Source organism: Diachasma alloeum, unplaced genomic scaffold (genome assembly GCF_001412515.2).
Source record: "Diachasma alloeum isolate Michigan unplaced genomic scaffold, Dall2.0 Dall_scaffold_00430, whole genome shotgun sequence".
Classification (NCBI taxonomy): Eukaryota; Metazoa; Arthropoda; class Insecta; order Hymenoptera; family Braconidae; genus Diachasma; species Diachasma alloeum.
Genome location: NW_021680569.1, coordinates 1 through 69,797, shown reverse-complemented (window position 1 = coordinate 69,797; position 69,797 = coordinate 1). Strand labels below are relative to the sequence as shown.

At 39.5% G+C, this 69,797-nt stretch overlaps 8 protein-coding genes across 10 annotated transcripts in view; 5 read left to right on the top strand and 3 right to left on the bottom strand.

The window, feature by feature from the left end:
• Positions 1-1,228, top strand: part of LOC107042250 — a 5,891-nt gene extending 4,663 nt beyond the window's left edge. Inside the window, exon 3 of the mRNA XM_015263234.1 lies at positions 1-1,228. This exon is cut by the window's left edge and continues 1,676 nt beyond it. Coding sequence (XP_015118720.1) covers positions 1-55 — 55 coding nt within the window. The 3' untranslated portion in view covers positions 56-1,228.
• Positions 900-3,178, bottom strand: LOC107042251 (cyclin-dependent kinase 2-interacting protein). The gene is made up of 4 exons (XM_015263235.1): positions 2,450-3,178; positions 2,158-2,375; positions 1,554-1,662; positions 900-1,448 (listed from the first exon to the last, which is right to left on the bottom strand). Exons 1-4 carry the CDS (start codon positions 2,475-2,477, stop codon positions 1,252-1,254), a joined length of 552 nt encoding a protein of 183 aa, XP_015118721.1. The 5' UTR covers positions 2,478-3,178; the 3' UTR covers positions 900-1,251.
• Positions 3,179-4,082: 904 nt separating this feature from the next.
• LOC107042188 lies at positions 4,083-11,981 on the top strand. 2 transcript variants are annotated; one of them, XM_015263102.2, is made up of 6 exons: positions 4,083-4,457; positions 4,648-4,685; positions 7,306-7,443; positions 9,552-10,015; positions 10,733-10,898; positions 10,970-11,981. In XM_015263102.2, exons 2-6 carry the CDS (start codon positions 4,674-4,676, stop codon positions 11,072-11,074), a joined length of 885 nt encoding a protein of 294 aa, XP_015118588.1. In that variant the 5' UTR covers positions 4,083-4,457; positions 4,648-4,673; the 3' UTR covers positions 11,075-11,981. The 2 variants fall into 2 exon arrangements, with proteins under 2 accessions (XP_015118588.1, XP_015118587.1); XM_015263101.2 differs by having other exon boundaries at positions 4,084-4,685.
• Positions 11,982-12,654: 673 nt separating this feature from the next.
• On the top strand, positions 12,655-25,242 carry LOC107042168 (protein stoned-B). The gene is made up of 8 exons (XM_015263079.1): positions 12,655-12,989; positions 14,829-17,491; positions 17,560-19,025; positions 19,100-20,206; positions 20,274-20,442; positions 20,582-20,696; positions 21,146-21,675; positions 22,104-25,242. Exons 2-8 carry the CDS (start codon positions 14,862-14,864, stop codon positions 22,246-22,248), a joined length of 6,162 nt encoding a protein of 2,053 aa, XP_015118565.1. The 5' UTR covers positions 12,655-12,989; positions 14,829-14,861; the 3' UTR covers positions 22,249-25,242.
• Positions 25,243-26,972: 1,730 nt separating this feature from the next.
• Positions 26,973-41,182, top strand: LOC107042182 (tubulin-specific chaperone cofactor E-like protein). Its single transcript, XM_015263095.1, has 6 exons — positions 26,973-27,189; positions 36,572-37,588; positions 37,659-37,828; positions 38,878-38,986; positions 39,066-39,170; positions 39,252-41,182. Exons 2-6 carry the CDS (start codon positions 36,584-36,586, stop codon positions 39,399-39,401), a joined length of 1,539 nt encoding a protein of 512 aa, XP_015118581.1. The 5' UTR covers positions 26,973-27,189; positions 36,572-36,583; the 3' UTR covers positions 39,402-41,182.
• Positions 41,183-42,944: 1,762 nt separating this feature from the next.
• On the top strand, positions 42,945-53,909 carry LOC107042253 (microtubule-associated protein futsch). 2 transcript variants are annotated; one of them, XM_015263242.1, is made up of 8 exons: positions 42,945-43,507; positions 45,461-45,573; positions 45,852-46,029; positions 46,495-46,825; positions 46,899-47,202; positions 48,218-48,493; positions 48,909-50,650; positions 50,759-53,909. In XM_015263242.1, the coding sequence occupies exons 2-8, from the start codon at positions 45,484-45,486 to the stop codon at positions 50,913-50,915; spliced, it is 3,078 nt and encodes a 1,025-aa protein (XP_015118728.1). In that variant the 5' UTR covers positions 42,945-43,507; positions 45,461-45,483; the 3' UTR covers positions 50,916-53,909. The 2 variants fall into 2 exon arrangements, with proteins under 2 accessions (XP_015118728.1, XP_015118729.1); XM_015263243.1 differs by lacking the exon at positions 42,945-43,507 and having other exon boundaries at positions 45,343-45,573.
• A 541-nt stretch (positions 53,910-54,450) lies between these two features.
• On the bottom strand, positions 54,451-57,169 carry LOC107042201. Its single transcript, XM_015263118.2, has 4 exons — positions 57,090-57,169; positions 56,883-57,022; positions 56,176-56,272; positions 54,451-54,981 (listed from the first exon to the last, which is right to left on the bottom strand). The coding sequence occupies exons 2-4, from the start codon at positions 57,020-57,022 to the stop codon at positions 54,763-54,765; spliced, it is 456 nt and encodes a 151-aa protein (XP_015118604.1). The 5' UTR covers positions 57,090-57,169; the 3' UTR covers positions 54,451-54,762.
• An 859-nt stretch (positions 57,170-58,028) lies between these two features.
• LOC107042198 lies at positions 58,029-63,983 on the bottom strand. Its single transcript, XM_015263114.1, has 7 exons — positions 63,961-63,983; positions 62,566-62,767; positions 61,569-61,811; positions 60,840-60,926; positions 59,719-59,850; positions 59,394-59,545; positions 58,029-58,888 (listed from the first exon to the last, which is right to left on the bottom strand). The coding sequence occupies exons 2-7, from the start codon at positions 62,764-62,766 to the stop codon at positions 58,762-58,764; spliced, it is 942 nt and encodes a 313-aa protein (XP_015118600.1). The 5' UTR covers position 62,767; positions 63,961-63,983; the 3' UTR covers positions 58,029-58,761.
• Between the last annotated feature and the right edge of the window lie 5,814 nt (positions 63,984-69,797).

Here is a 69,797-nt window from a genome sequence, read left to right as displayed (position 1 = left end):
TGAACTTGATTTCGAGGCACTCAGTGAGGAGTTCAACAGAAATACGAGAAGTTGATTTAATGGATTTTTTATTGAGCTCGCAAACTCGTTGGAGATGATGATTATTCAGTGATACCAAATCAATATTGATTAAGGGATAGCACAAGAGCAGATGGATGTAATGATAAATAACTTTAGCAGTTGGTCAGAGCGATGAGGATTTTTGTTTTGGTACTTTTGAGTACGTTTTACTTTTGAGCATTGTACAAAGACCCTTGGGGTCTTCATCAATGGTAATTTTTAAGAGTGATACGTTTATTTTTAAGGAAGCTTGACTTCCTTTTTTTTAATACACTTTTCTCCGCGAAAAATGGCTCGGTGGAACAGTTAAAACTAGTCTTCGCAGTGTGCTGACGGGTTGAGTACAACCTCATACGTTTTTTTTGGTTTCGATCTCGTAGTTTATTTTTTTTTCGGTTCATTGGTTTTTACTTGAAAAAGAGATGGATAAATTACTTAATTGGTGGTAATTGGTGTGAGGGGAGGGAGTTTCTGTAAATAAATGTACAGATTTTGGGAGGAATACTTAATAATTCGTATGTATTTCAGAAGAGAAATGATGAAACACTGTAACAGAATTTTTTCTAATTGAATATGAAACTATGTCGACAAGGAATCGTTTCAAGGAAAAACGTCAGCAGAAATTTCTTGCTGGCAATTCAATTCCTGAGGTCAATAGAAAATTATGGAAAGGAGGAAAGAAAGTGTTACGTTTACTCATTTCTCTGCTGTTTTAATGAAGCTAGAGAGATTAATGCAACGTCATTAAGTCAGAAACACTATCAGTGAGTGGCTGAACATGAACTACAATAAATATTAATTTAGGATATAGGTGAATCAAGAGGCAATTAAAACCAACATTCTATAAGCAAAAAATTGCATTTAATGTTTTCAGGTTAAAAAAAAACTTAGAGATATTGTTGTGTGAAATTCTCGTTGGATAATAGTGTTATCGAGAGTCAATAAGGTTTATAGAATTATTTTGATACGTGAAATATTCCATCCATAGAGAATTGACATTTCCTGTACGTCTGATTACAATTATATGATAATCTAAAAGAAAAATAAACGCTCAAATGGCTGAGGAAATCAGTACGAGAGATTGTACATGTACTCTGATATAAAATTATGCTATAGGGTTACATAAATGTGCAAACAAATTATGAGAATAAAGTAATGTTCCACTTTTTTTTTTTTCACGAGGCACTTTGTTCACCTGTGTCCAGTCTCAGTGAGTAATGACTCGAGACTCACGTTTAGATCGTGGGGTATCATTGGCTGGTGCACCCAAGCAGCAAGGTGAAGCATTTTCCAGGAGTCTCGAGAGTCGTGAGCAACATTTTCCAGGATTTTCCTCTTGAGATCTGCCTCGTCCTTGTAGGCGTCGTAGATCAATTGAGCGATTTCCACTGGGGGATTTTAGGAGATTGAATGAGTGCAGAATTTTTTATTCAGCAGTTAAATACGACGGTTCAACTGGAGAATTTCAAAGGAAGTGATTTCCTCAGGCTTACCGAACCGTTCGTTGGGCCAGGTTTTGAATAATTTGTCTGGGCCTCGGTGGAGAGATACTCCTGCGGTCATTTGGTGCAGAGAAAGTTTTAGATTCGACACAATTTGATCCTGTAAGTCATTTTTTTTATTGGAGGGAATTGATGGCGGCAGGAGTGAAGTTTGTAAAACGTAAAAGAATGAAGCAATTTTTTCCGTTTTTCAAAGACTGCATTATCTTAATAATGAGTGATTTTATGAGGAAATGTCACACGAAATTTTCTGTTGGAAATTTAATTCTCCAGAAAAAAGGTCCTTTGAAATTTTCACCAACAAATTCAAGTTTTCGAGATAATTTCGTGTTAACAAAATGTTCTTCGATTTCATTTTTAAAAAATTGACTTCTTTACATTTCATCAAATCTTGGATTATCTTGGTAACGAGTGGATCTAGGAAAAAATGTCACCGAATATTTTTTGTAGGAAATTTAATTTTCTACAAGAAATATTTTATGACATTTTTCTCTCGAACCACTAGTTCCCGAGATAAATCCACAAATAACAAAGATGAAAAAAATCGACTCTTTACATTTTCTGTTTGTCCATTCACACTCTCAATTTCCTTTACCAATTCATCAACATCTTTCTCCAAGGTATCACACAACTCTTGAAGACCCTCCGGAAAAGATTCATCGCCTTTCATGGCAGTTATAGCGTTCAACACCTCAACCCCATGAATATGAGTGTTATTCCATTGTTGAATGCTGGAATGTATAGTTGCTGCCAAATCCTTGACTATTCTCTTCGCTCCGGTCAGATTCTGATGAGGGGAGGTCTTCGGTGAAGCTTCATCAATCATAAAAATCATCAATAACCCCCCAATCTAAAATAAAAATAAATCAACGACTGAAGAAACTCACTGACAACCGGCGAAAAGTGTTCCATCATGTTCCTGCTGTCCTCAATCGTTGATCACTATGCTCCATGTATTTTATGTCCCGATAATTCGCACAATACTTCGCGTAACGAGTTCGTTATGTCGAAACTCCATGAAATCACGTTATTTCGGAGCAATCGTAAACATTACGCTTCATCACCTAACCTCAAAGAACGGCAGCGGGTGCCGCCATGCGTTCAAATTATCCGCGATTTTTCGGATCCAATGCGAAGTCTCGGAGACCTCCGCTTCCCCCTCCCCGTCGCGATAATTTATGAAAAAACGGGTAGTACCCAGCGTAAAGAGACATTTCCTCAATAGGAGAAATTTAATGATTCCACTGGTGTATAATAAATTTACGATGTTGAATTACAGTAATATCGCAACTCGCTGTGATTCCTTTTTATTATCGATTACGAAACGGAATGAACAGAATTAAAATTCATGTCATTTGAGCGATTGGGGTTTCGAATTGATTTTTTATTGCCGGATATAAAAATTGAAGGGAAAATGCTGGACACGTATTCTTTTATGTCGATAACTGATGAAAAATTGATGAGTGAAAGGAGAATGGAAATAAATTTGAGATTGAACCAGTGAGAAGTTTTTGATTCATGTGGAAAATTCAAGAAAATTCATCTTGTTTTGTGTTTCAAAAATTCCGGAGTTATAATGATGTCTTTTCAATTCAAATTAATTCAAATTTTTATGCAACTGATTGATTTTTCAGGACAAAAACACATTTGAATTAGATATTATTTAGTCTTTATAATGAAGAATTCTTCATTTGAATTTCGGACGAAGTATATGATCACAAATTTTTGGAAATTTAATTCTTAATGAATATTTCTATTTTAATTTGCTCAGTACAAAATTATTCAACATCTCTTCATTCATGTTTCAAATTCCCTGAAATAAATTAAAAATCCAAATTGCATTTTCATGTGTGATTTAATATAAATCATTTTTTCGTATCATTTCCAACTGTTTCCACTTCAAAATTTTCGTGAAATCGTTATCATCAATTTATCGTTACAACCACTCAAACCACTTCAAAAACCGCAGCAAGGGGTCAAAAGTCCCTGAAAAATTTCAAAGCTTCCGTGAAATTCATTGTAATTCCTGAATTTAAAAAAAAAAAAATTTAATTTTCCAATCCTTTGGAATTCCTTCGGAATGGATTGTAAAATATTTGACGAATTTTCACGGAATGCTTCAGGTGGAATACATTGTACTCAATTTATTACCAAATTATTTACGAAGTAGGAATACTTATGTTGCAAATTCACAACAATGAAATAAAAAATTAATTCCCATCTCCCATAAAAATCGATTTAAATTTCCTGCATCTAATGTATTTTTCAGATAAGAAATCCATTAAAACTTCACACGAATCATTTGTTCTTAGCAATTCCAACAGTTCCCACTTCACAATTCCCGTGGAATCGTTATCACTGGATCATAAATCACTAATACATAATCAATAATTTATTGCTACGGCAACCCACAAAATCTCATCCTCAACCACTTAAAAATCCGCAACGAGAGGTCAAAAGCCCCTCAGTCGGTTTTATCCCCTCGGGTGCGTGCGAAAAGCGAGCAGAAACGGCAAACTACGAGAGCACCCGTGCGATGAGGTCTCATTGCTTTTGTTTGGAGAACGGTTTTAAAGTGAACAAGGTCACGCCAGGTAAAATGGCAGTGTATACTTGACTGTGCACATGAAGAGCCGAACTCACTTTACCGGTTGCCTCCCCAGAGTTTTTCCACAATTTTCCATTGTTATTTGTGGTTTAAGTGGGCATTTTAGAGTCAATAAAGTGCAGTGAGATCCTGGATAATACTCTTGGAGTCAGTGGTTGGTGGCTATGAATTAACGATCGCTGGCCGATGGGAAATTACTCAATTCGAAAGAAAATCAGTCAAATTAATTTTACCGAGAGTCATCGCGCCACTCGCTCCATCCTATCACATTAAATTTCTATACGCAGGTAACGAAGGTGAAGTTCTATGTATCAGTGTGACGTAATAAGTGTCATGATAAACGAGCGTTTAGCTGGCTCTCGTCGCTTATGCCATCAGATAAAAAACGAGGGAAAATAAAAGTAACTTGTACTATCTGGCGCACTCAGTATCAAGCCGACTTCCTGATAATACGTTTTCTGTTTTACAATTATCGAGGGGATTAACTCAAAGCGACCGCAAATATGAAGATGGAGGTGAGTTTAATTCGCAATAATCATAGTTTTTCCCGGAATTTACTGACAGCAAATTGAAGAATTGTCAATGAAGAGGAGTTGAAATTATCGGTGATTATAATGTAGATGGGAATTCAATGAGGACTGGAAGTGCTATTATAATCAATCGTGTTTATAAATATTCAGGGGAGTCCAGTGGTCCCGTGTTTGGCTTCAGAAATTGTCCTGACACGCAGAAATTTGTATTGGAATTCTATCAAATTTATTTTGATCATTCCGCAACTTTACTGCGTTTTTTAATGAAATGTTTGCAATGGAAATACAGTAGAATTCAATGTTTCTATTCAGTTTTTTTTATTGAGACATTTTCAATAGGAATTCCTTGACATGAATTTTCTAGTTTTAAAAATCAAACGAAAAAACCTGGAATATTTTTACAGAAAATATCTCGATAGAATTAATTGTATAAAAAAATCAATTTTCCTTTCTTTTTTAGAGAATATTTTCCGTTGAAAAAAACGCGCAGATAATCTGCGGAATTCTCCAATGGAATCGACCGATAACTGATAAAAAGTTCGATAGAATTCCAATAAAATTTTCTAGAATTCGCTTAGTTTTTCCATTAATTTTAATATGGAATTGACGGATTTAATCGAAATTCTCAAGAACTTTCCAATGCTGGAGGGCCTTTGGCGAATGCTCCTGAACTCTCGGCCCCCTGACCCGACCTTGATCGCCAATGTCTCGGTATTTATCCCTCTTCGAGGGGTTCAGCATCAGAACAACTGGTTCGATGAACTAACTGGGAATGTGACGATGAAAATTGACCAGTCGAACGGCTATTCAAATTGATGCGTTTTTATTTCCCCCTCGTTTTTTTTCACTCGGTCTCGGAGCATCACCTCACGGGTTCACAATGCGTGTCGGGGAATTACCGCGAGCTACCAACCGTCGGGTGACTCGAGACAGGAACTGTGTAAAATTGTTGGAAAACAGGAGAAGAGCGAGGAATAAAACGAGATAAGGGGTTTTATGGGTTGTTGAAAGGAGAGTTATCTCGATGGTAAGGGGGATGTGAGGGGGAAATACTGAGCGGAATTTTTTGCAGAGAATTTTGATAGCTGGGGAAAATGCCTTTTGACATTTTGCGCTGGAGTTAGTAGTTTCTGAGACAAATTACCCATTAAAAAGTTTTGCATTTGATTTATGACTACTATGATGGCTACTATTATGGCATTTTTAAGAGGTGAAATGTCACGTGAGTTTTTTTTGGAAATTTAATTGGATTAGAACAATATTTTTCTGCTGGAAATTGACCTGGAATTTTTTTCAGGTAAATTGCGAAATTTTAAAAACTGTCCAGTTAACTTCACTATTTTCGATCGTTGATTAAGTGTCTTAATGTCTTCGTAATGAGGGAGTTCATAGGAGAATGTCCAAAGATATTTTCATTTCCATTTTTAGTTTTTCAGATAAATGCAAGAACAGAAAATATTTCTAATCAAGGATATCCCAGTACTTTAGTTATTTTTTCTGCAGTGAAATGCTTTGCTACTTTTGTAGTCGCACATCAGAGCTTGCATATGAATATCTCGAAATTGAACCGTTAGAAAATATTTTTAAAATCTGAAAAAATTAGAAAGTTTACTTTTGGAGGAAAATTGATAAAATAATTTGAAAATTGCAATTTTTTTAAATTAAGAGAATTTCTGTAAATAATTTATAAACAATCAATTTTCTACCACAAAAATCATTTATTCGAAATCATGACGAATTTATTAATATTCAAAATTTTAGTCGAAATCGATTTCCAAAAGTTGAAACAACAAAATAATAATTCTGTGCAAATTTTTCTCACGCAACTTAATTGACAAATTTGATGATTGAAAAAGGTTGAATCTATAAAAGATACTAGAATATCCTTAATTTCTACTCCTTTCACTCTTTGTCAAAAGTCAAAGTCTTCCTAATGAATGACTTTACAAAAAAAATCAAAAGAAACTTCCCCTAAAAAATACAATTCCCCACAGAAAACCCCTGGCATTTCTCCGAAACCTCCTCCCCAAAATAATTCAATCAATCACCAAAAAATGTAAGATTTCTCTCATAATTATTCTCCACTTCATTACCCCCCGATTCCTTAATCATATCATCGTTGATAATCCCTCGTCGAGTGAAATTGTGCATAAATAACTGGCAAAAAGGAAACCCCTTTTCATTTTCGATCGCCATCGATTCGACTTTCTCTCTGGCAAAAAAAACCGATCTGTAACATCTCCCGCCGCTTCCCCCTCTGTCGCCCAAACTGTCATAAACAGACTGGCCCATTTTTTGTCCCTCGTCTCCTCTTCCATTTGGGGCCTTTTTTAAACTTTAGAAAGGAAACTGGCAGCACCGGGTTATACAGTTAGTCTCGGTGCGCACTCCAGTCGACTCGGTTTGGCATTCCCCGAGGTTCAGTAGCCCACGTACCATCGGATTAGCTATCCATCCAGTCCTCAATCATCTCCACATACAAATGATACTCCATAAAGTGAACTAATGTGTTGAGCAGTCGTAACAAATCCCTCATGACGCGCTTGATTCATCAGACGAGGAAAAAAATAGAAGCGTGAAAGATAGAAAAATTGCGTTTTCCCAGGCTGATCATAGAAGGGAGCAGTTGAAACGTGCGACTGACAGGATTCAGCGGGAAATCGAGGAGGTCACTGAGCGAGAGCACGAACTGCGAAACGTCGGCAGTATAAAGACAACATCAGACGAGACAGTAGACTCCAAGGTAACTGTTACAAATTTTTTTCCTCAAAAGTACAATAAATTCCCCCTCCGATTTGACGTTGAATTTCATTCCCAGCGGATGCTTGCCAAATATTGAGAAGTTTCGCTCCATTCATCACTCATTTTTGCAATAATTTTTCTTTCTCGCGCTGAATGAGAAGGAATTGAGGTGGGTTTTGTATGAAATACCGGCGTCTGGTTTGGTAATAACACCTGTTGTTGGGACTCAATTGAGGGAATTGCGGCTGGGGAACTGTGGGGCAATTGTCTAGGCTCTGGGAGATATTGACACTTCACACTTGAGTGGAGTTTTCAGGGCAAATAGTGGTGAATAGAATTGGGTGATGGAGAAGTTAATAAAGCGAGTAGATTTGGTTCGCTAGAGTTGAGTGAATGTGATTGAGGGACTTTGATTTTTAAATATCTATGCGATATTTTTTTTTACTATAATTCTTGTGAATAATGCGTTGAGTTCAGTAAAAATTACAATATTTTTATGAAATTGGTAGCTTTAATATTGAAATTTTTACGGGTGTTGAATTTTTTTTCGAAACTAATTCTAGAACAACAGAACTCTCAAAAAATTATAATTTTAATGCTCCAAATTCCATCATGATGTGGTAATTTTTAAGAATGAAAAATACTAATGATAAAATTTGAGGTCATTTCAATTTAACGTGAAAATTCCATAAAAATATTTCATTTTCCTCTAAAATAATCGCATTTTTCATTGAAGTTCTAGTAAAAATTCGAGGATAGTCACAAAGATAGATTTTAGTAGTGAATTCAACAAGAATTTTTTTTCTGTGTGGGAACTTCTCGGTTTTTTGAGAATTTCTGATGATGATGCTGGTCGTCATGGGTGGATGACTAAGATCTCGATGCAATCACCGACTAGACAACGTAATAACACACCAGAGCACTCGCTGAGCTGTTTACAGACGCGTTCTCCACATGAAAATTCTTCCCACGTACTTCCATGTACGCATTGTATCGTTGTCACGTACCGAAAATGCTTTCGTTTGGAGGTGAAAAAATTCCTCGTGTCTTTATTCTGTGACCTTCGTGTAACCTCGGAATTTCGGGGGATTGTAATCAAGAGTGGATGGAATGACGAGTGTTTACGTTAAATATTAAACAATTGAATTCTTTAGTAAAGTTGTTGCGGGAATTAATCAACTCCAGTGGGTTTTTACGAATATCTTTGAATCAAAGCTTCCACTAGGCATAATTCATCTGTAGGTCACCGAATAGTCTAGAATTATTCTATGAGTCAATCTTCCGAGGGCTAGATTCGAAATCTCCATACTGAACCGTTAGAAAACACTTCGAAGAACTGACAAAAAGAATTTGAAAATTCTACGTTTTGAGGAAAAATCCAAAATAGATTATTTGACCTCCGAATATTCCATTTTTTAATAAAACGAGAGAATTTTACGTCGAAACTCATCACTTAATTACTGGATTTAATGGTCTAGTCGAGGTGATGAATTAATTTCAATAAATTGCCCAGTGAAAGCGAAGTTGAATCCAGTTGGATCGTTCGCGATCTAATATGAATGTTAATTTTAAATTCGATCTTTGATTATTTAATTTTGCAACGAAGGAGTAGAACAGATAAATTAACTCAACTTCACGATTGCAACAAACATTCAACTAATTTGCGGGGAATTGACTCTTCTCGTTTTTCCACTTCAATACTGAATTCCATATTTAATCTAGGATGATGAATTAATTTCAATGAATTCTGGGAGAAAGGTCTTGTGCGCATAAGGATCTAGTGTGCACATAAGGTCAATTTTTAATTAGACGATTAAATTCTGTAGCGAAGTGTTAGAACAAGATAAACCAACTCATCTTCATAATGAGTTTTTGATGAACATCTCTAAATTGAAAGGTGAAAAAATTCGTAGACCACTTCTTGTCTTTTGAAAATTTCCATATCTTCTTTAAATGACTACACATCCCCCGAAAATAAGATAATAATCCAAGTGAAAACAACTCAATCCGTTTTCCCAGTTGATTACTGAATTTCGTAATGAGATGATGACTTTCATGGAAGAAATAACCGTCAACGAATGTTTCAGTGAAAGTTTTAATTTTGTTCAGGTACGTCGCATGCCCCAGGCCCTCATATCGGGAAAGTTGAAGAGGACAACGTCAACACCCCAGATACTGGAGCCATCTCCACTCACTCCACACGCGCCAAACCTCGCACCAAAGATGACGAACGGTGTGATATCAACGAGAACAACGGCGCAACCCTTGCGTTTTGCTACAGCGCCGAGTCAGAAGGGCCTCATGCACAGATTCCTGGCTACACGTGGAAAAATAAACAAGACGAATGGAGTTAATGCGGATTATCCAACGCCTCCGACTACGCCCACCATAGTTTTGAATCCACTGAGCATCAAGGCACTCGGGAGGAGTCTCGGTAGCAATAGTAACGGATTCGATGACAGTGAGAAGGATGATGAGCCTAAGAAGCCACCTACGAGGAAGGGATATGTACCGGTAGAGCAGAAAATCCAGAAGGAGCTCAATGAGATGAAGGAGCGAGAGAATGAACTGAGGTGATTATCGGGATTGAGGGGAAATTATTTTTATGAAGGGACATTTATCTCGATGACGGGACATTTAATTCTTCATGACCAGGTGACATTTTTTGATAAATTCATTTGTTGTGGGTAAATATGAAATTAATAAATGCATCTACGCTTGAAAATTTTTCATTACGGAGTTTAATTGACATTCCAAAGAATTTTGTCACGGAAAATTCAAATTTTTATGCAAAAATCAATGAGAACTCTGAATTGTAGGTCAATTATTTCATGAAAATCAATAGAAATAAAGAAAATTGAAGTAAATATATTCAATTAATTGAAAATTTAGCATAATTTGGTACGGGATAATCATGTTTTGATTGAACGTTGAAGGTTTCATAATTTTTTTACGTTTTCTTCACGATTTTAGGGAAAAATGTCAATAGGCACTTTTAGCTGAAAATTTAATTCCTCATAAAGAAAAAATCTTTTCACCTTTTTTCATAAACGCAAAATTGATAAAAATGTTGAATCTAAATTGATGTTTATTGCATCTTTAAAAAATACCTTAAAAATTGGAAAAAATCACACAAGACTTTGTTTTATCCTCCATTTCATTCTTTGGTGAAAAAATCATTAAAAATTTCTTCCAAAAATTCCTCTTTAACGAAAAGATTTCATATTTAATGAAAAAAAAATCGAAATGTATAATTTCTTAACAACAACTGATAAATTCATGTGTTGAAGACTAATGAGGTCACGAATGCTGGCGAAATCCCAACCAAATTTACTCGACATTGGGAATGACAATGACTCCGACATATACGATGGCTCGAGTCTTCTGAGAAGTGGTACCTCATCGAATACATTGACTGACGACGAGTCCGAGAAGGAGTACAAAGGCAAACACAAGGTGATTTCATCACTCCCAAAAATACATTATACCCGTGAAATAATTTATGATGACTAATTGATGAATTTCAGCCGAATCCCAGACGTCGAAGTACCCTGATAGCCCAATGGGAGAACCTCATTGCTGCTAAGCGAGAGTCCACCGACATTGGGCACGAGATTGAGAACACGTTTTAATTCATATTTGATTTATACTCGATGGTGCTACAGGATGGCAGTCTTTTGAGGATAATTTACAGTATTACATTGGTTGCTGAGTCATCACGTCACGTGCAAAATTATTATTTTCGTTGTTAATTACGAGGGAGATTGTTTTAGGTTTAACTAGGGCCAATTGGATATGTCAAGTGTACTTATTAGGATTAAGTTGAAGGGAGGGTGGGGCAGAATGGACATTTCTGACATTTCGGAAACTATTCGTCATTTAAAAACAAATTTATCAATTTATTAAAGCGAAGAAAAAATTATTCTGTTCGCAACAAAGTGATATGGGCTCATTTTTCCTCACTTCTCCTTTATATATTTTCATTCACATCAGTGGTCAGATTATCTTGAGACCAATGATGGTATCTTCGATGTACCTTGATAGAATGGCTAACAAATGATCAAAACTCAAGTGCAATTTTTATGATAAGCCACTGAGATACTGAGAATGCAATTCAATTAATGATATTGCCAGTCAAATGTATTAGGAAATAGTTCAGAATATTGAAAAATGTGTGAGAGAATTTTGTAGAAATACTTGAAAGTTTTGCTAGATTTTCTGGAAATTCTAAAAAAAGAAAACTGCAACTTTTTCAATAGAAATTCGCACGAGGAATCGAGTTTCTAATGAAATTCTAATGGAAATTTCTAGGACATGACTTACGTTTTTCTATTGAATTTCTTCATTGATAAATAGATCAAACAAAAAACTTATGATGTTCGAAAGTCACGGGTGAAGGTCGAAAAGAGAATATCATACTATAAACAATTATTTATAACCTTCCAGTCCTATAAATTATTGTAACTATTTAATGAGTACTATCGCTCATTGGGAGATTTCTTTTCTTTAATAAAAACCTCAAAAGAAAATTTACGATTATCACTAGAGCTTCTGGAATTTTGTTATTATCGACAGAAGGAAATCGTAAGTAGATAGACGGCGCCAGTATCAGACATCCGTGCAGGTGTGCAGAAACCGCGTGGGTTTGATTACTAAGTCAATTGCGCTTGCGCTATTGGATTAAAAAATAGCACTTGCTCATGTGTTGACGAGATAAAAAATCCATTTACCACTTAAAAACCCCCATGTGGATTTTCCGAGACCCCACTGGTCCCAAAAACTCCTCAAAAACCTTCAATCATCCCAGGAAAATCGAAAAAATGACCAATTAAAAATTGAATCCCCGAAATATCAGCATCAGACAGGAGCGGGTTTTTCGAATCGGCGATTCCCCGAGTTATTAATAGATCCCAAAGCAGATTACGCCGAGAGCTTAAATGAATCACCCATCAAGTCACATCGATCGGAATCTTCCTCGCGAAAACATAATCAGACGGACAATTCCGTCAACAACAGACATTGAGAATTTATTCAAATATCATGGGGTTGTCCAATGGTTGGACATCGACGTGGAGCAGTCGCACATGAGAAACCGAATCCCCTCATTTGCCCACCATCCAGAGGGGAGGGTGTGCGCGCATTCTGAACGGGCAGATCGATGCTGGAAATAGCTCAGGCCCCCCCGAGTACGAGGTGAGTCGCCTTCGCCAAGTGCTAGAGCCTCCTCGGCTCTCTTCGTTCAGTGGAATACAAAAAAAAGGTCCGATATATTTTTTAAAGAAACCATTACCAATCCTTCCACGGCTAAAACTCACAAATTTAAATAAGTGAACTTGTAAAATATATTGAATTGTGTAACACACGCGCAACAAAACGTGCGCCACCACCCCGACCTCAAAATTATTCCCGTTCTCACCCCCTTATCTGTACCATTAACGTTGAAATAATCTCGTTGGACTGAATCATCCACCTCTCATGGTGCTAGTAACGGAATGATGAAGCTAAGACAATGTGCAACGTACAAATGGGGCTCATGAGGCTTGATTCGTAAGTACATTAACACCCACTGGGTTCTTTCGAGAGGAGAATGAGGGGGACCTTGCCTGGCCGAGGGTAGACTGCCCACCCACCCTCAGTTACCCGGTTGCATCAGTCAAATGTCACAGGAAGGGTCGATTATTATGTTTTTCATTAAACCCATCACAGTGCAAACGCTAAATTTTCTAGTCCACTTAGTTCTCGTCGGGTGTAAAGACTAGACTGTGGCCTTGACTGTGAAGACTGCGGGTTTCTTCATTCACGGGACAATTGCCAAGTTCGCAGTAGCCGCATAATCAAAAAATATCTGAACCTCTGGGTGCCAGAAGCAATGATCCTCGCCGGCGCATGGGAAATTATTTTTTGTCCGGGTTCGATTGATCAGGAAATTCGAAAGCCGGCTCTCAACTCCCCCAGACCACCCCCCACGCCTTCACTCCCTATTTCCTACTCTCGACATTTTCCCTTTGGTCCCACCGGCGGTTCGACTCTCAACTAAAATCGATAATCTCGAAACAGCATGTTTGACGATTCACCGAATGACGAAGTGGGTCAATTTCGATTGTCATCGTCACTGTGACAAAGTGCATTCACCTGTCCCATAGTAATTCATTAGTGAATCTCTGAGCATGCATTGATTTCTTCCGTCCCGGCACTCTTGATTTGATTCATCGCTTGGGCGGTGCAGAACGGCTGCATTCTCATCCCCTTAAACTGTTGATTGTGATCCACCCCGCGGGTAATGGAAAAAAATAGAAGTAGAAGGAAAAATTTGTCTTACTCACTCGTCCTGTTTCCACTTCAGTAGTTGCGGTATCGATCACTATGTCCAACGACTTTGGCCGGGTTCTTACTTTACGGATAAGCTTGTCATACCCTTTGTATCTGATCCCCCAACATTTGATAACCGCTTATCTGACTTTGCAAAAATTAATTCCCGGTGTATTCATAACATGGTAAACTGTGGAAACGTGAAAATTTTTTTGGGATAGGGGTTGAATGTAATTAATTAGGGAGATAATTGGTGGCACTTGAGAGATAGAAAAAATATACTGCTGAAAAAAAATTGAAATTTTATGATGACTAGTAATTTTTATTCCGGAAAATTACATTGCATTTGAATTCGGGGGAAAAATCGTGAAATTTTAGATTTAACTGGAAACTCAGTGAAATTGTTAATTTTTGAGCGACAAGAATATTAGGATTTCATAATTTACTTGAATTTTTAATCAAATATGAATTTTCAGTGCCAAATTAATAAATTGAAAATTTAGGAATATTTCTATCTGAGTTTTTCTTATTTTTGTTAATTTTCAGGGAATAATTGAACTGAAATTTACAGTTCCCATTGATTCTGCTATAAAATTTTGAATTTTCAAGGACGAAATACCTCAAAATCAATTGAGAATTCAAGAGATGAAGAACTTCCCCGATATTTATCACTTTCTAAGAACTAATTGACCTAAAATTTCCAGATCCCAGTTTTTTCAATGTACCGAAATTTCCCGTCAAAAATTTTCACCACTATATAGCAATATTATCCCACCTCATGCTCACCCCATTGTTCCCAATCTCCTTGATTTAAACCAGTATTTATAGAACATGTGCATTGCTTGTTGTCCCAGCTATTGATTGATGCCTCCCGCACGCGTCCCATATAAAATATGATCCACCAGGAATTTCCACATTAGAATGGAATAACCCCCCGCATTAAGCCGAAGGTTTTAATTTAAATTAATTATTCCCGCGTCACGTTGACGTCGAATGCGGGCCTGTTTGTGCTTCCACTCACCTAGATGAGCCCAATCCAAAAGAGTCTCCAGGACTAATGAATCCTTTTAATTGCAGAGGCCTCCCCCCCACTGCGCTAGGTTTTAGAGGATGCACAAGCTAGCCAAGGGTCTCAAGAAGAAGAAAAAGTCGAAGAAGGGAAAGAAGGGAGCTGAGGAGGACGAGTTTGATCCAGAGGAGCTTGAGCGTTATCGGCGCGAACGGGCAGAGGCCCTTGAGAAAGCAGCACAAGAGTCAACTGGTGAACAGGGAGGTGCAGCTGGCTCTGACGAGTGGAAGAAATTCCAGGCACTGACAGCTGGTGTCGATGATATCTTGAAAAAGACCCAAGGTGACCTAGATCGGATAAAATCCACCTCATTTTTCCAGCGCGTAGCTCCTCCTGTTGAGGAGAAGAAGCCCGAGGAGGACCCCGAAGTCAAGAAGGCTCGAGAGAGACGATACCTTGGTTTCGACAAAGACGGAAATCCGATCGAACAGGACGAGGTTGACGAGGGCAAGAAGAAGAAAGAGTTGACTGTCACAGAAGAGGGCTTTGTCGAGGTACCTGAGGACGAAGATGAACAGGAGGATTCCGAGGAGGAAGACATCTTCGACACAACATACATCGACGTCCTCCAGAACATCGACGTTCAACTAGCTTACATCCCTGAATCGCCCACTGAGGAAGAGGCTGGTGACGATCCCTTCGACACGACAAACGCTGACAAAGTCCTTAAGACTGTTGACAAACGTGGAAAGAAGGTAGTGAGTCTCGGAAACGCGGTTGAAGTTCTTTCCGGACGCGTTGACCACGTGAGTACGTGTAAGATATCAAGACCGAGAAGAATTAAAGCACAGGATCTTCTGTTGGGGGATGAGGACGACTTCGATGCTCTCGATGTAACACCAGAGCCGGTTGAGGTTGAGAAGTCACTGCTTGACGACGACACTGATCTTCCTGATGTACCCATTGATCTGACTAATCTACCACCTGTTACTAATCTACCACGTCCACAAGAAGTTAATGCTGAAGCCGAGAGGCTTGCAGAGGCTCCCCTAGACATCTCCGAGTTCGAGGTGTTGAAGGAGAAGACAATTCTCGAGGAAATTCCAGATTTGGACGACGATTTCGATCTCAACGGACCGAGTGACGAGCCCGTGCAACTAGAAGAGGCAGATGATCCATTCGCCGAGAAGGAACCCGAACACATTGTACCTGAGACTGAGATAATCGAAGTCAGCTTCGAAGCGGCGACATTCGTCGACGAGGACGATCCATTCGACACTGGTTTCGCTGAGAACTTGATACCTGGTAAAGCTGAGTTGAAGTTTATTGAGAAGGAGCTCGAGGAATTACCGGAGAGCGAGGTCTCCATTTCATTGACTGATCCTGCCGGCCTCAAGAGGGATTATGAGACGGGTCTTCTAGCGAGTCAGCAGAACACTACTTCATTTTCTGCAAAGAAGGATCTTCTTGGGGGTTCGACAACTGACCTCAGTCAGCTTGTGGATGAACCCATCGCACCAGTCGAGGACATCACATATACAGATCCATTCGACACATCTGGCATTCAAGAGCTTCCACCGGGACAGGCCGAGCTCAAATTCCTGGAGAAAGAACTCCTCGGCGACACCAGTCAGCCAGTTGACACTCTACACGACGACGACTTCGATCCACGTGAGGGAGAGACACCAGCACCAGCAGAATCCGCAAAATTCCAGGTTCAGTTTGAGGCAGAGGAGGAAGACACAGCTGTGCCCCCTCTGGGTAGGAAGCCCTCTCGCCCGGAGGCTCTGGGTCTCGCGACAACTAAAGCCGTTGCTTTTGAACTCCCAACACCCTCTCAACGTCCAGATCTATTAATAACCGGAGACGAGGAGAAATCGATAACTTCGAAGCCATTAACACCGTACTACTCCCAAAAGTCTCTGGAAGACGCACTTCCCGAGGACGAGGACTTGGAGGAGACGAATGTCGATCCCTTCGACACGAGTTTCGTGTCGAAAGTGACTCCCGGCAAGACTGAGCTGAAACTCATTGAATCAGAACTTCTGAAGGAAGAGCCAAAGTTGACTCACAGTATCAGCGAGCACGACTTTAATCCCAGAACAGAACCGGAATTAGGCAGACGTCAGAGTGACTTTGGACCGACGTCACTGCGTCCCAAAAACTTGAAACTAGGTGAAGGTGATCTTCCACTCATTGAGGACAGCGAGGAGCCTAAGGACGCGTTTGAGGTAAACGAGGCAGTTCACAAGCGAAAGAAATTCGAGTCAAAGCGACAAGAGAGTCTTTTGGATGCTGAGGTGGCAGTTGATGCGAAACCCCTCACCCCGAGGATAGAAGCCAAAGTCATCGAGGAGGAGGAGGAAATCTCGTACGTCGATCCCTTCGATACGTCGATAGCCAGTAATATTTTACCGGGTAAAGCCGAGCTGAAACTGCTCGAGAGTGAATTGAGCCAGGTGTCAGCCCATCCTATCCCCGTGAGGATCAATAAGATTGACCTCAACAAGGTATCAGCCCCACCTGCCCCCGTTCTAGACGACGAGGACGACTTCGATCCACGAGCTGGTGAAGTCAAAGAGGCGCCAGATTTTCTGTCCATCGAGGATCAGAACTCGGGGGATAAAGTTCTCACTCCACAGCAGAATTCTGAATTGGACGAGGACATAGACCCCTTCGACACGAGTTTCGCAGCCATCGGGCCTGGTAAAACCGAGCTCAAACTCCTCGAGTCAGAGTTGATGGACAAATAACGTCCGTAAGACGTTCAATTAACTATTCAAAAGGGTTTTTATAAATATTCAGCATGGATTCTAAGGGGGGTAATCCTTTCTTGATGGACGACTACCCAGCGGAGCAGGCTCCCCAGCAGTCGAATCCATTCCTCCAAGATTTCGCCGAGCCAGCGCCATCAGCCGGGGAAAATCCGTTCCTGAACTTCTCAGCTGAACCGGCTTATCAGCCACCGACAGATTCAACAAATCCTTTCGCATTTTTCGAGCCGACTCAAGATGCTCAACAGCCGTATCTTCCACCCACTTCTGAGCCGGAGGCGTTTGCGCCCGACCAGCCAGATTTATTCGGCGTTGAGGAGAAGCCAACGAGTCTCTTCGGCACCGAAGAGCCGGAAGTCTTCCCAGCGGAGCCGGTGGCCTTCAGTCCGCCCCAAGAGCCCGTGGCCTTCAGTCCTCCACAGGAGAAGACCTCGCCACCGAAACCTGCTCCTGCAAGACCTCCACCACCTCCGAGACCCGGACCACCCCCAGCGCCCCCCAGGAACACCAAAGACTTGATCTTATCTGTAACTGGTGCCATGGACGCGACTTCAAATCACCTGCTAGACCGTTTACAATACACGCGGACTCCCAGTCCAACTCTGATGCATTCCCCGTCGCCGACGCCCGAACACAGCGTGGCAGACCTCCTCGATGTTGACTCCAACATACCAGACTTGCCAGCTGACACCACTCACCCAGAGACATCGCAATCGCAGAACATTCTGGACCTGTTTGACGCACCCCAACCTGCGGAGACAGGTGCTTCGATGTTCTCCGCACCCGTCACGACTATGGACACAGTGACCCACTCTGTATCTAGTACCGACACGATATTCTCGACGAGTGTCACGGATACCTTCAACCAAGGTCAAGAGAATCCATTTGGTGTCGTAGAACCGATCGCTGACGCCACTACCCCGGAGGAGGCGTCAGTCGTTGAAGCGAAGAGGCCTTCGATAGACGTCACAACTCCAACGACAACTCCAGGCTTCGACTTCGCGCCTGACACACCAGAAACAGCTCCAGATGCCGTCGCTGCTTCAGCGGACTCAGACTTCTTCACGACGGAGGAGCCGACAGCAGTGTCGTCCTCTCCGTTCTCAAGCACACCAGCTGGAATATTCGGGGGAGAGCCTCTCTTCACGACAGCCAGCAGCACTGAGAGTGCGCAAGCACCAGTCGTCGATCCTCAGACGAATGTATTCGCGTCAGATTACCTCGGGGACTTTTCAAAACCCAGTGATGACGTTGGGGAATTGGTTTCGACAAGCCCAATACCAGCTTCGGAGTTTCCGAATTACCCGGGGGAGGAACAGCTTGACAATTTCGCGGCTACTACTAGAGCGATTGAGAGTACGGGCGACGCCTTCGACGCCTTCGCCAGCAAGTTCGACAGAGCAGCTGAACCTGAGGCAACAAGTGGCGATCCATTCTTCGATGCGTTTGGAGGAAGCGGTGGGCAGACAGCTATGGACACCTCTAGTGACGGTAAGTCTCCCAAATGTAACTTCATTGAAAGAACCGAACGAAACCGAATGCTATTGACACTCAATCCTTTTCAGTCTGGGGAGATTCGTCCGCGGCAGGATCAGAAAGCGCGGTAACAGGCTTCGGCGAGTCCGACGGTTTCGATTCCTTCCTGAGTATGACAGCCCCTCCCCAAGAGCCGAAAGCGCTCAAAAGAACAGACTCCGGCGACTCCGATGAGGCGCCCGACTTCAGTGTCTTCATAAAGCCGAAAGAGGGAGGTGATCTGGGCATAAGCCACGAAGGAGGCCCAGTTCCGGTGCTGGCACCCCCTCCGAAGAGCCCCATAAACTCCGCCTACAACGACTCATCTCCCAGATTCAATCCCTTCGATAAATCTGGCTTCGCGCAAGAAGCGGTTATCCCAACGGAAATGCCCCAGCCAGCGGAAATGACACGAACAGACTCCCAGGAAACCCCGCCGACCCCCCTCTTCGATGAGGACGTCAGTCAACCCCTGGAGGACTTCCCAAGGGTGACCTACACTGGCGACGGCTGGGAGTTCCAACTCAGACAGCCCAACAAGAAGAAGATCACGGGCCAGCGATTCTGGAAGAAAGTTTTCGTCCGCCTGGTATACCAGGGCGACAGCCCCACCCTCCAGCTTTTCAACAACAAAGACGACAAAGACCCATTCACAGAACTGCCTCTATTGACTTGCTATTCAGTATCGGAAATAGCTGCTCAACAATTCGATCAATACGGCAAGATATTCACCGTTAAGCTGCAGTATATTTTCTACAAGGAACGCCCCGGTGTGCGACCTGGACAAGTGACAAAGGCAGAGAGACTGACAAACAAACTCAGTCAATTTGCTGCTTACGCTATTCAGGGTGACTACCAGGGCGTGAAGGAGTTCGGCAGTGATTTGAAAAAGTTGGGGCTTCCGGTTGAGCATGCACCGCAGATAAGCCAGCTGTTTAAACTTGGCTCGCAGAATTATGAGGATATGAAGACATTCTCCAGTGCTATTGAGGAGGCACTCTTCAGGCTAGCTGCGCACAGAGATCGAGCGCTTACTTATAAGATGGAGGAGGTGCAGATTAATGTTGTTGATGAGGTTTATGTGGAGCAGAATGCCGAGGGACATGTGGAGAAGCAGATCGCTAGGGTTCGACTGTTCTTCTTGGGCTTTTTAACAGGTAAATGTTGGCTTCCTGGTACTCGTCCGGAATGATTCATTAAGTTTACAATGTTTGAATTACCCAGGTATGCCTGACGTCGAACTCGGCATCAACGACATGTGGCGGCAAGGGAAGGAAGTCGTTGGCAGGCACGACATCATCCCCGTGGTGACTGAGGAGTGGATTCGTCTCGAAAACATCGAGTTCCACTCGTGTGTACAGCAGGACGAGTACGAGAAGTCGAGAATCATAAAGTGAGTATCTTCAATCGAATGATATTGGTGATAAACTTTTGGTGACTCTTTCTGCTCGAACAATTCTCATTATTTCGTTAAAACTACTAACGGGGTCTGACGATTTATGCTTCTGTTCTCTCTAACAATCTGCACTAAGGTTCAAGCCGCCTGATGCATGTTACATTGAGTTAATGAGATTCCGAGTGAGACCGCCGAAAAATCGGGAACTGCCGTTGCAATTGAAGGCTGTCATGTGCGTCACCGGTAACAAGGTACCTTTCTCATACTTTGAATGAAGCTAATCGAGAAAAATTTCATGGGGGAAACCTAGCGAATTCGCTAGACAATTCTATTGGATTTCTATCAGTTTCGGGCCGATTCTTTTTTTCAATAGAAATGTTGAGAAAAAAACAATAGCATTGGAATTTTTTATGAAACTTATTCCATTGAGATATTTTCTATAGAAATTCCCCGGCTCAAATGTCTTAAATTTGAGAAAAATGAGTGGAAAAAATTTAGAAAAATGATGTCGAGGAATTTCTACAGAGAATAAAACATGAAATTCTTCTAATTTTTTCTATTAAATAGTTTCTATTGAATATTTTCTAATTCTCCAAAGGAATTAAATAGAATTTCCTATCGAATTCGATTTTTTCTATGAAACTTATTCGTTTGTGCTGAGTATCTAGAATGAATTCAATTCTTGAAATCAATTTTCCAGGTGGAGCTCAGAGCTGACATCTTGGTTCCGGGCTTTGCCTCCCGAAAACTGGGTCAAATTCCCTGCGAAGACGTGATGGTTCGCTTTCCAATTCCCGAATGTTGGATTTACTTATTCAGGGTTGAAAAACACTTCCGATATGGCTCCGTGAAATCCGCCCACAGGAGAACCGGAAAGATCAAGGGAATCGAGAGATTCTTGGGGGCTGTGGACACAATGGAGCCCCAACTTATGGAGGTGACGTCGGGACAAGCGAAATATGAGCATCAGCATCGTGCTATCGTCTGGAGAATGCCAAGATTACCCAAGGAAGGCCAGGGGGCTTACACGACACATCAACTCGTCTGTCGTATGGCTTTAACGTCTTACGATCAGATACCAGACAATTTGGCTGAGTATTGTTACGTGGAATTTACGATGCCAGCCACTCAGGTCTCCCATACGACTGCACGTAGTGTCAGTCTTCAGAATAGTGACTCTGACAATCCGCCGGAGAAATACGTGAGGAATTTATCGCGTCATGAGTACAGGTGAATTTTCAGGATATTTCGTAATTGAAAATTCACGAATACAGCGAAATGCCAATGAAAACTGTCAATTGCAACTGAATTTTTCCATGAAAATTTATCGAATTTGAATTCCTCCTTCTTCCCTTGCAAATAAAATGAAATTCCTTTTAAATTTCCCTGTTTTTTAACTGTATATAAAATTGATAAAACCATTTCCAGTTTTTGGAGAATATCTCTAAATCTAAAGGAGATAGCGAAATTTTCCTTAGAAACTTTTTTGTAGCTCTCATTTTTCCCTACAAAAAAGGTACGAATGGAAATTTTGCTATCTCTACTCTATTTCGAGATACCCAGCAAAAAGTCGGAATTGAGTGAAAACGACTCACTTTCCTATGAAATTGATTCTATAATTGGAACGAATTATTAATTCCATTAATTTTGATGAATAGGGTTGGTATCGAGCACACTCAGGGTGAGGGTCCAGGTGCCTACATAGCCGCAACAAAGAAAATACCAGAAGCAACACCAGAGGTTCACGAGGAAACCCATGAACCTCCACCACCAGCGGAATCGGACTCGGACTCCTCAGAGTAGATTTGCAAATAAGTAGAATCAACAGCAGATATAACCAGATAATTAATCCAAGCCGATATAACGATTAAATTTATGCGTAGGGTTTTTTCAGACAGAAGGAAGTGAATGATTTCACGATGGAATTTAAATTGTAACGAACAGCAGGAATCGTAAGATGATATATATCTAATAAAGAACACATAGTTTTGTGGGTAGACGAAGTGGAGGGGCTTATCGAGACGCAGTTGAGGAGGATTAATTGTTAACGAAGGACAATACACAGCTTTGTATTTGGTTTAGCTTCGAGTAAATTATTTTGCTGACGTGTCTCAATTGAGGGAAATATTTCTATGGATTAAAGCTCATGCTATTGATTGATTAGCTATACATATGGGCTTGATAAAATTCAGCCTGTTAATGGAACGATATTACTGGAAAATGTGGATTTACTTTTGACGTAGAATTGCTAAGGTAAAATCGTGCATATCCTTATTGTTTGGGCCCTGCAGATGATCTATCGCAATGTTATCTAGTCATTTTAGGTGACAGATTATATATTGTTGCATTATATACGTCGTAGTTTAAAAAAATATACAGAAGAATATTATAAAGATTGGTTTAAGGATAATTATGGACGAGTGTTGGTGAAAACGAGTCATTTAATTTATCTAGAATAACTAATATGTAACAAACGAGTGCGCAATTCTAGGAGCGTAAGTTTCATTTTCATGTTTTTGTTTTTATTTGACAAGAAATTGTCACGTTCTGAGATTCTGAAGAGAACCCCAGCTAAGACCAAAGATGTGAATTAGTAAAATCTGCATTTTAATGAATGCAAATTTTGAATAATTAAGATAGGTTTAATTGATAAGCACGAGTCGCGTATTGCGTCCATATATCTGTTATATAAAGTATACGCTCGCGTCTCAAAAAGTATTAGAGTAATCTCGAATAATATAATATGTGAAATCTAGGTTTAATGAACAAAATATCTATTAAGTTTCAGTTGTTTTTATTTTTTTTCATCGTTTTAACGTCCTGAAAATGGACCTGGGAGTGCACTACTCTAGTCATTAGTTCATAAGGAAGATATATTAATTAACTGATATTGAAGTAGACGTAAGATTAATCTGAATGCGGAACAAACTGATGAATTGATGCATTTTATCTTGCTTTAACCCTTCGATTAAAACTTCTCAAGCATTCCAACTAGTCAAAAAATAACGAAATATACTGATGATGTAAAAGTGTCAGCTGTTGACTCTACGAATTGATAAAAATATCCCTCAGAATAATAAATTTTCATTTAAATTTATCAATTATGAATGAAAATATAAAGGTTTTTCGAAACTTGTTGCCAATTGGCGACGTTTCCAGCTCGTGATCTCAATATGTAATCGCACGTGAGAACAAGAACGGCGTTGTATAGTTAAGCTAAAAGAAATACTCAAACTATAATGCATGTATAGACTTAGACGTATGTAAAATGATAAAGCCATGAGAACAATGAAGAAATTATTTCCAGAGGCAATTCGATCGGGCAATTTATTTCTAGCCCCCAGATAAACCGAGTCAATTTGCCAAAAAAAGAGACGTGTTCGTTGAATGTCTTCTCACTTTATTTTAATCCCAAAGTAAACGTTGGATACCACGTGTACTACATTCTGACGGTTTCAATTTTCCGAGAGTCCAGCCGTGACTAATTTGCAAAAAAGAAAAACCATAAGAATTTAATGATAAAAATTAGTCTAATGAAGGATGAAGTGGAGAAAATATTGTTGTTAATTATAATCCACGTTGTACATCGATATCACGCAATAACACACTCCAGACGATTTATTTTCATTCAGCTTGGAGAAAAAATAACTGAACAGATGATAAAAAACCTCATAGACCTATAAACTAAGGATATACTAATGATTAACGGCGGGTGTTGAAATCGCTGCTGAAACCAATGGTGGGGAGCCCGAAAAAGCGTTACCAAATCGCGTAGCTTTTCCTCGAATGTATGTGTTATTAAACTGAACAAAAAACCATACCCTCACGCACGAAAAAAATTAATAGAAGAACCTAGTAAATTCGATAAAAAAATTCGATTGGATTTGTAGTAAATTTCGGTGGCAAATTCTACTGATTTTTTTGCAGTTTCCCGTGAAGAATTCCGCAGCTTAAAATAGGAAATATCTGGTGAACACTATTTCATTAAAAAATCAGTAGAATTTAATTTTTCTATAAAACGTTCTCTATAGGAATTCCTCGATATGAATTTTGTGAGGTTTTCTACTCTATTTTTCGTCTCTTCTCATTAGAGAAATCTAAGGAAAAAAACCCAGAGAATTTTAGCTGAGAAATTTCTGTAGAAAGCATCTCAATAGAACAATTAGTATAGAAAAGTCGAATTCTATGGATTTTTGTCTATAAAATATTTTACACTGAATATTTCAGATGTAAAATTTCCCATTTTTTGTGGAATTTGCCAATAGAATCGGACAAAAACTAATGAAAAATTCAATAGAAATCCAATCGAATTTTCCAGCGAATTCATAATATTTCTCTATGAAACATTTTCGTACGTGCTACGAAAATACTACCCACTCCTATTGTAAATGACGAAAACTGTGTTGTCATTGTTATAGAAGTAGACAAATGGTGCAATAAAATTCATATTTCCGTTAAATTACCCATTACCAATCAAACTCCAACAATGAAAGATAACCACGTTTCCAAAGAATAAAAAAAGTAATGAAAAATCAATGAAATACCGTAGCATGTACATGATTATGTATATCAACTATACATACCACAAATTGTGAGAACGGGAGTACACGCCTCATGTATGATACCTATTTGTCCTTAATCTGTGCTGGGCAAATGAGAGAGAGGAGAACGAAGTAGTAGAGTGAGAGTGCAAGAGCGACAGAACGAGTGTAACCTATTATTTTAATTTTAAAATGATGAAAAACGGAACATATATATGTATCTATGAATAACATGAGAATTGTTTAAGCAATTAAACGAATTGTGACTGATTTATTTCGCCTCTCAGAGAGAGGAGGGACTTTTGATCCCCAGAATTACCCCGGGTTGTTAGGAATTTTTGAAACATTATAGTTTCACTGAAATTTCGAGAAATTTCGTCATCGAAAATTTACAATTTAAAGGAAAAATCAATAGAAACTGTGAATTTTAGTTCAATTATTCCATTCAAATCAATAGAAATCTGAAAAATTCAGGCCAATATGTTCTTGAATTTTGAATTGATGAAAAATCATTTTCATCTATTATTTTATAAAACAGAGAACAACATAATTGAATACTATTTCGTTTCATGAAATCCAACACATGAAGTCTGAGTTAATCTGAGACATTCAACTCCTTTTCGAGAGTATTTTATCCCTTACCGCCTAGGGGACGAAAAAACCCCATCCTAAAGGTTATTGACCCCAAGAAAGCACAGATTATCCAGAGATAAACATAAAATAGAAGATATTCCATTTTTTATGACAATTTTATTTCCCTTTTTTGCGATGTAAATCATCCAAAAATCTAAATTTTCCGACTCCTAGAAAAAAAAACTGAACGGAATTGACGAGTGCCCATTATCTTCAGACTGGCAGAACAACTCCTGACACTTCCCACGAACAGTCAGCTGCACTGGCAATCAGTAGCAGTCTCCGTCCAATAAATCTTTCCTGAGAATCATTTCCTCCTTATCTTTCTACGCAGAAATGCTCGGGTTTCATTATTCCGTGTCAAATCCCCTCTAAATCATCCGGAGAAGACTCTGTGCTCTATTCCCCCCTTTTTTATGTTTGTTTATTGACAACATAAAGTCCAGTTTTTGGTCGCATAAGCAACGGTTTTGTCCACATAAAATGACAAAATGGAAAGAGCAAGAATTATTCTTAAGGATATTCAAGTATTGAATCAATCATTTTCAATCATTAAATTTGTAAATTAAATTATGTGAGAAAATATTCAGGGTTATTCAAATTACGTTTCGCGCAGAACTATTATTTTTTAAACATTCGTTGTTTATAAATTGATAATTAAAAATGTTTAACCTTCGAAAACCTTTTCTTTAGGCATGAAATCGATTTCTGGTAAAATTCTGAAGATGAATAAATTTGATACGATTCCAAAAAAATGATTATTTTTGGAAAATTGATTATTTAAAAATTATTTACGGAAAATGCTCATTTTCAAAAATCGAAATTTTTAAATTATTTCATCAATTTTCCTCCAAAAGTAAACTTTCTATTTTTTTTCTGACTTTTAAAATGTTTTCCAACAGTTCGGCAAAGTTTAAATCACAAAATAATTGTAAAATGTCCGGAAACTTGGGGTCAAAGTGGGAAAAAATAGCCAAAGTACTTGAATATCCTCAAACTCAGAAATAATTCCTATATAAATGCTGTTGCACTATTCCTCAGAAGATGGATGACGTCAGAAAATATTGTGACTAGCACAAAATGATGAAATAACCCTTCGAATAAATTTCCAAGGACTCTTTGGTCGAATGTATTTGTTGGGCACCAGAAATTGGTCAGTAAAACTGGTGATCAATTCCATTTGCCCCCCCCGTAGCTAATTATCCAGATGTCCCGGTCGATAAAGAGACACGAGAGTTCTGCACGGACGGCTGGCGTTGCTTGCCACCACCACTTGCACCTCCACCGCGTCCCGTAGCCGTCAGCCAGCTCAGCTGTTTCTGTTTACTAAACAAAGGAGACCAGTTCATCGGTGAACGGCGGGCGGAACGCTTCGCCCGCTCACTTTTACGGCCTCTCTGGCCCCCTTCCCTGTTACCTATTTCTTTTATTTTCATTTCGTTATTATTTCGTACTGAACAAAGTTTTACCCAGTTGTTGTTGATTGAGAATAATCAAGGGGGAAAGTACGGTGGAGACAGTGGAGTAGTCGAGAGGAAGCGGAAAACAGAATCGAGAAAACTGAGAAACAGTGAGTAAATCTAGATATAGGCCGAGGACATCGAGATGATGTACGCAACCCTTTGGGCCTTTAACGTGGTCCCTGACCCCATTGCCTCGGATTTGACGAGCGAAGGTCGCAAAAAACCGGGAGAAGTGACGGAAATAAAAACGAAATTCATGTCCCGTTGTCTAGCGAATATGATACGCGGGTTAGGAGCAATTTTCTTGACCTCTTGTCTCTCTCTCCAGCGCTACGAGTCGACGTGAATCGATTCCTCGAGTACTCGGCACGGGTTAACATGAAACGTAGATTGTAGTCTGCAACTGGCGCTGGAAAATTTTCCACAGTCTGTTGGAATATTTTTTTCACCGCTATTTCTAGAGGTGTGGACTGCACGTTTAATTGGATTCTAGAGAGGATTTGCATGAGTGACTGCAGTTTGTAGTGAAGGAGTATTATGTAAGGTGGGAATTAGGCGGCGGTGGTGAGATCTATGCACCTCTCGGTGAGGAGCCCCTCCTCCTCTCGCGTGACAGGTAGACGGTTTCAGTGAGCCTATCCTGGCAAGAGGTAAACGTGGTCGAAGGCCCTTAAAGGTATCTGACAACTCCTCGAGGCATTAGAACTTTGGTGGATGGATGAGTCATCATGATACGCATGAAAATATTTAATTGAGAAACCGCGAATTCGATGGACTCCGGGGTTTTTGGATAGAAAATGGCCAGAACTATTTTTGGAGGAAAAATGTAGAAGTCGTTCTGTGCAAATTTCGATTCTTTGAGGCATGAGCATTTTTTTGGGTGACTGAGTCAAATGCTACGCACGAAAATATTTGATAGAGAAATATTGCGAATACCACAGAAAATTCTATTGCGTTCCACTGAAAATTATAGGGAAAATTAGAAATTCCTAAATATTAGGATTTTTTCAATCGAAAATGTGCGAAATTATTTTTGAAAAAAAAACTGTAGAGTTTCATCTTTCTGCACAACTTTTTCTATAGGAATTCCTAGACGTGATTCTCTCAATTTTTTCTGCTGGTGAATGGAATTCTATTGATTTTTTTCTACAGAAATTTTCTATTGAACATTTCTATTGAAAAACCGCGCAGATAAGCTGCAGAATTTTTCTGTGTAATCGGCCAAAAATTAATAAAAAGTTCAATAGAAATCCAATAGAATTTTCCAGCGAATTCGCTATATTCTATTAATTTTTTTCATAGGTAACTCTGTGTTTAATGTTTTTGTTGCACTGGGGATTGTAAAACTTCGATATTTCTTTATTCTCTTGGGTTTTGCAGTAGGAAACTCTCGAATTGCGCAAAGACTTTCCAAATGGGCGTTAAATCGCCGGAATAATTAGAGTGACTTTGTTCATTGGTCAATGGGACTCGGGTCTGTTGTCTCGTGACAGTTCCACCTGTATTACGCGTTTTTTTCCATTATCTATTTCCGTGGTTGAGGGCATCGTGAAGACTGGAGGATTTATCTCTTTATTTAAGAGGTGATTACTTGATTAGATAAGCGCTGCATTCATTTGTCCCCTTGCTTGCGCGGTTAGTTTTTGCGTGGGGACAATATTCTTAGGTGAAGAGATTTATTCGGTGGTTTTTACATTGAATTTTCGTGTAAACACTGAATATTTATAGGAAATTGAAAAATCCTAGTGACAATTCATAACTTTTGTTAATGAAATTGAATATTTTTTAAAGAATTATCTGTTGAAGTGTTTTACCTGATTTCCCCACTAAATACCGAAGAATTCTGTAAAGTCGTTTGGAAAACACGAAATTTCTCTGGAATTTTATGACTTAATGAATCAGTTTTTATGAAGAGAATTGGATATTTTCTGAAAACTACCGATCTGTGCTAGAATATTCAGAGTTAATTATTATTTTTTCAGGGCAATTACCGATTTGTTAATAGACTTCTATTTTTCTCAACAGTTTAACATAAATAATCACTAAAAAACTGAAAACTCAGGAGAGCTTTCCTTTTTTTACGAGCCTTTGTTGGAGATTTTTATTAAATTTACATAAGTGCACATGATCTGCCTCAATGTTTGGTAATATTTCTACGTGAATCGTTTTTTTGTGCATTGTTGCAATATTTTGTCTCAATTTCCTATTAAATACTGAATATTTATGTAAAATCGTTCAGAACAGATAAAATTCCCCTATAATTTCATAACCTAATGCATAAATTTTATGAGTAAAATTGAATATGTAAAACTGCAGATCCATACTAGAGTATTCAGAAAATTCTCATTTCGTCAAGCAGATGAAGAGAATTCCACAGGAATATGAGCAAAGCCACGAGAAAAATTCAACTTTCTCGAGGAATTTTGAATACCACATGGGAAATTTCGATTAAAAATCGATAAGTTCCTGCTTCATAAGTGACAAATTATTCTATTGCTAATTATCATCTGTTCCGCGACGAGTTAGATGTAATCGAACCGATCGAGTCACGTTGAACGATCACCAACCCGTGACGCTCACGACTGGGTCCAAGGCCAATGGAGCGTTGTTCTTTATTCGATAAACTATACCTTTCATGGTTTTTAATATTTCGAAAGTCCTATCCACTCGGATTGCCACAATTCTATACGATTATTTCCCCTGAAAATGCCTCGGAAAGCGAGAGGAAAGTATCAACGTGCCTGCATCGGGTTACATCGATAGAATGCGTTTTTTTAAATTTAGAGATATTACACAGCCTATTGAATGTCTCTCGTCTGATAAACTATCAAAGTTTGTTGAGTCAAGGCTGGAGTTATGCGTTCCGGTGTGAGTAGAGGAAATGACTAGCGATTTCAATGAAAATTAATAACAAATTAAAGTGAATGGTGGAAATAAAAGATCATTGCGCTGGCTCTCACGGGATAGAACTTCCGGATTCTCATTTCTCGAAAAAATCATTCCCAGAAATAATTTAATCAGATAAAACAGATAATGTATGTAACTTTCTTCAGTGGTAAATGAGAAAATTCTTAAATTGAGAGTGAAATGAAAACATTCTTCAAGAATGTCTATGAAATTCTTCAGTTCGGAATTTTTATTATTTTTATTTATTTTTATTTATTATTTATTATTTTTTTATTCTTGAGTCCAAAATAGTTATTGATCAATTGAGAAAAAAATGTTAATGAATGAAGAATTTATAAATTCGTAATTCAAAGATATAAAAATAGTGTCGTATAAAATGAATTTAAAAAATAAATTGAATAAAAGTCAATGGATGAAGCGAAAAATACTGTGAACAAGTCCGCAATCCTTGAGCTCAGAATATTAATTATCCAATAAGGAAAAAGAAATTATCGAACGAACAATTTCACAATAAAATAAAAACGAACGTTTTAAAATAAAAGATCATTGCACTGGCTCTCCCGACACTGGACGTTCGAATTCTCGTTTTTCCGCATTTGTTCGAGAAAAGAAGAGCCATCGGTCGGGGAATCGAAACAAAGGAGCCTCCAGTACAGAGCGCTAACCTTGGAAATGAGTAAAGTATGTACACACAAACGATGGCGATATTGTGCGCAGTTGAACGCGTGGCGATTTCCTTTAAAACGCTGAAAAAACACGTTTCATTTTTTTTAATCATCTTTTGTGGATGCTTCTGCGTCGCAACGATCAGCGTACCTCCGTCACTCTATTTCGGTGTGGCCCAGTGGCCTTCGACCAGTTTCAACCGCAAATTTGGGTCATCGTGGTATCAAATCTCACGGTTTATACGGAAAACCGGGATTCCATTTCCCAATCCCATTAACGAGAGTTGATGTTTGAATTCTTCCTCATTGAACATCATCGCAGCTTTAAAATTAATGCGAGAGTTTGGAGAAGTATCGAATAATAATCGCCTCGATGAAGAAATAATTACACCGATGGAGACTATAAAATCCCCGCTTTTGCTCCTCCTGACGACCTTTGCTGCTGCAATTAGGCATGACACAGGGCGTTTCGAGCATCTCTGTTCTTCTATTCTACACCGAGAGAATATGTTCTATCGCGGAAAACACGAACGAGGTGGAGGCTCAATTCACGAGTTGACCCAGTCACTGCAAATGCTTCTGTCTGACATTTCGTAACAGTGCCGCCTAAACTACGCAATGTAGCATCGAGTCACATACACGATCTACATTCAACGGTTCATACAATTCAAAATGTCAATTTTTTTCGCTTCTAATGATGACTGTTGTGTTTTTCTGACATCTAGGAATTGTGAAATATTAATGGAAACATTTTTTTCAATCAAGAATATATGAGGTTCTTTGATTAAAAATGGGGAAATGATTTGAATGAAAAGAAATATTATCATCTGGAATTCTCAAGTCAAGAATATTTATCCTTTAATTAGAAAAAATATCATCAACGGAAGATTAATTTGTCTTCCGCCTGACATTTCGTAGCATCGCTGGCTGAACTACGCAATGTAGCTTCGAATCACAAACACGATCTACATTCGACGGTTTATACAACTTAAAATATCAATTTTTTCGCTCCTAATGATGACTGGTATTTTTTTTGACATCTGGGAATTGTGAAATATTAATGGAAACATTTTTTTCAAGCAAGAATGCATGAGGTTCTTTGATTAAAAAAGAGGAAATGATTTGATTGAAAATAAATATTATTATCTGGAATTCTCAAGTCCAGAATGTTTATCTTTCAATTAGAAAAAAAATACTATTGAGTGAAGATTAATTTGATGAGTAGATGCTTCAAATTTTTATTCAAGAATGTCTCTCTGCAATTTTTAAGTGGATAATATTTATTCATCATTTACAAAAAAAAGCATTATAGCAAGACGAATTTCAAAATTCTCAATTCAACGAAAAAACAAATTCTTCAATCAAAAAAACAATGAAGCCTTCACAATTTCGTATTGTTAATTACAAATAAATATTTTTGAATTAAGTGTTATATTTTGCACTCAAGATTTTTTTCTCCCATTAATTTCGTTATTTCTGTTGTTTTGTAACAAATAGAGATGTGCCTGTTACGCATGAGCAATATCATTGCTCGTACGATAAACTGCAAACTGCAGCTCACCCAGTGTGCATTCCATATTTCAGATCGGCTACCACAAAACAGACGTGCACGTTATACGTATAAATATAACCCGCCCCAATATCGTCGAATTGCCCTGGCATCATTGCGTCAACATTATTTGCTTTTCCCAATCTTAAACACTCACGGCGAATAGAATAAACAAATGTTAGAAATTTGTCTTACCCGACGCGGATAGTTTCCCCACTTAATTTCATCCAGATAAATAATTACCATGGATTAAGCTGATGTATTAAAATAATTACCAACTCGAGAATTGAAGTAATGAAAAAATAGGATGCGAGATGGGAAAAGTGAAAGAGTCGGTTGCATGACGACTAATTGCGTAAGTGGGCATCGATAAGTCTCTTCGTTAGTTGGCATAGAAAATTGCTGATGTCCGCTGGCAGGTACAAAGACCCGGGAGGGAATTAAATGGATAAAAATCGAGCGGAAGTGATGGACAGAATTCGGTGGTCTGTGGGTGGTGTCAATGCACCGGTTCTCGTGGGAGTTGAACTGATGTTGCTAATGGACGATAAAATTCAACCGGGCGAGACAAATGGGAAAGCAAATCCATTAGCTTTAAAAAACTCGGAACATCAAGAATGTTTCTATCGAAAGCAAAATTTCAAAATGAGTCGTCAATAATTGCGTTGTTGCATGAATTTCTTTATTGAATAGGATGTGAAATACGCCAATTGGATGAAAAAATGATTTTAAAAACTAATGAAAAATGACAGTATGCATTATGACGTCAGAATGCAATGCATTCATCGAAATAAAAATTTGTATCTAATGTCTTCCATTCTGTTTTCACATCCAGCATGTAAAAAAATTATGTAAAACGCCAATTCCTCATTTAAAAAATAAGTGTTGAGGCTGTCACCTCGTCACCCGCTGTAACTACATTTTCTCCATTACTTGGTACATAAAACGTTCAATGCGTTATTCACAAGAACAATAAATGTCACCTCATCAGCCTCATAATACTGGAAACATTAATAATGTTTCCATCAATAACAAAATTTAACAATCGTCACAACGATTGTTAAATTGTTCCCGATGAATTGTCAATGATTGCGTTATTGCATGAATTAATAAATACGTAAATTGGATGAAAAGAAGATTTTAAAAGCTGATGAGAAACCAGCAGTACGCAGTCTGCATCATGGCGTCACAATGGAATGCATTCATCGAAATAAAAAATTAGTATCTAATGTTTTTCATTCCGTTTTCAAATTCAGAATGAAAAAAAAAATCATGTAAAACGCGAATTTTTCATTGAAAAAATGAGTACCGAGGCTCTCGCCTCATCACCTCCTCGGTTTCTCAGTTATTCTCCACTCCTCAATACATAAAACGTTCAATAAGAAATAACCAGCCCCCACAACCTCTCGGAGAAGCCCGAGCTAGTTACATAGTCCACTGTCATGCCTCTAATACGCGGCCTGTAACTCGGAGCAATGCACCTCTCGTCCAGACTGGCCAGCATAAAACCGTCGCCGTGCAATAGCAAACTATACACCAATGGGGGCCCACGGAGAAAGTTAATTTTCGCATGGACGTTGAACTGATCGCCGTATTAGACGGTACAGGACGTTAACATTAAACAATAAGTCCAAAAGCATTGCAGCTCAACACGGTGAATGAATAAAAAAAATGATGATGAAAAAAAAATACCTCCCTGATTCATTTAACATGAGAGTTTAGAGACATGAACACGTGAGAAACTGAGTGCAGAGACACATGGGGGGGAGGAGGGGGGAGGACCCCATTACACGCTCGATCCGACTGAACGTGGAGCTATTATGCTATATACAAAGCATAAACATTATTCAGGCCGCGTTTTACCAGGCACGATTATATGCACACGTGCAGCGGTAACGTTTGAGTTGAGGGATTTTTTCCGAGGATCGGAGGGAACAAATTTATAGAGCCGTGAGGTATCTTCGATGGAAAAAATTAATGAAATGTGGGGACGGCTCGTCTGGCATTCAACGACCTGGGAAATTTCGAAAATTCGCTTTCCCCTGGGACGCATTTCCGTGGCAATCATCTCGAATAATGGAAAGTCTCGGATTTGTCAAATTAAGAATATTGTTCTTGAGAAAAAACACATCGCTGGATTTTAGCTGGGATTTTTTTTTTGTTTTCTTCAACGAATTTCCGGATATTTTAATCTGTTTGTTGTTGGGAATGTTTGATTATTTTTTTTTATGTTTAGAATGGGGGTCAAGCACTGATTTGCTTACAGGTTGGTTTTCATGGATTTTTAGAGAACATTCAGAACAAAACAGAATGTCGTCAAACATTGAAGATAAGACAGCTTGTTTTGCCCCAATAGTTTCAATTCTGTCAAATTTCCCCCCGAAATATTTTGTTTGCTCTATTTATGGAATTTTCTTTTCCCTCCCAAATTTATTTGTTTTCCAGCCAATGCCAAAAAAATCGACAGCAAAACATAAAACAAATAGCAAAAAGTCTGAGCATTCATTATTAATTGATTTTGATAGATTAGGTAGTCTGAGAATTTTTAAATATAGACAACATAAGTAATGCTTTCCGTCATGAGTATTAATTTGATCCGTTGATTTTATTAATTTCATTGTGATATTTTATATCTGTTTGATTTTGATCCTGGCCGTGTGCTGTTGGATGTGCAAGAAATAAAAATGAAATGAAATTAATTTCACGTCACGAAATTTCAAAATTCAATGACTAACAAAAATTGCACTATTTTCATGGAATATTTACCTATAATGTTGGATTTTTTGCTAGAAGTATTCAATTTGTTTACTAAACATTGATATTTGGAGGTGAAAATTAGAAAGAATTGCGCTCCTCAATTTTCTTTATTTTCCACCCGATACACCCCCCTAAATCCCACAAGTAACGAAGATGCAGCTGGACCGCCGCCAAAAGTCATCCATGTATCTCCCGAACTGACGTAACTCCCGTTTAAAACGATACTGTCGAGGATGTACTAACGATGTCATCAAAGTTATCTACTATTTCATCGATAATGATTGAATCCGTGAACAAAAGAAATGACCTTCGTGGATTCGTTAACGGTCGACCCATCAGGCGCATTGTTTGCAAATAAAAACCCACACTAGCATTAACCCACGATTCCAACTGAACTTGATTTCAAACACAATGAACAGTCGCTGGGACTTTCCGATTAGCCATAATGCGATTGAATTGCGCCTCGCGAATCACTTTTTCATCAATTCCCTCATTTCTTCTCAACTACCCACTGGTCTCCATAAATGCATGACGTGTTCCACCTGCTTTGGATTGGAATTATTGAACTGAAAAATGTTAATTGAAAAAACGAACCACGTGAATACGACTTTTTTATCCAACTGGATAAAACCAGTTGCTGCATCTAACACACATTCTCACTGGATTTTCGCATGAGCGTGGGCGCAAGTTTACCGATACGAGCTCTAGTATAAACCCAAGCGTTAGAGTTCGCCTATCTGCACATACAACTCGTGCGTGAGTCCCCCCGGGAGGGAATCGCAGTACCGGTTTTGAGGCTGAATAAAAAAGAGACAATGCTGCTGCTGTGACCTTAACGAATATGGTCAGAGCAAGATTCTATTTCTCTCTGTCTCCTGCCCTCGACAACTTCTCCACCACTTTGATTTCTCCATTTACATCCGTGAGATTAAGAACAACTAAAATTGATTAAGGACTTTTATTTTTGTCTCCGGTTGCAAGCGGTCAGAATTTTTTTTCAATTTTTCTTTTTTAAATTATGGACGGAGTTGATGTGAAACTAAGTTAATTTTTTTACAATGTAGACGATCTTCATTAAATCCAGGCGTTAGTCCTTAGAATTAAAATATTTGGGTTCTTAAAAGGAAAATATTCGAAAGAGATAAGGCTCAACGAAGGAGGTGTGAATTTCATTGAGATAGAATTATAAATTTTGAAGATATTTGCAAAAATTCTTGAAATATGAATAGTTTTACTTCAGAAGAAATTTAGAATATTACAAAAAAATTGGGATTTCATGAAATTTATGAAGGAAATAATGGGATTTCGGATTTCAATCAAAACATGAATATTTATGCCAAAATCAGGCAAAATTTCCAATTGATCAAGAATTTAAGAATGTCTTTTCATGGAATAATTGAACTCAAATTTATAGTTCCCACCGATTTTTCTATATAATTTTAATTTTTCAATGAAATTTCCGTGGAACTATGTAATAAAATTTTTACAAAATCCCGAGAAACCGTTCAATTCAAGAAGGATAATATTTTCAATTTAAGAACCGAAATATTCTAAAGAAAAAAAAATTGTTCATTCCATGCACTCAAACCCTCAATGTCAAAATAATTCCAGAATGCTGTAAAGATGCCGTCCCTGCTGGAGGCCCTCGAGCTAAAATACGGTAGCACAACAGCAGATTGCCCGGAGTGTTCCCTGACCGACGAGGAAACCGAGTTGTCTGGCTCGCCAAAAACAGCCCTGTCCGTCAGTATATTCATCCCAAAAAAATCACCACGTCACACAGTGCCGGCTCTCCTCGTCCTCCAGGACTGTGACATTGAGTGTGCAGGTAACGACGCGGAAAAACTCAAGAGCAAATGCAAAAATGTCGAGGAACTGGACCTTGCCCAGAACAAATTGTCCCAGTGGGACGAGGTATTCGGAATTCTCGAGCACATGCCCAAGATTAAATTCGTTAACCTGAGCTTCAATAGCCTGGCAGAGGAGCTTGAGGTGAAGCGCGGGAGGTTCGAGTCCCTGAGGAATCTCGTTCTGAACGGCACCCGAGTGCCTTGGACAACAGTGCAGGACCTCGTGAGACTGCTAACCAACCTCGAAGAACTCCATTTGTCCCTGAACGAATTTAAAACCGTGGATCTTGATCACAAAAACCCGGAGAACGTCAACAGATCCCTCAAGAAGCTCCACTTCACGGGGAATCCCATAGAGTCCTGGTGTGAAATATCAAAGCTTGGATACGCATTTCCAAGCCTCGAGAGTCTAGTCCTCGCCGAGTGTCCAATCAGATCACTAGCCCTCGAGGAGAACAGAAACTACGACGAGACGAGTTTGTGCCAAAGTAAGAGCTCCAGCGAGCGGGCGGACGACGAGAATGAGAATGTGGAGAGACATGTCAAGGAGTCGGAGAACGGGGTAGAGAGGATATTCGGGGATGACAAGAGTTACAACAGATCGGAGAGCGAGTGTGAGAGCAGTGGAAACAAGGTGGGGACCACCCACGATCCCTTCAGGATGCTTAGATTTTTGAATGTCAATGGGACTCTGCTGTCCACTTGGGACGACGTGGAGAGGCTCGCGAGGTTCCCCGCTATGAAGGCCCTCAGAATGCAGGGCTGCCCCCTGTTCGAGGTGAGACTCACTTCGGGGGATATTCGAAGAAGGTTGACGCTGTTTTTTTTAATTGATCGGACTTTTTCAGAGCCCACGTGAGTACACTGAGCACGAGAGACGACAATTACTCATTGCCAGGCTTCCTAACGTGGAGACTCTCAACGGCGGGGGGGTCATTTCCTCGCAGGAGCGCGAGGACGCTGAGAGGGCATTCATTAGGTACTATATGGATAAGCCGGAAGCTGATAGACCGGAAAGGTATGTATTTCATTGAAAATGGACGTGGGAATGAGACAGTTCCTGGGAGGAACTGAGTTTATTCATTTGCGATTGATGTTCGTGAAGTATAAGGGAATTTAATGGTATGGAAATGCGGTTAATGAATATTAACTGTACTTCATGGAGATGAAAATGGAGTACTGATAATTCTGGCTGTGAAGTCTTTGCAAGTGGCTTTTTTGATTTTATTTCAATGTTATTTGACTCATTTTGTTCGTTGAAGCATTTTCTATTGAGTTTTTTCTTGTTTTATCTGCGGCATTGTCTTTTGATGACAGAAACGATCAATTGTTGCATAAAATTGATTTAAAACGTTGGTTTTATCAAGATAATATTGACATTCGTGAAGTTTCGAGGAATGCATGCTATGGAAATCATAAGGCTAATGAATATTTAATGGCTTTTACGGAGACGAGGACATAGTACTGAAAACTCTGTCTATCGAGTCTTTTTCAAGATTTTTTTCATTTTATTTTATTGTTAGTTGGAGAATTTTTTATTGGATTTTTTTCATAGTTCTATTATCAGGAGTTTTTTCAATGATAAAACCAATGAATTGTTACTCAAATTTGGTACAAAAATCGATTTTGTCAAAATAATATTGAAGTTCATAAAGTTTAGCTGAATATAATGCTATGGAAATGATAAGAGTAATGAATATTAAATGTCCTTCGTGGAGATGAAGACATATTACTCATAATTCTCTTCATGAAATCTTTCCTAAGCCACATTTTTCATTTAGTCAATTGAAACATTCTCCGAACAGGATTTTTACATCACAAAACCTATGAATTGTTACGCAAGACTGAGCCTTAGGGCGTTGAAATCAGAAGAAAGGCTGTAGTAAAAAGCTGTTATAGACCGAAATTCCAATACTATGTACCAATAATTTCAATTAACGTTGACACAGTCGATTATTTGGAGATTTGCTACCTTCATTTCTTCACTTCACCCTTCAAAAAACTAAAAAATGTTGATATCGCCGAGTGAAAAAAAACGAATCAAATGGATGCCTCTATTCTTTTCAGATACGCCGAGCTAGTCAGCATCCATGGAAAACTGGATCCCCTCGTCCATGTTGACTTAACACCCGAGAAACGAGTGAAGGTGAAGTTTACTTATGGAGATCTCGTCGAGGTAAATCACTACCAATTCACTCCTTTCAATCATTGCAATTCTATTGAATAGATTCTAACGAATTGATTATTCCGACTAGGTACGGTGTGTCGACGTTTATAGAACAGTATTCGAGCTGAAGACGAAACTGGAGTCGATGGTGAAAATTCCTGCCAATAGAATGAGACTTTTCTACGTAGACCAGGTGAAAATAAAATCGACCATTTCCTCTCCCCATTGAAAGAATAATTCCGCATTACGAATGACTTTTAATTCCCCTCGACAGGTGATGAAGGCACAATATGGCCCAGAGGAGATGCTGTACCCCAACAAGCAACTGTACAGATACAACATAAGAAATGGCGATGAAATAATAATCGACAGCAAGTTGAATCGCTTCGCATCGACGTCCAGCACCTCCTCAGTTCGGTCCTAAATGAACTGGACGAAAAAAAAATAGAAAGCTGAGAGCTAACGACTGCCGTTCACGCGAGGAACGAGCACCTAATTCGTTGACTTCTCTTTTCTCCCTTCGCAATCACTCTCTTCAATACCGAGGATAGAACATTGAATGTCTTCGAGGGTGTCACGAAGGAAGTGATTTCATTCTCTGTAAGATAGAATTATTGGAAAAACTGAAACAGCGATAGGAGAAATGAATCCGTGACTTGAGTCTGGCTTCTGACATTCACCAACTTGTACTCTTACTATTTGTTGTAACCCAACATTGCCCAGAACTGGCACAAACTTTTTTGCATCTCAAGTAGCATGGAAAGTCGTGACTAACGACGCGATTCCTCGAGTTGAAAACTTTGGGGAATATTTTTGTTGGGATGCATGTAGAGCGAGCTGGGACAGAGCGTTTTGTCGATTTAGTGATTACAAAAATTGAATATTTTTGTAGAATGATGATGAAACCATTTATAGGAGAAAATGGGAGTTCGAGGGGTGAATTTACTGGTTATAATATATTTCAATTGGAGGGATGATTGAGATGAATTGTGTTGAATGAATTTGTCGTCAGGGAGTGGTTTTTTAAAATTGAAAATACTCTGAGGATGGTCAGGTGATCGTGCAGTGGCTGTTGCAAATTTATCCAACAAATTCATTAATCGTCGACAACGAACATTTGTCAAATGGATGGAATACTTACCAATTGACATGTTGCTAGTGTTCTATCTCATCCGAAGATGTTGATTCTTGTGTTTTAAAACAAATCGCTTCCTAGAGTCCCTGAACTACCTACTGCCAACTGTAACCGCAGGAATTACAATAATTCCAAATAATTGGAAAACGGTTTCACAAATAAAATGTGGATTAATGGGACCAAGGGATGCGATTATCTTCAAATCAGAAATAATTAATTTGAAACAAGAAATTGTTCAGATGAAATAAAAAACCGAATAATAAAAATGACAATTCAAATGATGAATTAACTATTTGTAGTGCATTTCAAGTGAATTGATGATTGATACGAATTGTGTTGAATGAATTTGTCGTCAGAAAGTCTTTTTTTGATTGATAATATCATCTGCTGCAAATTTATCCAACAAATTCATTAATCGTCGACAACGAAAATTTGTCAAAAGAATTAAGAATTCGACAATTAACGTGTTCTCAGTGTTTTATCTCGTCCGGAGCTATTGATTCTTGTGTTCTAAAACAAATCGGTTCCTAGAGTCCCTGAACTACCTACTGCCAGCTGTAACTGCAGGAATTACAATAATTCCAAATAATTGGAAAATCTCACAATCAAAATATTAGTCAATGGGACCAAGGAATGCGATTGATTCTCTTCAAACCCATAACGAAAAGAAAATCGAAGAGTGACTTTAGTGCCTGTCTGATAACATAACTCGGACGCGTTTAACACTGCCCTGTAAAAATGTGTACCTACCGTTGCAAATGTACGGTGTAATACAATGACCGTTTCCACTGTAATTTAATTAATACGATAAAAGAAAGAAAATATGTTGAGTGAGAGGAAGTAACGCCTGGGCAGGTGAGGTTGCGCCTCGGCGAAGACGTAAAAGCCTCGCTGTCACGTCTAGTCTTGGAATTTAACATGCAAAAAGGGACAAAAAATTCACCTTCATTTCTTTATCATTACCCATGACTCGAGTGATGCAACATGAATTGTTGTCCCTTTTTTTGTGCTGGCGCAAATGTACGTACCAACTCGTAATAAAAATATTCATAATAAATACGTAAACTTAATTGAAGTTATCATTGTTCACCTCAGGACATTTTGTTTTAAAATTGTTCATTACCAAGAGGATTTTGTAATTAAGGGAGATAGCATATTCGATTTTTTGAATTTTTAATTATCTCGATGATGAGTAATTTCAAGAGAAAATGTCTTGTTATATGTTTTCTCACGAAGGCTTGTTCTCAAGATGAATGAATAATTGACAAAAGTATGGAATTTGACTTTTTTTCAGTTTCAAGCTAGTTTTTTAAGTCTCAAATGAAACCTGATTCATCCAAATGAGACTATTCACCTCATCTTCCTCTGAATAATTCAAAGTTGTTAATTCCATCAACGAGCTCCCTACCCCAATAAAATTCACGTGTCCGTCAAAAAAACCGTCAAGCCCTTGCGACATCGTACAACTTTCGATCTATGCTACATCGACAAATCTGGACAGGTAGATGTCACGGTGAGTTTGCTAGCACTGCGCAGCACTTCTGCTATGTGCACCAAGCCTCAGATATTTCCGAATAGGAACCTGATGGTATTCAGAACCGTCAAGACCGTGCGATACCACACTCGTTCATCCGAAGATAGGAACGACAAGTACACTTTCGTCACTCTATGATACACCGAAAAATCTTGACATGTTCATGACTACGAGCCTAATGAGAGACGCATCAGTGAGCTGCAGCATTAATGAACTCATCATGAGGTATGATTAAATGGTAAAACAAGCAGGGGGCAGCGAGCATGTGGCAGTGAACATCTCACTCATTAATTTTTTTTTATAATTTCTTTGCCATCAATAAATTGATGGTGGGCCTCTGAATGGTTTTTAGCGTAATAAAATTTGATTTCAACTTCATATTTAGATTTTTGCGTCTGCTAGAGACCGAACAACGATTTCGAGGTAAAACAAGGAGAAACCTTACGATACTTATCATTTTCCACAAACGAAAACATTAATCCCGCTCAGATTGAATATCCACAATGCCACACAAAAATACTGAAATTTAAACATATTGATATATATCTCAGGAACTACTGGGCCGATTGGGCTGGATCAGCGCGCCAATATAGAGTTCATTCATAGCTATGAGCCAAAATTTCAGATTTCTAACTACCGATTTCACCGTATTTATGTTGAATTTTCGAACAATTGTTCACCCAAAATCCAAGTTGTCACACACATACATACAGACATGACGTAAAAACATCATTTCTCCACGTTTCATGACATTCTACATTATTTACGAACAAAATTAGCGAATCGAAAAATGTATCACATAAAAGGCTTCCATTCGGAAGCAAAACAGTGTAATTTCCCTATTTTTTTGGCTCTCACGAAATTCAGTCAGTTCCCAAAAAGAATCCTAATTCATCCAAATCAGACCATTCACCCAATCTCCCCCTGAATAGTTCAAAGTTACCAATCCCTGCCCCAATCGAACCCAACATTAATAGAATAGCACATTAATACCCTTAATAAAAAAAAACCCTCCCCCAAATTCAAACTCCAAACGTGGAATTCCACTCACCACCCCGAAACCTCCACCTCCCCTCCCAGTGTTTCTCAACACCAGCAACATCCACCCCCAATCCTCAGCCGTAAAAACCCCCGTTGAATCGATCACTGGCACCCCATCACATCCCCACCGATTCCCCCGGAAAAACAAAACTCCCACGCATGCGTCATCCCCGTGGGGGGGAGGAGGCGAGCTCCTCGAAGTCCTCGAGAATCCATGGCTTATGTTCGCATAACGCAACCGTCCACCCCTCGACTCAACACCACCAACTGTAGCAGTTGATCAGAGGGGGTGCTCGCCAGTCGCGTTTGGCCAGCGTGCCAGGAGCCCCCGATAAAGCCGACCAATCCCCCCGACCAGGGGGGTACGTGTTTATTAAACTCGGCCAGTAACGCCACCGTGCTCCGAGCCCCCCTAGGACGTGCGAATGGGCCGGAGAAAGCCGGACGCGTTTCAGTCCTGTCGTGAGAGTGTCACAGTCTCGACACTAGACTGATTTCCCTAAAATCCACTCAAGATGTGATGTGCGAGGTTGAATTGAGGTGGAGGGCTGGCATCCCATCCCCGAAAGGACCAAGAAACGAAGAAATAACACCCCAAGATTGCTCAGCACTCGAAGCCCGCTCACAAAACGCCCGAAATTGCTCACAAGAGGTTTGTCGAGCTGGAAATTTCAGCTGAGAAACCTCGCTAGATTTTTTACACAGAGATTGACAGAATTAACGAGGGTGAGTCGTTTCTGTTGGTGGCACACGGGAGGCAGACATGGAATAGCCGATCGATTTGCTGGTGTGTGCGCGCCCTGGAGGGACGCAAGCCTGGGTGAGTCTCTCCAACAATTAATCATCATATTTTCAACAATTGCTCGCTTCAGCAATCATTCTCTCTCTCTCTCTCTCTCTCTCTCTCTCTCTATCTGTTGCACGATTTCTTTTTTCGATACTGATATTTGACACTTTCCTTGCACCTGTTTGGCACTCGGGGACGTGTGAGCAAGCGCAAACACCACGATGATGTCGCGTGAACCCCCCTGGCAGTCACGTTTCCTCAGGCGTATTAACGAATGGGGCAGCTGAAAGGTGGAGGGGGAATGCTCGCACGAGTCATGTCAATTACTATACGTTATTCAGAGATATTCAGGAAGCTAAGGGGATTATAATGGGGGTGGAAGTGCAGATGAATCGAAAATTGGGGGAATAGTCGCTGTGACGAGATCGATGTGTCGTGGTTGACTGACCTCGTTTGCACTTCGGTCAGGCCATGACGATCGACGTCACTGTGACGGGATTCAGGTCGACTACGAAGGCTATTCAATAATTTTTTTTTCACCATTCTTTTTTGCTACGATCGATTCATGCTCCCGGTCTCCCCACAGCTCCTGGAATTCTGCTTCCACATTCAGTTTTATTTTTGCTGAGGGATGAGGTACAGCGTGATTTATGGATTCAATTCGTAGACTCGGGGTTTATTTGCTGGATTACGGGTTCAATGCACCTCGACAAATGTATGGTGCGGTAATATGTAGGTACATGTGGGGTTTACACGGACGAATGGGGGTTTAAACCGATAGTCCGTTACTGGTGCTACAGCTTGTGTGTACACAAATAGCCGTGTGTGTATAGTAGTTTGTATCTAAGAATAGGGTGAGGCTTATTAGCGGGGCAGGCCTTTGTAAACTCACACGGGTAAAATACAAGCGTTCGTGATGTTTTTACGTTTATCGGTGGTTGGCATTCAACACGTTTGGAGGATTTGAGGGAGACCACGTGAGCATTTACATTCATTTCATTCATTCAACTCATTTTAGCCCAACAATTTCCCCATTTATTAATTAAATTATCGTTCAGGGGATTATACGTCCCCTCGTGTTGGAATATCTAGATCCATTCTTATGGAAAAAGTTTGTTTCATTGATATTATTCATTTCCCGGTGAAAATTGAAGTTTCATTGAAGTTGACGGTGAGAAATGACTCCCCAGAACCCTTGAATTTAATGACAGCAGGAAAGAGGATGAAGAAATGTCTTTGACACAGTGACACATGCGGTTCGCATTATTCCGCGAACGATGAAAGCCCCCAGGCTCTTTGTGCTTGCTTTACTCTGGAGAGTGACTTTTACAGGCAGTTTGTTACACGCGACACTCTCAATGTCTTCTCACAATCAAATTTAGTTGAAAATGCTGCTAGCGTAAAAAGGAAAATATATTTTGCACAGTTTGGCTTGCACTCCGGGTATGGGAAAATTTCATAGAAAAACGTTGCGAATTCGTGAGAAAATTCTATTGCATTTCTATTGGTTTCATGCGCACTTGAATTGGGCAAGTGGTTTATGCATATTATTCATGATCGTTATGTATTCATTCATTATTAATTATTTTTTATTTTTATTTTTTCAATTTTTTATTTTATTCATTTATTAGTTGATTTATTTATTTTACTTGTATTCACGGATGAATATTTTATTAAGAATTAAGATAGAAGATTTTGGAAAGAAAATTTTTCAAGCTACGATAAGCTGGAAATATTCGTAATTTTCCAGCTGATTCTGCAGTTTAAATGCGTTTTTTTAAATAGAAATCCAATAGGAATTTCTATAGAATTTACTAGGGTTTTCCATGAACTTTTTAGTGCGTCTCGAGACTCTAATGAAGATGTCCCTGGCTTTTAAACGATCTAATTCACTTGGAAAAACAGTGAAGAGTCATTAGCAGTTGAGCTTCAGACGAGAACGAATATAGCAATCGAGTGAACGTTATTTTATTCTCAATTTTTTAGGTAAACAGAGTTAATATTGGAGAATGGCGTCAGGATTGCCGAGCGGTCATCAAAAGAAGCTCGGGCCAGCGCCGATAGCATCATTCGAGGATCTTTCCGACGAGGTGGAAAACGTGAGTTTATGAGACGAACAAAAACACAAAAAAAACTCGACTCATCGCTCTTCCCCCTATCAACGTTGTGGCAAAATAGATGTTTAAACGGATTAATTGAAAGAACTAACAGAAATCCCATCGTCTACATGCGAATTGTCAACATTGGGGATTTATTCAGAACATAAAAAAAAATAGATAGACAAATACTAGAAAAAAAAAAAACAAAATCGATAAAGTGACTGTTGAGAGATACATTTGTGCATTGAGAAAAAATGACTGTTTGAATTGTAATGCAGGGAGAATCAACGGCTCGAATGCCGGGGATCGTGGAGGTGACGACCCCCGTTACACCCGGGAGTTCACTCAAGACACCTAGCACACCGAGAATTGACATCAGCCGGGCTAGCAGTTCTTCGCATCATGAGGACAGCAATAATTCGAGGGAATCGTCGCCTGAGAGAGAATTACTCGCGGGTGAGACTATTCATCGGACTATTCTTGCTTTTGATGTTCAGGATATCCCGGTGCTTCAGCCATTTGTTCTTTGAAATATTTTTCTACATTCATTTTGAAAATAAAACGTACGAGAAAATTTTAGCGAATTCAATTAAAAATTCTCTTGAATTTCTACTAATTTTCGGCTGATTTTTTCCATAGACATGTGCAAAAGAAAAAATTCTATAGAAACAAACAATTGACTTCGATTTTTCAGTACGATTTATTCCATTGAGATATTCTCTGTAGAAATCTGTGAGATTTTCTCAGTTGATTTGTTTAATTTTGTTAATGAAAACATTATTTTTATTATTTCCCAATTATTTCCTCAATTATTACCCATTAATTTTTCCAAATTCCCCCCACACAATTCCCTCGAGAACGACTCGTTATGAACTTGTCAAAACGTAATTAAAAGAGCATTTTGATTTTGACATCGTGCAGGGGCTGATCCTCCCACGGGATGTAAGCTAACCCTCGGCTACAAGGAGGACGTGCAAGACCTGCGATCCTCCACCGAGGAGCTAGACCTCCAAGACCCAATTCACGCTCAAGACTTAAAGAGAGACGCAAAACGCGCACGACGAAGAAAAGAGGATGGAACGCAATCAGAGTGCGGTGGTAGTTTGAAGCACGACAGGGAGAGAAAAGACAGCAATTGCTCCGAGATAATTCTCCTGAACATAAGTGGCAGAACATCGAGATTGTCTTCCGTCGGTAGCCAAGGGTCAGGAGTATCTGGTAAACTCTCAGTTGTCTCAGCCACGTCTTCCAGGTAATAACAATAGATCAAAATAACGATTGTGCCCCCTTCCCCCTGACTGATACAATCCCCCCGTTGATCTAAGGTCGCCGAGTCCGCACAAGTGTCTGCTGGAGACGTCGTTTTGTGGCAGCAAGCCAACACTGGCCGACAATCTCATAGAGCCCTCCAAGCCAGAGACCGATGACCTGGAGAAGATTCTATTGAAACGCGAGGCTGACACGACAAAGGCACTTATACCCGAGTCCATAAAGGTGCCAATGGTCGGTGGGAATCTAAAGCCAGATCCACTGGACAAACCAAGAAGACGTGGACGAGAGGAGAGAAAGGAAATATTTAAACGTGAAGTTGAGATAACTAAGAAAGTCCTGGAGAAGGTCAACATCGAGGTATTAATTCACGAAAGAGCATTTGAGTTGATGCATTTATATCTGGATTAAAATAGAGTTGATAATGAGAAATAAAATTGCGTAGGAATAATCAATCTTGGCCTGGATTTTATCGTCACACACTGTTGAAAACACTGAAATACTGAAATTTCAGGGACCGTTGATTAGAAATAGTAAAAAAATTCTTTGAAAACCCTAGCGAATTTGCATACAACACACATGATTTTCTGCGTTGATTCCACTTTATTTGTCTTCTCTTCTGATTTAAAAAATGGCCCAAAAAGTTGGAAAATTCCAGCCGAGAAATTTTTAAAGAAAATATTTCAACAGAATGATTGAAAAGAAAATATATGAATCCTATTGATTTTTTGGAATCAGAACTAAAATTCACATTTTCCATAAAATTGTAAATTTTCAATGACAAAATTCCTCGAAATTTCAGTGAAACTACAGCTGTTAAAAACTCACAACAAATATACCGGAAATTTCAGTCAAAATTTGCAACAGTGCAGTGACAATCAGTAGAATGTGGTATTGTTGAGTCGTGATTAGTATACAAATAGTTCGCTACTTGATATTTAGTCGAAATTAATTAGTCCAGGGGCATGTGACGAGCTCACGTTGATCCGAACAAAAAAAGAACGAAACTAAAACTAATCTAAATTATCTCTGGTTGTGTAAATCACATTGGTATCTTCCATTTGTAGATGTGAGGGCGGGTCCTTTCGACTACATTAAAACCCGAGGTTTGTAGAACCAAAAGAAAAAAAAACAGGACAAAAGACTAAAACATTGATACGTGACTTCGTTTGTACATTTTTGCATTTGCCTGTTCTGCTCATGACTTTTTATTTCCCTGAATAATTAATCAGGCACGTCATGTCATTGCCACCCCATTTTACCCTCCCGTTACTACCCCAGACTCCCAGTATTAATTTTACACCTGTTGATACTCGAGTTCTCCACATCGCTTGAGCTAGAATTCAATTACTACGAGTAAATTGACATTTCCCAGGTGCCAATAATAAGGAAGCCACCGCCCCATAAGGACCCTGATGAGCAATCAATAAGGTCTGGTCAGGAGATCCAGAAGCCTGCGACCCTTGATCTCAACGACAAACGAAAAAAAGTCCAGAATTTCAAGGATGTCGTGCAGACAACTCCGAGTATCGGGAGCTTATCCGGTAGTCCGAAACTGCCGAGGCATCAGAAAGTTAGGGAATTGGAGGGCTCGAGAACACCTAGTCCATCATCAGTATCAAGAAAGAGTAGTTTTGCTTCATTATTCAAAGTAAGAGGAATAAAAATTTTCAAATATTCTTAAAAATTCCGAAAAAATAAGATAGATTCCAATTTTTCGAAATTTAAGAATAGTAAAATAATTGATAATCTAAATTTCCGATTGAAGATGAATTGAATAATTGTTAATCTTCCTAACTAAATTATTGATTGATAAAATAATTCGTGAGATTAATACTGCGTGAGAAAAATTTGAAAAGAATCATGAATATTCAGCATCATCAAAATAGCCAAAGAACTTGGACATCCTTAAACAAATAAAAGCTCATTTCAAAGCTTCAAAAAATCCCTTGAAAATGAACAAAAAATCGTGAAATTTCGCTCAGCCATTCGCAAATAATCGCCAATGAAATCCTCTCATAAAAATCCCCAAGCCTATAATTCCCCAAAAATAAATTTCCTTACAGAGTAGAACAGACGGCAGTGTGCTGAGCCCCGAGTCCCCCACCCCGAGTGCAAAACCTCGTCGCAGTATAACATCAAAAATAAGAGACACAACCGAAAGCCTCCGAAGTCGATCCAAGTCCCGAGAAAGAGTGTCAATAGACAAGGGTTCCACGAAAAACAAGAATGTGTTCACATCGACACTGAGTCTGTTCAAGAAACGAGAGCGCAAGAAGAGTACAGACGACCTGGCGACCCCAGAGCACGACGGAGCATCGGGCAACACGTCCCTGGACAGCATCGGTCCCGTGGAGTTTCGTTTCGAGGGTGACAGACCAGGAAGAAACGAGGACTCGATCTTCATCAGCCTCCACGCGGACTCTAGGAACTACGAGGAGGCCCTGCCCTCCGAGAGTGTCTCAATCCCCTTGGAGACCCCCACAAAACTCCTGGACGAGTACGACAATGAGCCCAGAACCGGTAGCATCATAACCGAGGCATCAATTGAGCATCATCGTGCCTCGGTCACGAGGATACGAACAGAAGCGAGGATCGAGTCGTCAGTCCCGAGAGAAGACTCGCAAAGCCCATTGCCCCAGAGTGCCTCAAAAGATTCTGAAATATCGAAAACCTCATCGAGAGATTCCAGAGCAAGTATTCAAACCGCGAAGCACATCGACCTCCCTTCGAGACCTTCATCAAGCCAGGAATCTAAAGCCCCCGACGATCAAAGAATCCCATCGAGCTCCTCGAGAGACTCAATCGAGCCTCGAAAGCCAGACATTCCAAAGCCAAAAAGAAAGAGTAAAGAAGCCAAAGAACCTCCTCCAGCAATCCAAAAGCCAGAGAGACTCCACCACCCGCCACCTGCCCAACCCCCAAGAGAAGCGAAGAAGCAAGAGGACCTCACACGCCCCGAAGAGGTCCTAAAACCCCAGGAAACCCTCGTGAAAACCCCGAGCGTCGTTTCCGACCTGGACCACAACAGTTCCGAATCCGAACGTGACTCTGAGATCGACTTCATCCGGAACAAGGCTGCGAAAGCTGTTGAGGAATTGCCAGACGAGCGAAAAGGTTTGTTCAATGAAGAAAGTTTCGAGGAGGACCTGCCCTACGTGCCAACGACCCTCCCTCTGGAGAAAAGTGTTGCTGTACCAATGCTCCCAGTGAAACAACGCCTCCAAGAAGTGAAGACGATACCGATCGAGAGACCAAGATCAACGACGCCAATAAACCCGACCCTCCTGGACGAATTCGTCCTGCAGACAGCTCACGACGAGAAGCGAGTGGATAGAATGAAGATTTCATTGCCACGTGAGGACAGTTTCAAGCTAAAAAGCCCGAGGAAACACGCGACGAATACGTTCAGTGAATTTGCTGGACGAGTGGCTCCTGATTCCAAGAGAAGTGGAAAAACACCTAGTCCACCGCCTCCACTGCCCCCACGAGCTGCCCCCCGGCCCAGCAATTGGATAAACTTCGAGGAGATCCCAGAAAGACGAAAAGCACCGAAGAGAATTCAAACTATTCCACGAGCAGAGGACGAGGCCAAGGGTTACAGCTACGTGCAGCCTGAGGAGTGCAGGTGTGAGTGCCACGAGGAGTCCAGAAGAGCTTCCACGAGGGACCCAACGTCGGGATCAAATGCAGGGGCTCCCTCAGTCACTGGGACTTCGTCCTGCAGCAGCAGCAATGGCGAGCGCAATTGTAATGGGGAGAATTGTAATGTTCCAAGCAACTCTGGTGATCGTGCAAGCATCGTCAGGTAAACCAACACTTGTACGATACTGTTGTTTTTTATTCGGGTGGGACACCTCAGGCGCACACCACGATAACTCTGATGATTGGTAGAAGTCTCTTTCTTTACTTCCAGTGACAGCTCGTTGGAGTGCAGCTTGAGCATAGAGGAGGCGGCTGGTACGCAGGCACTACTTGGTACAGGCAAGCCATTCTCCATGGATCTAGATGTTGGCTCTAACAGATCGAGCATCATATCCCAGGAGGAGACTGACGAGGCTCATCAGCCATAATCAATAGTTTTTTAATTGAATATCTGATCTCTGGGGATTTTTGAGTTTGCTGTAGCTGTCAGTGACACTGTGATGTTTTTTTGTGACCTGTTTATTCGGGAGAAGTGTGACACGTGCTGGGGAGATTGTGAATATCGGTGTAACGAATTTGACCCACATTGGCTATTGGGGTGGCGAACGAAAAAATGAATTAAAGGATGAAAAGTTTGGATGGGGGAATTGAGCCAACAAGACTGGAATCGATATCGACGATGCAGTTTACTTGAGAATTTGTCTGGACTGGACTGATTTCTTAAGAGATTACTTTTCTCGGTTTTATGGATAGTCTGAGGACTACGAATAGTCCCAGGAGGAGACTGACGAGGCTCATCAACCATAATCAATAGTTTTTTAATTGAATATCTGAACTCTGGGGACTTTTGAGTTTGCTGTAGCTGTCAGTGACACTGTGACTTTTTTTTTGGTGACCTGTTTATTCTGGAGAAGTGTGACACGTGTTGGGGAGATTGTGAACATCGGTGTAACGAGTTTGACCCACATTGGCCAGTGGGGGGTGGCGAACGAAAAAATGAATTAAAGGATGAAAAGTTTGGATTGGTGAATTGGGTCAACGAGTCTGATTGCAACGATTTAAACTCGATGAATGGCAACGTCACGAGGAAATCGATATCGACAATGCATTTTGCTTGGAAATTCGCCTGGACTGGACTGATTTTGTAAGGAGGACTTCTTTTCTCGGTTTGACTGTAGAGCACTGAACACATTCAATCGATTATTCGACGTTTTTTCGGGGATGAAAAACAGAAATAAAGAGGAAAGAATGAGGATATCCGGTCTAAAGATCGATTGCACTTGTTTTAATTAATGAGTGGATTTTAATTCATCATTCAACTAGCTGGTCTAAAATTGTTATTCATCGTGAAGAAAAACCAAGACCATCACTTCGAAATTAAGATTAATCTAATCACGCGTATTGCGTCGAGCCTTTAGCAGGTCCAAATGGAATGTTTCTCGGAAGAAAGATATTATTGAATTTATAAAGTGAATTAATAATAACAGTTGGTGTTCAAGATTGCGATGAAACGCGATAGGGTGCACCGAGATGAATCATAGAAGGAAAAATCAAATTAATGGTGAAATAAACTGAAATATTCTGGTAAGAGTTCTCTACATCCTCTCGGTACTTCAATCATTACTACGATTACTCGTAAACCTCTCTCTCTGCTCAAGAAAATTTCTGTATTATTTTTCCCTCGATATTGATGAAAAACAAACGTGGAAAATCCTAGTCCATCCCTCGTTACCTCTTAGACGTATTTTCTATTACACGAGACTATATTGTGTTCAATCATACGGTTAAAAGACACATTTTTCGAGTGTGTGACTGCATGAAGGAATTTGCGCATTTTTAGAATTAAAGAGTATTTTCCCCCGTTCACATTGAAATTATAATGAGAGGAGAATTCTGTGAGGGAAATGGAATGAGGAGATGTAGTAATCATATTCGTATTATTTCCCACGAATTAAACGTCGTATTTCATAGAAGAAAAATTCTCTAACGTTATGTTTTAGTTTTTTACATGTCCTGCTTGAAAAAAATAGAACTTTTTGGACAGTTGACTAGTAATTTTCAAATTTCACTTGAAATTCCATGAAATTCCTTATTTTTTAGCAATAAGAAGCCGAAAATTAATCAAACTACTTGAACTTTCCATAAAAAGAAAAATATTTAGCACAAAATGAAGCTAAACTTCAAATTAGTTGATATTTCAACAATTTTTATCAATTTTCTGGGAATAACAGTGAGGAAAAAATTCTATTCTGCAGAAAATCATGCTCACAAACCGCAAAGTTAGCTCCTCATATTATTCTCCTTCAGAAACCCAAGCTGACAAATCCGTCGTGTCAACATGAAGATGAAAATTCTGTTGACAGATGGGATATGTTCCCACGGAATAAACGTCTCCTCTCCTGCCTGTGGTTCCTCAAACACGATGCTACGATATACACCAAGTATCAACCTTGTTGAACATTTTAAAATTGTACCTGTCGTCTGCGAGCGACTTATCCCCCGTCTGTTCGTTGTAACGAGCCAAGGAAATGAAAATAAAAGAGTGTAAACGTCGGGTCTGAAGAATGGTAAAAACCCAGTTGAGACGCGGAAGACGTCCTAGTTAGCTCCACAATAGTGGATAAGTAATAAATTGAAGAGAGCCTGTTCCATTGATTTACCCTTTTTTTAGAATTTTGGTGTCTAGACAAGAAAGTGAAAGATTCAAAAAAAAACTATTATATATAAAATTTTAAAGAATATACCGATATATTATATGAATACCAATGCCTCAGGCCGTCGAATGCGCCTCGTTATGAAATAATTCTTAAAAGGAAATGAATACTGTAAAATTGTGAACGCGAGAATGATGAAAAACCCTGACTCTAACCCTTGTTGAACGTTATTTTGTATGGAAAATACGTGAAGCCACTTTTTTATCCCATTTGATATTTTTTGTATTTTTTTGTTATCATTTGTTGCCCTCAGTCCCTCAGGAATTAAAAGAATAAGGCGAGAATAGTCTCGCTGAGACCGAGTCTTTCTGACTCGTTCGTGTGAGCTCTCCCCGCAATAATGAATAATTATCAATTGAAAATATGAATGAAAATGGTTAAATGGACGGAGCTCACTCAAACGTTCACGAGAGACTGTCCTCCCACCAGTACGTGAACGTTTACCGTTTATTTTCATGAATTAAGACTATGAAAAACGGATGAAAAATATTTAAATGTTTCTAATGTTATGTAAATAAGACTCGGTTTGTTAAAACCAACTGATGAGAATGAAGAGAAAGAATGAATACTGAAACAAGAACAAAGAAAAGTAGACATGATTGGTGAGAGAATAAATTTGTCGTGTGGTGATGAGAATTTTGATTCGATTAGAACATCACATTCGAGAGACGAAAAAAAAAACAAAATAAAATGTTTATGTGTTTTGAAGTTGACTTGATCATATCATTAGTTCTCCCCATTGCGTGAAATTAATGAATGAATTGGTGAATTAATGGGGTAATTACGTGGGGATCTGGGACACCACGGGATCAGGATTATCAGGAATATGGATCCAACCGCTGACCGTCCTCGTACTCTTCAAATCTGCTCTGCTGCCTCCAATTACTGAGCTACGAAAAAAGGACAAAAATACTCACATTCACCCTTTTAAATTTTTTTTTTTAAATACATAATAATATGGAGACATTTTTTTATTTCATTAAAGACCTTTTTTGTATTTTTTTTGTCATTATTTTTTCCTTCATTCCCTGAGGAATTGAAAGAAACAAGGCAAGAGGTGAAGAGAATTTTTGATCGGTTCGTCATCTTTGAGACAAAAAAAAACAAAATAAAAATTTTCTAAAAACATTTTTTATCCCATTCAAGATTTTTTTTTATTTTTATTTTTTTTTCCTTTGTTGCCTGAGCATTCAGTAGAATGATTGCAGGAGTAAAAATAAAGAATAATGGAATTGTTGAGTGGGAGAATAAATTTGTCATGAGGTGAGGAGAATTTTGGGAAGATTCTTCAAGTTTGAAACAAAAACAAAAATAAAATGTCTGTGAAATAATTTTTTACATAAAAACGTGAAGAAACTTTTTTATCTCCTTTGAGATGATGTTGAGATAGTGTTCATAATTATTTTTTCCCCCCAAGAACAATAGAAAAAAAAATCTCCCTTCTCAAATTAATGTTCTCTCACTTGTTCTCCTCATCTCACAAAATAAATAAATGAATAAATAATTAGTTTGATTGGGTAATTACGTGGGGATCAGGGACACCTCAGGATGAGGATTATTCTCAAGGATATGGATCATTAGGGTCGAAACCCAGTGTGTCGCCCTTCTCGAACTCGTCATCACGCTGATCACCCTCGTCCTCCGAATCCCTCGCTTTCTTCAAACTCTCGTAATTCAGCGTTACCCCTCGATCTCTGGCAGTCAGTTCACTGCCTTCGTCACGTAAGAAAATCGTGCTCGCTGTAGTCGTTGTAGTGATATTATTATCATTGAGAGATTGCTGCAATATCACCACGTACTTATTAAACATTCTTGTCATTGTCCCGTGCACATTCACGTATAAATCACTCTCGGGGGCTTCGGAGTTGCCTGAGTGACCGACAAACGAAAAAAATCGCGACTGCAATGTTCATCTCCCGCGGTTTCACGAGACAATGGACGACATCCCGCCAATATCGAGGGGGGAGGACTACATCTCGACAAAAGCACCTCACGCGCACCTGCGTCTGCGCACAATTCTCCCCCGATATTTTTTCATGACGTTATTAACGCAAATATTCTCACTATTACCGAACAATTAATTAATAACGATCACTGCCACGATTATTTTAATTACTATACATCCGAAATGAGTGTCAGTCTATTTTTATTAACCGCACATTCCCTCCCCCACGTCCCGCCAAAAAACACTGACTCCGCCATCTTGATAAAAAACACTCACGCGCACCGGTGTCCGCGCAGGATTTTCTTCCTTTGTTCTCGATATTTTCAATGCAAACAAAATAGTCATTGGCATCGAACAATTAATTAACCATGATTTATGCCTTAATTGTTCTGATTATCATTATCCTCGAGTGTCAATCAATGAGTAATGATCAATGCCGCGATTATTCTCACGATTTAGTCCCCGGAATAAAAGTTTCAACACATTTATCAGCCCGCGATCCCGCCGGTACACACTGGCCTCCGCCATTTTGACGAGCTGCCCCGCGCAGGCGCACGGGGCAGTCCAGTCAGTTCCCCCCACTCGCTCTCTCGCGTCGTGTCGATTGTACAAACACATAAAACAGTGATTAATCGTGATGAATGAGTAACAGAATTAATTTTTCGGGTATGAAATGCATATTCGCGGTGGTGAGTGCACGTGTGGCAGTCCACAGAGAAAAATATCCACGAATTTACAGTGATATCCCCCTTTGTCGCGAGAATCTGCGCGGAGAAATGCGCAGAAGCGCAGTGAGGCGCCGCCATCTTGACGTGGTATCGTGTCCTGTCGTGTCCGCCGGCACAAGTTCGGACCTGTTCGGTTCCCCCGCGTGTTGTCCCCGGTTACGACGAGTGAATCGGGTGCATAAACTCGTGATGAAGTGATTAACCGTTGAAATTAATGTTCGAAAGTGTTTCGCGAGTGTTTAGACCGTTTTTTGAGCGTGAGTGATCGGACGAGTGACAATAGACGGACTTGATTGTCTACCTGCATGACATTGAGAAGGAACAGGAACGCCAGAAGAGTCAGGGCACTTATCGCTGCACCGTTACCTCCCCCTTTGCCGCCACCTTTTTTGTAATGCCTGGAGAAGGTAATTGATTGATCAATTAGTGATTTGATTAATTGGACAAAATTAGAAATAATAATCGAAAGGTGAATTAAAAAACGTGGTTTACTTGACAATTTAATGGATCAAATCACCCCTTGACTGTGAGACTTGTGATTAATTACTGAGTCAATTGATTGAAACAAGTTGAATAAAATAATAATGAAAAGGTGAATGAAATAATTTAATGAAGTGAAAAATTGCGAATAAAATTGAACTATTAATTTTTTTGATGAATCAACTCACCCTTGACCGCGGGACTTGTGATTAATTACGGAATTCATTAATTGCAAAAATCTACGTAAAATAATACTAAAAAGTTAAATAAATTAATAATGAAATGACAAAATGAAATGGAAATAAAAGTTGGAGAACGAAATAATCAATGAATTACCTCGCGATTTAATTAATTGGAAAAAGCTAAATATAATGATAATGAAAAGCTGAATGAAATAACGAGGAAATAATAAAACGAAATGCAGATAAATTTGAAGAGCAAAATAATCAGTGAATTACCGGACGATTTAATGAATTAAAATATTGCAAATAAAATTGAAAAATAAATCTCAGTGATGGATCAACTCACCCATGACCATGAGACTTGTGATCCCAGGGCCCCCCATGGCCCCCACGTCCCACATAGCCATGCCACCGCTCAATGGGTGTCTGCTGAGGTTTTCCAAAATTTCCGAATCCTCCCCAGTTCAGCAACGCCTTGAACGTCATCTAGACCCCCCCAAAAACGTCATCCAATCAGTCGTAAGTGCCCACAAATTATATGAATACAACCAACCTCAGTATTTCCTGAAGTTACGCCTTGACTTTTCCTGAAGGACTCACCCACCAGGAAAATTAACAAAGTGAAACGCGGAAAGTCCGAGTATTTCGTAATTTCTCCCAAACACGAGGACGAACTTTCCCGAGAGACGACCTGGAGTAAACTGCCAGTTTCGTCATTGAAAAAGACAATGTCTCAGTGTTTCTTCACACCCAGGGGCAGTTATTCATGGCTTGTTGGAGAGTCAAGGGCCGTGAATTTCCACAGACACTTGCTCCAGTAAAGTGAGTACATGTCCTTTGTGTTCTACTAAATATGTGGTACGTAATATGTGCGGAAGAGGGGACGATTGTCACGTGGACCAGGAATTCGAGGGTTATTACCCTTCTTACGTATTTCAATTAGCTTCCGCGAGTAATTTTAGTAATTAGGGTCTTGTCCATGTACTGTTTGGAAATTTTAAGCTGAAATTTCGGGGAATTTTTTCATTGAAAATTAAAAATTTCATGGAAAAATGAGTGGAAATGGTAAATTTCCATTCAATTATTCTATGAAAATTGATAGAAGTCAGGAAATTTCAGTTGAATATATTCGTGAGTTTTGAATAAATTAAAATGAGGTTTTTATTGGAAATTCAAATAAGTTGGGGAATTCTCGTTTTTATGGTTTTGGAAAATCGATCGATTCACTAAATTCATGAATTTTTTACCCTCAAGGGTACCAATTCTCTCTTCACCGAGCCACATCGAGCCATCAGCTCCAAGCTCGTCTTCCTCCCACGAAAATCACCTCTAGAGTTCAACTAGCTTTCTCTAGTAATTATGATAATGAGGGTTTTGTCCTTGGGATGAAAGAATCATATATCCATCAGCAACACTATTTATTCAATTATTTATTAAAACAAATGGGTACAGTCATACTACACGAACATACAACTTAACTCCTAAAGTATTCACGTGTGTCCTAACAAAGAAATTTGTGATACTGTGGCATAAATATATACAGAAGTTATTAAATTTAGTGTGGGTGAAACGAAAACGTCCTGAGATGTCTAACGTATGAAATAAATTAGTGGGAGGGCACGACAAACCCCCAGAATGTCATCAAGTGATTGATGAATCGATTGATTCACTGATTTCATGTATTTGTGACACTCGAGGGTAACAATTCTCTCTTCACCGATCCACGTCGAAGCCATCAGCTCTAAGCTCGTCTTCCTCCCATAAAAATTACCTCTCGAGTTCGTACAAAACACTAGCTACAGATTAAGTAATACCATGCGAATCGGTGTCAACGAGACAGAATTAATGCTTCAGATGTTTAAATGGAGTTGTAAAAGGTCTCGTTTTAATTCTGCCTCACACACACGCGCAATCGTTTCACATTAATAAATATAAATAAATATCGAATAGCTTATCGATTGGTCGAGGCTCAGTTGAACTCGATATTACAGTTGTACTGAATTCAACCAGGCCTCGAGAGATTCTCAGTCTACGTCCATGTGATATCATTGAATTTTTCATCTTGATGAATAAATTTGAACTTCGTTAAGCGGTTGATCGATGATTCTAATCACAATTTTCCTCTATCCAATGATTAAATTCGAATAAATGTTTTTCTGCATCGTGGATGGGATTCATTTAAATTTTTCTCGTGAACTAATGAAGGAATGGGCTTGTGGTGATGCTCAAACTGCATTGCAATCCACGAAAATCGTTCTGCAGTTTTCACCAGTACGTCCACGACGTGCGGCGTCATACAGGGCCTCGAAGTGGGCTCCATCTTGTCCTTGGAGGTACCAGCTGGCTAGGTATCTGAAATTTAGGAAGCAGGTGGATTAATTGAGCGCACGTAGTCCAAAGGAATCAACGAATTTTGGAAACTAGACATTTTAATTGAAATTCACGTTCAGTGTTTGGTGAATATCTTTGAATAGAAGGGAAATAGCGAGATTCTTATCTCGACCTTTTTTGTAGAGCGATATGAGAGCCACAAAAAATGTCCCTATGTAAATTCCGCTATTTCCTTTCAATTCTGAGATATTCAAGAAAAACTCACATCTGAAGGAGTAAAATTGTGTCAGGGTTGAGTGGGGTGAAAAGATCTGTCTTTAATCCTCGATAACTTGGGAATGGCAAAGTGAAATTTCACATTTTTGTTGTCGTTTGCAAGGTATTTTTGTAATCTTCAAAATGAGACCTGATTCATCCGCATCGTACCGTTTAGTCAGGAAATATCAACGATTTGATGAGATCTATTTTCCTCTTTCTCGTTTTTATATTTTACTAGTGTAATTTAGGAATGTTTCTGTGGACTTACGATCCTAATTGACAGAAGACTGGTGATTGTTTCGGGCTGTCAGCAGCACAGTCGGCACTGGCCTCGCACATGATGCGCTCTGGGCATCCACGTTGCTCTTCATCCTCGCTCTTTCCAGAGTTGCTGTAGGCTTTCATCGTTCGCATATATGCCTGAAAATTCAATTTTCTCATTCATTATTTGCAATTGGTGACTTGTGATGGATTTTTTCATTGACATGTAGGAATCCGGGGTCAATATACATCGGCAAAAACTGAAAACTAATTAACTCATATCGTTTTTCCCACTTATTCTATGGAAAATAAAATGAAAATTAAGTCGTTACCTTGAGCATGGAGATGGAAGCAACAGCAGCCTCAGACACAGAATCGCGTCTCCCCAGAGACCTTGCGTTCAACGAACGATGTGAGAATGAGGTCTTCAGGGCGTCCAACAGGTTCATGACGATGTTGATGAACTGCTCCAGGGATAAATAAAAGTTGAAAATAACATTCACTAGAAGGGCTTACACACTAGCAAATAATGATGAAGCTGAAGTTAGCGAGAGATTCAGGTCAGGTGAATCTAAGGTGTTCAGATACTTTCAGTCAATGTGCAAATTTCTTTGCACTTGAAAAAATGACATTTGCTCGTAACATTGTTTGACCCTTGAGCTCTCAAGGATATCCAACTATTCTTTACAGTTTGGATTCAAAATTCAAATTATATTTTGCACGGAATAAGTAATTTTTTGAACATTCGGTGTTGATAGATAAATGATTAAAGTTGATTAAACTTTCGGAAACCTTATTTTTTCATGCGTGGCATCGGTTTCTGGTAAAATTCTAAATATGAATAAATTTGCTACAATTTCTAATGAATCATTTTTATGGTGGCAAATTGATTGTTTATAAATTATTTATAGAAAATGCTGGTAATTTTCGAAAATTACAATTTTTTAATTATTTCATCAATCTTTCTCCAAATGTAAACTTTCAAATTTTTTCTTTAGATTTTTACAATGTTTTCTAACCGTTTACCATCAAGATTCAAATTCAGACCTGCAAAGTTTAAATAATAAAATCATTGTAAAATGTCCGAAAAGTTAGAGTCAAATGGGACTCAAATGAAAGCTTTAATGTTCAGCTCCAAAGTAGTTGGATATCCTTAAGCGATTCAAGAAAAATTACTTGTCTCAAGTAAATGTGATATTAGAATTTTTTTCTCAGTGTATCCATTTTTCTAACAAGAATGATCCTCTTTTTGCCTCAATATTCATAAGAGGATTTGTGGCAATATTCTTTTTACTCTTAGAGAATCATTTTTTTCCTCAGTGCAGCTTCAGCTTCATCAACCAATGAACATTAGAACTGATAGGCTAAAAAGTCAACTTTTTACAGAAACATTTAAATTGTTGAAAAATCAGTTCTGCAAGCGCAGTGCGAGGGATACTGGATGATCACTAACCTCAGATGTCTGTTTAGCCATTGTCGCGACACCTTCGGGATTTCTCCCCTGTCCTAGCAATGCCCCCAGCACCGCAGTCAATATTCCCTAAACAACCGACCACCGGGGAGTCTTTCACATTCAATATATTTACAAAAGTCATTTATCATCACTCAACCCGACGCAACTCCGAGTCTACCCATACGAATTTCCCATTTTACGAATTCATCTTCATTCTATAACAATTGATGGTTAATTTTTGAGTGATAGACATCTTTCTAGCTTGCTGGAGGAGATAATTTACAAGGGTATGAGGCGAGTCGTGTGGGGAAAGTTGCGACGGGTCAGCGTGACAGTCATCATAATAAAAAAAATTAAAAATACATTTTGAAAATGAATCGTCTCTGATAGGAGGAAGCGATCGTGTGAAAGTAGTCTCGTCTTGTCACTGTGCAAAATACTATTTACATAAAATTAAAGCAAAATGAAAAAACTAAAAGTGAGAAAAGGAGTTCTAAATACTACACGGAGAGAGAAAATCACAAGAAAAATTGTTTTTAGGAATTCCTGTGTGAAATTAACGACAAAATGTAGAGCGAGGGATTAATTTCCCCCTTCGCAGTGCGAGTCCGCCGCATTTTTCTTGCAATCTTTCGTGCATTGAACACAATATTTTACCATTTTTAATGAGCAGGAGACAGGCTTTCACAAGTTCTAATGAAAAACCTCGTGTAGAGGAGATTCTCTTACTTGCATAGTACCGCTCTGGTTGTCGACTTTGTCGAGTCCGCCGTCGACAGGCTGTTGTGCACCCCCAAGAATAGCTGTGATAACGCGAAGGCCGACGGTCAAAAGATTAGACCAGGGACTAGCTGCGACTCCGTCGTCGATGTCATTCTTGCTAGGGCCAGTTATGGCACCAGTTTGACCTAGAAGCATCTGCATGAGCATGCCCAGCATGCTGGACCATGAGAAACCGGTTGCTCCGCCCTCCTAGAACAATTAATCGTCCGTTGCAACGAGAGAAATTCAGGGGTAGAAGCTAATTGATGAGATGAAGGTGAAACTGACGGAATATTCGTCGGCGGAAAATTCAGTTTAGGGGGTTTTTGAGGGTTCAAGGGTCAAATAATAATGATAGCATTTTTTGAAAAATTAATCGAATTAATGAAAATTAATTCTAATTAATTTTAAAAAATGTTTGTGCACTCCTAGATCCCTCTAAATCAAATCCTTCGGTAATTTCGGCTTCTAATTGATGACTCGTCCTTTCACGGGGATAAAAGCTGGATAAAAATTACATAGGGAATGGAAGTGAAATGTTAACGAACGCGTGCGGTAAAAAATCATTCTCAGTTGCAAAAAAAAATATACACAAGTTTGAGAAATCGTTCACGTTCACTGGGGTAATTTTCGATGGAACGCAGGATAAATTTTACCGTTTCGGCACAAATTACCCTCACGTTAAGTAAATTTTCCCAAGTCAATGCAGAAAAATTCACTAGTCGTGTTGCTTGTTCAGTAATTTTTACGCAATTTTTTTTCTTCGTGTACATTGTTAGAAAAAAAAAATGGGATTTTTTATGAAATGAATCATTGAACTGAAAATTCAAATTCTCATTGATTTCCCCATTAACTTTTGAATTTTCAATGCCGAAATTCCTTGGAATTTCGTTGGAACTAGAATGGGATAAAAATTTTCATCAACTGCATCGGAAATTTGAACGAAAATTAAAAAAAAATGTACCTGAATCGAATTGGATCCAACGTCGTCGATATCATCGAGCCCAGCTTTCTTAATGGCATTGGGCTTCTCCACGAATTTCCTCTCCTCCCTCAACTCGGGTGAGTGCTCCTCGGGCTTGTACACCGGGTGCTGAGGCAGGGTTGCAGCCTCCCCGAGTGTAAGTGCTACTAGGCACAGGGCTACGAATTTTTTGTACTCCATTCTGCAAGAGAGTGGGTTAAATTAATTCATGGATATGAGTTTCGTCATCCACTTTCTCCTCTTTCTTTTGATCCTCTCTCACTGTTGACGTCAGTCACGTTGATTACTCATGTACGTGAAAACAAAAAAGTCGGGATGAGTGAAAATGACCTGATTCACTAACTACTTCTAACCGTTGATACTTTATCCTTTCTTCCTTCTCTCTCTCTCTTTCTAAAAAAAAAGTTGTCTGTGGGTCTTTCGAGATTTTTTAGACTCCTATCGGGGGGATATAATTTTTTGTTTGTCATAGAAGAATTTAGGTCAGAGAACTCCTTTCAGTGGTCATGATCAGTTGGGTATTGAGGAAAAATTCCTGAGATATTTTATTGACTGACTCGATACGATCGGTTGAATCCCACCTAAAGCACACGGGCTCGTTCACTCGTGCCGTAAAACCTTGACCATGAAAGTGGGTCACTGTGGTTAAGGCCACAATGTCGGTAAGTCCATCACTGATCGTCTTGTTAGCCCACTTCCGTATCGAGGGTACATTGAACTCGAATCTTACCGTTACTCAAAAAGGGGGTCACGACCTACTGCAGCTTTTTAGATTTTTTTTTTGCCACCCGATTTTCTTCGTCATTGCAGTCGTTTATTTTACGAATGAAAAAATAAAAAGAACTTGATGGTTATTCTTGGTAAGCGGGAGGAAGTCGTTGAGTAGTATGAACTTTCAAAAACGGTACCTTCCTCAATGGAAGAAAAAAAAATACGCGAACGAGTTTCTAACTGTATACTAACACTTGAGCAAAGTCCGACTACCTGTTTTGCAGGTTTTAGGGAGACACTTTTTTCGAGAGAGAAAGACTACCTGAACCCTCCAAGATCCTAACGATAGGATTATCCGGAAAAATTCCAGTTTAGTTTTCAAAGAAAATGGGTGAACTCGAATAAAAGAGGAAAATAATTCTTAAATTAATTAAAGGGAGATTGCTTATTCCGTCATTGATGTCTCCATGCTCTCCACAAAGTCCGCACTTTCTTCGAAATTATTAGAAAAATAAATTGATTGAACAATTTTTTGGTGAAATTAATCATAATTTCTTCATGTTAAATAATTTATTCAGTGAAAATTTAATTGATATAATCAGTGGCAGACGTGATAAACCGGAAAAATAATGTGTAAACCTCAGTAACAACTTTCGTACTCACATTGTTAAGTGCAGGTAGATTTCCGTGACACTGACTCTCAGCTCTGAAGATGTTATTCCGTGAGGGGTCTTCTATATAGCCTGCACGACTCCCACCGCGTGGGGATAAACCGTACGGCCAATGATTGAATTGCTTTGGCACTGTTTTCAATGGAACTGACCAATCCTCTCACCGAACACTGGGACCCCGAGGTGCCACTTAGAACATTCTTCTTTTTCAAATTGATTTTCCCAACGGCTTTTAATTTTTCATCGTCACTCATTTTTCCCTTCATTCAACTCGTCAGCGATCACTGCTTGCTTCACTTGCAGATGTGATGAGAGTAATCACTCGGAAATTCAATGAGTCTGAGCAAATGTGTACAAATGATGTTATGGGTGGCACGTGGCTGCAAAAAATGCCGTTGGGTCTTGGATCATTGATCAATCGAGTCATAAATTCATTTTAAAAGGGATTGAAGTCAACTTGTGATACACTGCCTCACTTTTTTCTTTATTGGTTCAACATTTTTCACGGACTACATATTTTCTGAGGATAATTCGGGGTGTATGAATGCCCCGTGGACAGCAGAACCCCACATGCTCATGGCATTAAATAAACTCACCTGAATGCCACGAGCCTAGAAAAAAATAAATAACAATTTAAATCTCTGTGGCAGTGAGGCTCACCGTTAACTCGGCTGTCGCCTTAATTTGGGTTTAATGATGACGATGGTGAACAAATTGCAGTCTAGCTACCTCGTTATTTCCACGTACATCCGCCTTAAGGGAATTTAGAATAAAGTAATAAAATAATGAGGAGAAAGAGCAGGCAAATCGTTGATTCGACAGGTGAAGCAAAGCGACTAGATGATTGAACTGTCACTGCCACCAGTGATGTCCCACATTGCTCCATTGTTTTCCCTCCCGCGATGGTAAACTGGGTCTTACCATTTTTTTAAAATGAGGAAAATTGCCCTCAAGGTCAGGTGAACCGAGAAGAAGATTCTCGTGTATGGAGGAAAAGCCATCGTATCTTTTCGCTTTACTTTCTTTTCCATCATCGCGTGTAAACAACAATGCCACGCGAGTGGCATTCGGGACGTGTTGCCAACTTTCTTGGGACTCTTCTCGAATATTTTCGAACCCTCGAGGCTGGAACAAATGGGAATGAATGGCATGGGAGATATAAGAGAAAAAGAACAATTGTTCGTGGAAAATTGACCTTGCTGGAGTCTTCGGAGGGTGACGACCTGTAAAAATGCTCATCTCATCGTGAGTTGTTGGGGAATTCGGGGCATTTAGGCATCTCACAATTTCATAGATAGAGGCAAAAGTTGGATAAAAATTGTTTAGAAAATTGAGGATAATTTTACTAGATGCGAATGCGACGGCAATTGCGAAACGAAATTGTAATTGAATAAAAAATACTTTTTGCGGAGGATATCTTCAGATTCGTTCGGAAAACACTCATCTATGAATGCAAAAATTGCTGTTTTCTGTACAGTAAAATTTTTCGCAGGGCTTTTGCTAAAAAAAATCATTATCCGTTACAGAAAAGTTTCTCATATTCACATATGTGAATGATGACGCAATATTGGGTAATGATTTATGTTCATGGGATAATTTTTATTTGCATAAACAGAAAATTTGACGGTTTCGATAGAAATTATCCTCACGTTCAGTAAATTTTTTCGAGTCAGCTGGGGAAAATTCACTATTGTCGCGCCTTTTTTGCTCGAGATAGGGCGATTAAGACCTAAAAGAGGATTCCACTCCACGATCACATGAATAATGACATGAGTTTGGTAATTTTTCTCCGTTTACACAAAGAGAATAAAATAAAATAAAATTGGGGAAATTATTGCTTAAAGACTAAATTTGGAAAAATGAAAAACGTCGACAATTGTTGTAATTTTTACATTCATTCCCTCAAATTTGAAGATTAATTTTCTAACAGTGCAATCAGTCTGGAATAGTAGGCACACGCAAAGGATTGCTCGTTCTCGATTACTCTTCCGATGAAATACTAAAATTACTCCATTTATGATCGGGCCCCCAGTGGATCCAGGGATCCAGCCTCTTCAAGCCTCATGCACTCAATTTATTTGAATATCCCCATCACAAACTCAACAAACATTACGATCCCGTATACCTGATCATTAAAAAGCCGATGCACCTGGTATGCGGATTTGGATTAACGGGACAGCTTCTCGTTTTCATACTCTCAACTCTGCAATTATTATCCACAAACTAAATCTGTATCCACGTATTCAAGTGGAATGTTGAATAACACCTGACGCTGCAAGAAATGATGTTTGAACATGGAAAGAGCATTGTGGCATTACAACGTGAAGTGCCCATGGAAAAGAGTAAACAAAAAATATAAGCGTGGATGCGCCTAATCACGTAATTGTCCAAGTTGTGAGACAAAACACTTGGATTTTTTGTTAAAACCCTTGTAGCACGTTCACGTGCCAATCTTTTTGCTACAACCTCATTACTTGCATTCGAGAGTTTAGCACAATCGTAAATACCAGGCGTTTTGTTTCCGTTCGACTCCACCCTTCGAAGCAATCCTCTCCCCCATCATTCACTTAATGACAACTTCCTCGCTGATTTAGTGTCGCTCGGGCTCGTCAAGGGTGAAAGAACTGCGATTCATCATAACTGTTCCAGTAGCGGGATGCCTCTGCTCTTCTTATTAACAGCATCCTGCTAATCGTTTGCAATACTCTCTTATCCTTGTTCATCACCTGGGAATGCACAAGTGGAGTAGAATGTCAATAATCTTGGCTTACATTCTTCCAATTTCCTACTGTTGTGGGGGGATTTTTTCTCTTTGGTCTGATGGCTGAATTAATACTGAGGGGAATCAATCTACACGTGTTGTAACGGTATCGAGGAATTGGTGTTTATATTTATTGGTGTTGTAATGGTTGCTTTTGGTACTGACGATGACCTCGTTACCCCAAGACTGCTGCACTCGAGGATTTCTGGAATTTCATTGAGTCACTGGGTGAAAGGGGATGACAAGACGTATCATGGAAATTTCTGGATGTCAGGATGTTCGGGTTATTAATTAATTGCAGTATTAAACATCATTCTAGCCCTTGTTTGTCACCTAGGGATGCACAAGTGGCGTAGAATGCTGATAATCTTGGCTTACATTCTTCCAATTTCCTACTGTTGTGGGGGATTGTTTCTCTTTGGTCTGATGGCTGAATTAATACTGAGGGGAATCAATCTACACGTGTTGTAACGGTATCGAGGAATTGGTATTTATATTTATTGGTGTTGTAATGGCTGCTTTTGGTACTGACGATGACCTCGTTACCCCAAGACTCCTGCACTCGAGGATTTCTGGAATTTCATTGAGTCACTGGGTGAAAGGGGATGACAAGACGTATCATGGAAATTTCTGGATGTCAGGATGTTCGGGTTATTAATTAATTGCAGTATTAAACATCATTCTAGCCCTTGTTTGTCACCTAGGGATGCACAAGTGGCGTAGAATGCTGATAATCTTGGCTTACATTCTTCCAATTTCCTACTGTTGTGGGGGATTGTTTCTCTTTGGTCTGATGGCTGAATTAATACTGAGGGGAATCAATCTACACGTGTTGTAACGGTATCGAGGAATTGGTATTTATATTTATTGGTGTTGTAATGGCTGCTTTTGGTACTGACGATGACCTCGTTACCCCAAGACTCCTGCACTCGAGGATTTCTGGAATTTCATTGAGTCACTGGGTGAAAGGGGATGACAAGACATATCATGAAAATGTCAAGATGTCAGGATGTGCGGGTTATTAATTAATTGCAATATTAAACATCATCCTGGTTCTTGTTCGTCACCTAGAGATGCACAAGTGGGGTAGAATGTCAATAATTTTGGACTAAAGTCTTCAAATTTCTACTGTTTGTGAGAATTTCCAACTTTTTTTGGGCTCATGGCTGAATTGAGACAGACGGTTTATTTGCTTTATGGTCTGATGACCGCCTGGTTACCCTAGAGCTATTTCACTCCGCGACTTCTGGAATTTCATTGAGTCACTGGGTGAAAGGGGATGTCAAGTCATTCTGGGTTCTAGTAATGAAAATCTCAGGCTCTCTGTTAATTGATCAATTGCAGCATTAATCAGCATCTTGTGAATCGTTTGCAATGATCTCTCATCTTTGTTCATCACCTAGGGATCCACAAGTGAAGTGAAATGTCAATAATCTTGGCAATTCTTGTCATTTTCTCAATTTTCTGCTGTTGTGAGAATTTTTTTCTTGATCTGACAGCTGAATTGATACAGAGGGGAATCAATTTACACGTGTTGTAACAGTATCGAGGATTTGGTGTTTACATTTACTGGTGTTGTAATGATTGCTTTAAGGTACTCGTGACGACCTGGTTACCCCAGGGCTACTGCGCTCGATGACTTCTGGAATTTCATTGTCACGGGGTGAAAGGAGATCTCAAGACGTTTCAGGTTTTAGTAATGATGACTTCAAGGTCTTCTTTCATAGATTAATTGATTAATTTATTGATTTATTGAAAGTTGCTGGGCTGCAGTGAATTATTTAAGCAGCGATTTGAAGTCAGCATTGCATCTCACTGATATCCAATCATACTTTCTCCATTTGCACATAAAATCTGATGATTTTCGTTTTAAGTTTTATTGAGGCAATTTCATGAGATACGACAAAACTCTTCGTTTCGTCAGTGGTAGCCGTCCTTGCCGGCAATTTTCTATCGCCGAAGACGAGCAATTGGGGAACGACAGCCGCAGGTGGACGAGCTGTTACAGCTATTCGACACAGAAACACCGACATAGCGGGATCAAGTCCAGCTTGATTTACATAATGATTTGCGGTGGGTACGCAGTCCAAACGCTTCGATGTTTGTGAGCTTGCGATAATACATTACTATCTTCTATTCATTTACTGCAGATTATGTCGCAAATAATAGTGGATGTATGCCCAGGGGATCTTGCAGCTGAGGTTGCATGGTTGACCTTGGGACGAAGTACCGTATTCTGCAGCAGATGCTCGAACAAATCCGCGATATTTGAAATTATTTGACATCGTTTGATGGTCTCGCGTCCGGTTCGTGGAATACGTGGGTGTGCGAATGAGTATGACGCACGAGAAAAGAAAGTTTAAGAGCGAGAATTATCATGGAATGTTCTGGTTTTTGTTTACGACTTGTCTCGCACTTTCTTCAGGTTTTCTCGTTATTCGTTTTTATTTTGTCGTTTGAAATTGTTTGAATTCTTCTGTATTCGCTGTCGGTTTGTTACCTTCGTGGATGTGTTATCCGCTGAGGGCGAGGACTATCTGTAGATGAAGAAGAACTCTTCACGGTCGGTTATCAGGGGTTTCGTTCGATTTGCGGAGACAGATGCCGCTAGTGATTTACGAATACGATATATCGATATCTGGGAGGTCATTGAAGTTTGCAATCCGATCGCTTCCTCTTATTAGAGAGGCACGGTATCGATTTACCTCGAAATTGATAGACATCGAGCGATTTGACACGATACTCGCACTTCTACGAATTCCGCTTATCAGATCATCATATTTCTTAATTAAAAATTTTAATACTCTTGGGGCTTTTTTCGGCCGATACGAGCGATGGAAATTCTCGTGGGGGCTTGGGGAGATTGCGGGATTAATAGGGGAATTGTGAGAATACGCCGACTGTGCACGTGCTGGCGCCAAAACTGTACGATTGGGGCGGCTGTGTGTCTTTACTCATGAAAATTTTTTCCGTACCTTCATTTCCGACGCTGCACGTTTTTTCCCGCAGCCCTTACTTGTAGGGGTGCGGGGTACAAACGAAAATGAATGTGGTACATTCAGGTACTC

Excerpts from the sequence above, each read along its gene's own strand:
- LOC107042198 (XM_015263114.1), bottom strand. The coding sequence starts at position 62,766 with ATGGAGTACAAAAAATTCGTAGCCCTGTGCCTAGTAGCACTTACACTC. Across the intron at positions 61,812-62,565 it reads TTGGATCCAATTCGATTCAG|GAGGGCGGAGCAACCGGTTT; the intron begins GTACATTTTTTT and ends TAATTGTTCTAG. Across the intron at positions 58,889-59,393 it reads GTCTTCTGTCAATTAGGATC|ATACCTAGCCAGCTGGTACC; the intron begins GTAAGTCCACAG and ends CCTAAATTTCAG.
- LOC107042168 (XM_015263079.1), top strand. The coding sequence starts at position 14,862 with ATGCACAAGCTAGCCAAGGGTCTCAAGAAGAAGAAAAAGTCGAAGAAG. Across the intron at positions 17,492-17,559 it reads ACCGAGCTCAAACTCCTCGA|ATTCAGCATGGATTCTAAGG; the intron begins GTCAGAGTTGAT and ends GTTTTTATAAAT. Across the intron at positions 20,697-21,145 it reads TGTGCGTCACCGGTAACAAG|GTGGAGCTCAGAGCTGACAT; the intron begins GTACCTTTCTCA and ends TCAATTTTCCAG.
- LOC107042201 (XM_015263118.2), bottom strand. The coding sequence starts at position 57,022 with ATGACGTTCAAGGCGTTGCTGAACTGGGGAGGATTCGGAAATTTTGGA. Across the intron at positions 56,273-56,882 it reads CACAAGTCTCATGGTCATGG|GCATTACAAAAAAGGTGGCG; the intron begins GTGAGTTGATCC and ends TACCTTCTCCAG. Across the intron at positions 54,982-56,175 it reads TCCTTCTCAATGTCATGCAG|CAATCTCTCAATGATAATAA; the intron begins GTAGACAATCAA and ends GTGATATTGCAG.
- LOC107042253 (XM_015263242.1), top strand. The coding sequence starts at position 45,484 with ATGGCGTCAGGATTGCCGAGCGGTCATCAAAAGAAGCTCGGGCCAGCG. Across the intron at positions 48,494-48,908 it reads GTTTTGCTTCATTATTCAAA|AGTAGAACAGACGGCAGTGT; the intron begins GTAAGAGGAATA and ends ATTTCCTTACAG. Across the intron at positions 50,651-50,758 it reads GATCGTGCAAGCATCGTCAG|TGACAGCTCGTTGGAGTGCA; the intron begins GTAAACCAACAC and ends CTTTACTTCCAG.
- LOC107042182 (XM_015263095.1), top strand. The coding sequence starts at position 36,584 with ATGCCGTCCCTGCTGGAGGCCCTCGAGCTAAAATACGGTAGCACAACA. Across the intron at positions 37,829-38,877 it reads GAAGCTGATAGACCGGAAAG|ATACGCCGAGCTAGTCAGCA; the intron begins GTATGTATTTCA and ends TATTCTTTTCAG. Across the intron at positions 39,171-39,251 it reads GACTTTTCTACGTAGACCAG|GTGATGAAGGCACAATATGG; the intron begins GTGAAAATAAAA and ends TCCCCTCGACAG.
- LOC107042188 (XM_015263102.2), top strand. Across the intron at positions 10,016-10,732 it reads GAGCGAGAGAATGAACTGAG|ACTAATGAGGTCACGAATGC; the intron begins GTGATTATCGGG and ends CATGTGTTGAAG. Across the intron at positions 10,899-10,969 it reads AGTACAAAGGCAAACACAAG|CCGAATCCCAGACGTCGAAG; the intron begins GTGATTTCATCA and ends GATGAATTTCAG.
- LOC107042251 (XM_015263235.1), bottom strand. The coding sequence starts at position 2,477 with ATGATGGAACACTTTTCGCCGGTTGTCA. Across the intron at positions 2,376-2,449 it reads ACACTTTTCGCCGGTTGTCA|CTTCACCGAAGACCTCCCCT; the intron begins GTGAGTTTCTTC and ends TGATTGATGAAG. Across the intron at positions 1,663-2,157 it reads AGAAAGATGTTGATGAATTG|GATCAAATTGTGTCGAATCT; the intron begins GTAAAGGAAATT and ends AATGACTTACAG.